The sequence below is a fragment of the Haemaphysalis longicornis genome, unplaced genomic scaffold (genome assembly GCF_048455015.1).
Source record: "Haemaphysalis longicornis isolate Haplotype H1 unplaced genomic scaffold, Haemaphysalis longicornis Haplotype H1 scaffold_10, whole genome shotgun sequence".
In the NCBI taxonomy this organism is placed as follows: Eukaryota; Metazoa; Arthropoda; class Arachnida; order Ixodida; family Ixodidae; genus Haemaphysalis; species Haemaphysalis longicornis.
The window spans coordinates 83,274,997-83,347,085 of record NW_027526204.1 but is presented as its reverse complement, the minus strand read 5'-3'; positions in this window follow the sequence as shown (position 1 = coordinate 83,347,085).

Below are 72,089 nucleotides of genomic sequence, written 5' to 3'. Positions count from 1 at the left end.
AGCCAATGCCGCTGCTACGGCGAACAAACGGGATCACTGAGACCGTTAGAGAACTAGCAATGGTTGACACGGTGCATGATCGGCGGGCAAGAAACGCCACATTGCGAACTTCCAAACCTATGGAGCAAGGCGTGCATTTCGGGACGAACCTCGAGTTTGCGAGGCAGAGGAATGACTAGCGCCCGAATTCCTCAGAATGCACCAATTGATCTTCCATTAACCTCTTTTTTCTTCTATAAGGAGCACTAAGGTAACAATTGCGCTTTGGGCACGAGGCTACAGACTATAAAGACTTGTTTGTTCCCTTCTGCGAAGTAACAAGTTATGACAAATTACAAGACCGCTTTTTTTATTTTTTCTATCCTGGACCAAGGATCCGCTACCTGCAGCCTGCGGGCCGCGGGCTGTCTGCGGGGTGGTATTATGCGAACCCTAGCAAAACGTCGAACCCCCCCCCGCATCCCGCCGCTTGCTATCTGAAGGTCGACGCCAGTTCTTACCTCAAATGGAGTTAGGCAGAAACAAGAAAATATCGCTTCCCGTTGGCGTTGTCTCCTATCTTCACACTTAGCCAGATAACCTCTTCCCTTCCTTGCTCTGCACAGGTCCATAACGGGGGATTATACTTCAAACTTTTACCGCATTGCTGTCTCTTTGCATGCAAAGCTAGCGACGTATGCTTTTGCATTTGTAAGCTTGCAACATTTTGTTGCTTGTAACCGATGTTTATAAAATGCAACGTTGTGACATCCGTGCTGATAATCAACATGATTTTTATTCCCGTTTACGAAACAATGGTCAAGTCGCCAATTTTTTCCGTTTGCATACAAAGCAACCCCCCCCCCCCTCTCTCTCCGCCTCCCGTCTTTGATTCGCCGTCCTGCCCTCGGTCTCAAAAAGTTGCCGACCCCTGGACTAGACAAGAGCGTCTTCAAAACCCTTAAATTTCATCAAGCTTAAAGACCACTGAGACTGCTTGAGCAAACACGTGTCATATAACTTTTGAAAGACCGCACACCACATCCCTGTAAAGCTTGGCAAAGGCAGGGGAAACGTTTGAAGAATTTATTATTCTGGTCTCTGGTATACTAGGATTTAGCGACAGAAACCAAAGTAAACGATGCAAGGGCAAGAATGCGGCTCCTATCAGGCTCCGACGTTCAGTTTGCTTTCGGCCCGGTTCAACAGGTTTTCAGAAAAAACCTTCTTTGTTTCGTTGCTTAAAGAAACAACGACGCCAGCCAAAAGGCTTCATGAAGGCGGAGACAGACTCATGAACGGCGCTTCGCACTCTTGCTGTGATGTCTCCCCGCCAGCTTTGTTCGACACGTGTGTTTTTCGAACTGAGCGACCTAAGCTTCGCTAAACTGAAGTGAAGTATGCGCAAAAAATACCAACACAACCTTTCAAATCTTCATATAACTTCTTTCAACTCCCAGCCCGCAGTAAATGTACAGGAACACAGTAAATCTCACAACGAATTGACGGGAAGGCTTAATGAAGGGAAGCGTTACGTATGCGGTCGCCTTTTGAGTGCATAGCACTTTATGGGCTCGCTTTGTCGCCTTAGCTCGCTAACGGTCGATGCGACTGCGGGATCAGGCGGCGCAGCGAGATAACGAAACCAAGTAGAGCCTTGTGTACTGGGGTCAGAAAGTCAAGCTGAGGCTTCGAAAACCCCGCGGTTTGAATAGTCATAACCGTTCAAACATCGTCAACCGCTGGCGCTTGTCATACATCTTCCCGTTATTTCTAGCGCAACGAAAACTGCAGGTACATTTCAGGCACAATCTGTGCATAAACCGGCAGCCCCCGCGTTTATTTGGTTAGGAACGTTCCTTGGGTTGCTTTTTATGATCGTAACCGAAAAAAAGCGGCAGCGCAAAAAAGAAATGGCGCGTTCGAAATGGCGCAGAAAGGCTCCAGCCACGCAAGAAAAGAATGGCGCATTCGAAATGCCACAGAAAGGCTCCAGCCGCCCGAGAAAATTATGGCGCGTTCGAAATGCCGCAAAGCAGCTCCAGCATACGAAATTAAAGCAAGCGCAAAAAGAACAGAACTCCCGCTTGCGCTGTTTCAGACAGGGGGCGCGCGAGCACTGCGAAGGCGGAAAATTTGAAATGCAGCAGTCAGCGGATAACGGCGCTGCAGCCCATAATGGCGAATCACTGCTCCGAACTTCCGATAGCTTTCACATTGAGTGGGGCGGCCTTAATTCTCTTGTTTCGTTTTGCTTTTTCTTGTCGTAGAGTTAAACTATTATCTAAAGCGGGACCACCGATTCATTGATGACGTTTGCAGTACCACAAGAAAAACACAAACGTAATGAAACAAAAGCTTTAACATGGTAAACAGCGTGATTTTCAATTACAAACTGTCCTTCCGCCTGCCTTGTATCTTTCACCCTGCGCAAATACCTGACTGGTACACGACGACATCGCACCGATCCGTACAAACAAAGCCTTCCTGGAGGCTACTCCTAATTAGCTTTCGCGGGAAGGGCTCATAATTGAGAAGAAGAAGAAGAAATAAAATGCAGCGCAAAAAACCCGGAAAGTCACATTAATTGGGGATGGGAGGAAATGGTGGGAGAGCCGCGGAATTCGCGATTCCAGGTTACAGCGGAGGGAAACGTTGTTTGAAGAAAGAGACATCGTCGCACAAGCCTGAAGGGACTCGCTGATTACGCTAGGGAAAACAACGAGCGTTGCAATCCCTGTAGTCCCCTCCATTGCATTTCGGTTCTTCAATAGAAGCCGGAGGCTGTTCAAAAAGCGAACAGTAACTCCTTAATCATGAAGTCGGGGGCCGGGAATCCGCAGTTCTCTTTTCGGTTTATCTACCTATGAGGACTGTGAGCAAACTAATTGGACGAATGCACTGTCTTATACGGGTGTACGTAATGGTATTGAGCGTATAGGAAGGTTGTTTGTCTGTATGGATAGCAAGGAGCGTTTACAGCAGCACATAATATACGATGATGCCTAAGTGGGTAGCGTACTGAAAGAACAATGCTTACTCCCTAGCTCGGGGGAATGAGTACACGGAGGAAATAAAGTAAAGTTTTAGCGTATGCAAATAAGCCATAAATAATAATTGTAAACGTTTCGACAGTGCTATCACTGTTTCGGAAGCCAACGTTTTGCTTACCAACATAAATTATACTTATTCCCTGCAGTTTAACCATCTCGCTCTAGCAGAATCGTACCGATACCTGGGTGTACTCATCAACAGCAAACTATCATGGACTGACCATATCGCACAGCTTACGGCCGATGCCTCCAAAACATTAGGTTTCATCAGAAGGTCTCTGTCCTGCTCACCGGCCTCAGTTCGTAAACTCGCCTACGAAACCTACGTCCGTAGTAAACTCGAATATGCTTCTCCAATTTAGAATCCACACCAATGTTATTTAATCGACTCCCTTGAAGCCATTCAGAATCGCGTGGCTCGATTCATAACCTCCAAATACAATTTCCGCACAAGTGTTACAGCTATAAAATTATCACTGTCTCTCAACTCCCTTGATCTTAGACGAAAAATAGCACGCCTTTGTTTATTTCACAAACTGTATTTCAATTTTGCTTACTTACATGGCTCCCTGCTTCTCCCAGCAATTAGAACTTCGCGCCGTCTCTTTAATTCTTTGAGTGTCCAAAATTTAAAAGGTTCAACTAACGCTTTCAACAAATCTTTTCTTCCGTTAACGATTGAGAATTGGAATCGGCTTCCAAATGCAATAGCCAATGAACGTAATACTCTAAAGTTTAAAATAAAACCTTACTCGGAACTCATTTTACAACCGCACCGTCGTAATTTCTGTGTGTACCCAGTTGCTTTTTTCACATTTTTATGCCACTTTGAATCGTGCTATTACTTGTATAACGAGTTCTGTTATTATTGTTGCCCTGTAATTCCAATTCTTGAATTGTATCTTACTTTATGTTCTCGGTCTGAAATTGCCTTAGTGTATGATTGTTCGACCCCCCCCCCCCCCTTATGTAATACCCCGTCAGGGGCCCTTAAGGGTAAATAAATGATGATGATGGAACGTTCTAGTACACTCTAAGAAAAAAGGGTGTGGTAGTTTTTTCCTTAAGGGTGAAACAGGAATGTATCATATATTGCTCCCTAAGAGGAAGTTTTTTCGTTTCAGAGGGAAGGGCGCGTTTCTGCCCCTCGGAGTGGAGGAACATTTCAAAATTTCCTGAGTTAACGGAGAAACGTTCCTCCCCTGAATCTGCGTGCTGACGCTACTCGAGCGAGGCTTTTAGAGACGATAGTCTTTTTTGGGCTACTTAAACCCAGAAATTTGGTCTGTCTGTATGTCTGTCTGTCTGTCCGTCTGTCTGTCTGTAACTCGATTCAGCCACCCGCCCAAAGTAAAATGTTCACTGCGCAATAGTCTTATAAAACGTCTAAGCCCAGTTTACATGTTCATACTTGTCAACATACATTGTTGATAAGAACATGACATTACGCAAATATAAGACAGAAAATTAGTAGACAAGGGATAATTACAGTGTTCCTTTATTAAAAAATTCGTGGATGCTTGGTATTTCTATAGCAAATGATATTCTACACCTACTGCAGAAAACCGCCGCCTGCTGTTCCGTTGCCCGCGCCACCTCCTGGCGGCATATGAGAAATCATGCGGCAACAGCAAAGAAAGGTTCCACTACCTAGGTTTTAAGTTCTGCTTGGAACGCACGTGGAGCACGGCAACGCGGTTCTATAAACCTTAAAGTCGGCCGCCTCGATTCACGCGCGTCTCCGCCGTACTGCAGCGCTGGCATCGAGGAACCCCACCTGTAGCAGTGGAACGTGGTAAATCCAAATCGCTTTGAGAAAACCTTTGGTGTGTTTACTTTGGGATGAGCGCGACGGAACAGGAACAACATGAGAGGTGAGCGGGAAAGCGAAGGGGGGCATTTCTTTGGCAAATGTGTACAAAGACTATCGTCTTTTGACGACATTTGTGACGAAAGGAGCAGATAAGCGGCCAATTTTTTTATGTGAGAAAGGCCGAGCGAGGTGATCAGTTTGATGATCGAGGAGGTACAAATAGGTAGGCTATTGTGGCTGTGTGCGCTCAAAATAACCAAGATAACCAAGACATTATCTACCAAGCACCAAAACTGCGGTTAGTGAGACATGACGCCATCTGTACGCGCGGCTTCCATCCATAGTCTTCGCTTTCTGGGCGTGCGCGCCGCCGTTCACAGGGCAGTAGTCATAACGATTGCATTCAGAGTGCCGCCGTTATTAAAGATGATAGTCTTTTTTGGGCTACTTAAACGCAGAAATTTTGGTCGGACTGTCTGTCTGTGACTCGATTCAGCGGCCAACGTAAAACAGAAACTGCGCAATAGTCTTATATACCCACAGCCAAACCTAAACGTCGAAGTCTGGTGTTAATGTTCATACTTGTCAACATTGTTGAACGAGAACAAGATATTACGTAAATATAAGGCAGAAAATCAATACATGATTGGTGTTTGCAGTGTTCCTTTATTAGTAAATTCAGGGGTGCTTGGTTTTTGCGATCGCAAATAAAATACATCAAGTGCATAAAACCATCGCCTGCTGTTGCCCGCGCTACGTGGCGGCATTTTAAAAGCTCAAACGGCAACAGAAACGAAAGGTTCCACTAGATAGGTTCCACGTTCTGCTTGGAACGCACGTGGAGCAGGGCAACGTGGGTCTATAAGCGTTGTAGTAGGGTGCCTCGATACACCCGCGTCTCTCGGCAGCGCTGGCACCAAGACACCCGACTTGGCGCAGTGGAACGTAGTAAAACTGACTTGAGCAAACCTCTAGCTTGTTATGTTGGGAGAAACGAGACGGGAGAGGAACAGCATCAGAGGTGAGTGGAAAAGAGAAAGGAGGCATTAGCTTGCCAGGGGCGCCAGACGACTATAGTCTTGTTTCGACATTTGCAACGAAAGGAGCACATACGTGGCCATTTTTTTTCCAGCAGGCTCGTAACCCCGCAGTTCACCGATATAAGAAATTACAAAAATCCAACGCGGCCGATTGAGAACAACTAGTTGTTAGCCGCCTTACCTTGCTACAACCAATGCATCAAAACAGAGGTCGTCTGCAATTGTGCTCCTCAGCGCATAGGCTGTGCAGGCAGTGCAGGCGGCACAAAAAACGGATTGGTCCGAGCGAGGAGGTAAAAACGCTGGCCATCTAGCGAGCTCGAAGCAAAGCAATCGTAAATGTTTAGAAATGACCGTTAGATGACGATAAATAAAAGTGGGTGTGAGGGGGGTGGGCAACCACTAAGCATCGCTATCTGTGGGCGCTTACATTAAGGCGTTTCTCTATGGCTAGCGTATATTATAGGCAACATTACAGAGACCGCGCATTGGCGGGCTAATAATGGGAAGAAACATAACACAACGCAGCTACATACACTGCGTTGAAGACATAGAGAGAGAGAGAAAGCTCTTTATTAGAGGAAATCAGAGAGGTCTGCCGGCATGTTAACGCCGACATGCTACTCTGCGGGGTACGAGAGGAGGGAAAAAGTTGCAATAGGAAGAAATGTGGAAGGGAGAGAAGAAAGAAGAAAAAAAAAAGAAAAAAAAAAGGAGGAAGCGTGTGCGTTGGGGACCGTCAGTGCGACACGTGAAAAGTCTATGGACGGTTGTAAAGTGCAAGGATGGTCTGGTCCTATATCAGCTCAGCGACGCCGATGTCATTGATGTATTCAAATAATGCGGTTAGCACTTTACGCTGAGAGGAGGGAGATGGCCATGGTCCCAGGAGTGCTTTTAAAGTCAAGGAACTGTGGTTGAGGCACTCGATCTTCTGTGCGAGATTGTTTCTTGCTTGATAGTATGTAGGGCACTCCAGTAAAATATGCTCGACGGTTTCTGGTGGACCGCAGTTGTCACAATAGGGGTTCGAGGTTAGGCCAAGGCGATAGCGGTAGGTATCTGTTAGCGCCACGTTGAGACGTAAGCGATGGAGCAAAGTCTCTAGCCGACGTGGTAGTCGCTCCGGTAACCTCAGTGCCAAAGTTGGGTCGACATGATGGAGGAATGGGTGCTGGTTTTCCGGGAGAGACCAGAAGCCAAAGCACAATACACGCAATAGACAACAGCGCAAGCATAATACACGTATGCATATACACATTGCTGAACAAATAGTACACTTTCCCCATGCCTGCGTGATTACAAAGCACAACGAAACTACAGTGAGCTAGAATACTTGGGCCAAGTATTCTAGTTCATTGTAACTACACCTTAAGCGGCGACATTGTATATTTATAACACTGATCGCCGAGAATGTAAGTAGGAACAGTGATCTTGTTGCTTGTTTCGACAACCCCCAGCAATGCGTAAGCCTCGGCTGTGATTTGTTATTTCTTAAAATGTATACCTCGTGCAATTGCAACCTTTCAGGATTTGTAAAAAGCCATAGAATAGCACAAAGAAGAAAAAAACTAGTAGTGGCTTCGCTCGGCTATGCCAGGATATAGGTAGCGTGAGCTAAGGTTCAGGTGGTTATTCTTAGGTTTTCTGGTTGCCTAGGATTCGGTGATTATCATGCTTACTGCTGCTAAAACGATTTCCAAACCAGTCCAGTCCAGTCCAGTCCAGTCCAGTCCAGTCCAGTCCAGTCCAGTCCAGTCTAGTCCAGCGCAGTCCAGTCCAGTCACTGCTGCTCGCGCTTGCGCCTCACGGCTCTCCAGGAGCCACGCGAAACGGCTATCAAGCGGCTCCGCTGCATCGTCAGACTTCGCCACTGCGCAACGGAGGCGCACAGCTGGGCACGCGCCGGCGCCAGTGCGTCTGCCGTGGCTATAGCGTCACTCCTCTAGAATGCGCAGAACGGCGAATGTGCAGACCCAATTCTCTACACACCCGTACTCCAATTGGACTGGATTTCTGATATAACCAATATAATCCATTCCAACCCATTGCCCCTCGCACTTGCAAAGCACGGCTCTGCAAAGTACACACGAAACTGCTCAACCACGGCCAATGTAGCTTACGCTACAAAAACGTGTAACGAAACATTATGGCGCGTATGTTTGAGCAATAATACTTATTCCCTTGCCTTCGCTATTTTAGCGAAGAGGGCACCACTGGTCTGGCAACCAATCAGAGACGTCAGCCAAAATGCTATTGAATGGGGGGCATTTGTTGTTGTTAACTCATGCGTCAACATGCAGCGGCCCGTGGTCATTTATGAAGAAAGGGTCAGTTTAATATCATCGCTGACCTCTTTTACCCTGTGGCGTAAGTATAAAGCGTCCACGAATGCGGTGGTAACGTTGAACAGGGCGCGGGCGAGTCGTACACAGCAAGCGTGCAGCGGCGCCCACAGAATGTGTGCCAAACACACGGCTGCGAGCCCTGCGCTTGCGTTTCGAGCGCATGGTGATCAAAAAAAAAAAGAGCGAAGGGCGAGTAAGCCGCACACACCAGGGACGGTGTTGCACAGAATCGTCGGGTGCGCCCGATTCGCGAAAGCTACTGTGCAACGAAGGACGGTTTCCTTTTCGGCGGCGGCGCCGACGGCCGATCGCAGACGACAGGGGAGAATATTTCCTCCTCCGCTTCGGTGTTTTTTATAGGCCTTACTGAGGGCGCTACGTGTAATGAGCTAACGGGAGAAGCTCGCTGGGACGGGCAAGAAAACCCGCGATTTCATCCCTTGTTCTGCCCTTTTTTCTTAGAGTGTACAGAAAGTAACTAGTGAGCAAAAATAAAAATGGTAATCGCAAATTTTAAACGTCAATCGAGAGGCTCCAGCGCGACATTTAATCGAATTGAATCTAGCATAGTACATGTACTACTGTTAGGTTCTCTGTGCTTTATTCCCAGTGTTTTCACCCGAGACTTGAAACTAAACATATCCACGAGGCCGTTGCGGCAATGTCCTCAAGCTGCACCCGTCCAAAGAGCCCGCTCCTTGGCTCATCCCATCACAACACCCTACTATACTTCACTTCAGGACGAAGTCCTCTCATACTGACCTACGTTCACTCCTTTCCTTCAGTGCTCGAGTCCACTCCTTGCCCCCGAATTGCATCCTTTCATCTCCCTATCGTGTTATTGGCCTTCTTGTTCTCCTAGACTCGTCTCTCAATATCTACTCCGTTACCCGAGTGGTGCACTGGTTCTTATTTCTCATTACATGGCCAGCCGAAGTCTATTTCGTTTCCTTTATTTCAACGTTCATATCATCTACTCTAGTTTGTTCTCTGATACAGGAAACTCATTTTTCGCACTCCTGTCTTTAGGTGGTACCCTTATCATTTTACGTTCCATGGCCCGTTGACCCAAACTAAGTCAGCGTTCCCGTTTGTTAGTAAGGTGCCAAGTTTCAGCTCCGTATGTCCCCAACGGCAGTATGCACTGGTTGTATATTTTTCGTTTCAGCGATAGAGGTAGCGTTCTTTTCATTATTTGGAGTTATTTCCAGCCCGTACATATTCTGCGGCGGATTTATCTCTCGGGATTTGGGTCAGCATTAACGCTTCCTGGCCGAGGTACAAGTGACTTCGTCGACGCTTTCTTGTGTTTATATTTTGTTGCTCTTGCGATGGACACAATTATAGTGCTACAGGACCCAGAATAAATGATACATTCCTTACAGTTTGGATGGGGATGATGACACAAAATAGAAGACCCGTTGGATGTTTACGTTCACGTACAAAGATTTAAATCTAGGACGACACCAAAGTTGGAAAAGACGGTATCACTGCAGTGAAGTGGTGTATACCATTCTACAGTCCCATCCACGTGGCCACGTAACGCAGTGCATGCAGTGGCCGGAAACATTAGAATGGGGGAATGACTTAGCCTTGACTTGAGGGCTTAGAGAGAAGCCGCAGTACGTGAAGAGGGTTAATGACGGGTTTCAATAGGCAGTGTGTGGGCACCAACGGAGGTGTGGTAGTTTGGGTGGTAGTGTTTGTGGTACTGTGTGCGGCATAGGAAAACAAAAGTTGGTCTACGTGGAACCTTACTGCAGGATATGTTTAAAGCCTGATTTCAAGGTATTATTTTCTGAAGGAAAGGAATTCTGCGAGGGGTATTGCCGACCAACTGAGCAATTGCAACTAGTGAAAAATCCGTCGAGTACGCTAGGCACGATAGCTTACAAGTACGGATTCATTCGTTAATTCACATTCCTTTGCGCTTCTCTGAGAAGCGAATGGTTGCTTCCTTTGCACCGGTCAGTTCGATACGGCAGCTTTCCCTAACTCCTTGTAAATTTTCAATTTTTTGTTCAGCTTCAGTATCATGCTATCTCATTTTCAGACGTCGCTTCTCTCAATTCTCCTTATATGGCTTGTCGTATTCACGTCCATAACTTTTGAGTGACTTCTTTTCTTTTATACAGAACAAAAACGAGCTTAATAATACGTGCCTGGCTCTTACACTGACCCAAATTTCAATTTTCTGAACACCACGTTGAATTCGCGTAGATTTCCTCAACTAATCACTGCTCTCCCTCCCAATGCGCATAACAGATCTGGAAAGTTTAGCTTGGATGCACAAAATGTCTTACGTTACGAGCATTCTTATTATTTAGGTCTGGCGTACCGCTGTCATGACGTTTCCTCCTACGCTGCGCTCTTTGCCATACTGTTAAATTGTGTTTTTAAAGCGAGAGCTTTCTTAGTGGGACCGCTGGAGTCCTGTCTCAAATCTGATGCATTTCCTCATAGACCAGTTGGTCGACCGAAAAGCTCTCATAAGACCTGCGGACAGACGGAACATGCGTGAAACTGGGCTCCGATTGTGTCAAAACAGTTACTTTGAAATGGAACGGTTCCAGAATACACGCATAGATTGTAGGGAAGGAGTACTATAGTATACCTTTATTTCATTAACCACGTATCGTACACAGATCTGTCGTAGGTACGCTTATTTAGGGCGGGGAAAGTCGTCACATGGGTTCGTTCATTGTTCACGATCATGGGTCTTTGAAGGTTTGGCAATCGATTCGACGTTCTTTTCAGTGAAGGTAGGAGGCGCTTTTAGCGAAGGTTTGGATGCACGTTTGACGCAGTTTTGATGTCAGGGAGCTTTCACGCTTCTCTCGCGTGTATTTGGAAAGGGATAATTAAGTTTTTCGTTTAAAAAAACCCTATGGCCTGATCAAGTGTCCCCCACTAAAGTATTACAATTTTGGAAATCATTGTGAGATTCCCAGCTTCATTTCTGCGGGCTGGGGGCTCCTATACAGGAAGAAGGTTGACGTCCATTTGTGGCCCCGGATAAACGCGTAAAGGGCTCAACGATTGAGGGATGACCTTTTGCAGTGCCTTGCGTATAAAAAAAGCAAAGATGACATTTTAACTGCAGCTCGCCAATCTAAAAATGCTTGCCTGCATGGGATCGAACTTATGATATACAGCTGCAAACAACCTCGTTATGCTAATGATGCCTTCCCGCTGTCACCCTTACGGCTTGAAACGATGACCGCTTCTGCCCTACTATTCCTACGTGTGCTGTTCTAGCAAGTCATTTAAGACAGTATGCCTTCGGCTATGGTACAGCATCGGAAAACGGAACATGTCCACCTAATTGCCTAAGGTTTACTTTCTCGGCCTTGCTGGGTTACTGATAACGAGGTCTTGTATTGAGGGCCATCAGAAATTGGTTGGAGGCGCTTTGAGTGTGGTATCATAGGGATCAGGTAGAAGTAGAACGATGCTCTTCACGTGTCTTGTCGATGAGTAGCGTGAATCCCGCTGAGGTGAAGAAAATGAAGCGGAGACCACTATAAGCGAGCCGAGAAAACTATGTTAATAAACCGTAAAAACTACAATAGTAAGGAAAGCCGAGCTAGTTGGTGAGGTTGCATTATTTGTAGCGCCATGAAAAGAATATACCCTCCAGTTTGTAGAGGGTAAAAGCAAAGCGTTTGCTTATACGATAGCTTTGTCGTATTGTCGCGTGTACGTGGGGCTGTCGGGACGTGCGTCGATAATCAACTCCGAGAAAATAATTCGACGCTAATAAGTACATACTTTACTTGCTTGTCACTCCATTGCGCAGAATTCAAACGCATCCAGTCCTTTCGTGAAGCGAGGATATTGCATCATCATGGTTATCAAACAACGAAAGACGTAGTGGGAGCATTGCCCATCTGAAGCTACGGTAATAAGTACATAAGCAACCTGTCCATATGCCTGTCAGATAAAGAAGTCAGGTTTCTAGGCTCAGATGTGTGAGTATGTCATGGCGGCAAATGATTGCAGTTTAATGATGCACAAAATCATTGCGCAAGATCAGATGCAAGTGTGTAAAACTGTTACTTTGGCTAAATAAACTTACTTGATAGACAGCGCCTGTATCGTGCGTCTACCTGTGTCGACGTATTCTGGAAACCTAGGCTCCTTCTTATGTTGCTAGCATGCCTGAGCATCATTTCTCATTGGGTAAGTCGTAGAGCTCTGCCACTTAGTTTTGATTCTCGATTTTGCTGTTGTTGTGTGCAAGACATACTCAAACCCGCAAGAACTCAATTTTTCTTCTTAAGTAAGCTGCACTGTCCCGCACAATGCGAGAGAGCCTGGTTTGAAGAAATACAGCTTTACACAGCGCCCGTGATGCAGAAAAGCCAACATTAAAAAGAAGCTTCACGACGTGTCTTTTTTTAATGTCAGCTTCTCCACATGACACAAACGCTTTGTCGGGTAGACGTTTTTTCTTGCACGAGGAATAAAAGTAATCATACGAAAATAATTCCGCTGCCCCTAGGGCCTTTTTTCAATCGCATGCAGACTTACTTCTGCCGAAGCCTTCCGGCCACGGTGTTCGTTCACAGATGTGACGACGGTGGGTTTTTCGCCAAGCGAGCCAAGCAACGCGCGGGGTATACTTACGTAATCATAATCCACCATAAGGTTCAAAAACAATTATAACGGATAGAGTAGTTTATTTTTTTCTTACTGTACTGCAACCCACACGGCTCTGCAAGAACAATGTGCTCAGTGTTTTTGAGAACCTTGGGCATCCCAGCGGGTATTTGTAGGCAATCCGTCTCGATTATGAGTTATGCAACACATAGCGCTAACTGCTTTGAATAGAACAAAAAACAGGCTAAAAATTCCTGGACTGGAGGGAAGAAAACCGACACCCTTTTCTATATATTACCAGCAGAGCTATTTAGGCCTACACAAATTCGTCTGGCGGAGACAGAAAGACGACGAAGAAACGGATTAACTCTAGAAGGATTTACAGTTGGCGAGTTGGAAATGGTTAATCTTAAAAATAAGAACTACGCGCATATTAACGGGGACAGGAATCCATGAGGGCAACACAAGCATAGTTGTTGGTTTAAAGATGAACCATTACCAACTCGCCCAACTTTCAATCCTATCACTTGAAGACTTGCGCGTAGTTTAATACAGTGATACCTATGCTTTAGGGCTGGCCTTTATTACGTCACTAATTCCCATAATAGGTCAGTGTAGCGCGAAATGTGGGAGTTGTTCAAAATTGATACAACTGAGGAACTTACGAAGTATCGCTATCAACACAATGAGAATTATGAGAAAATAGAGACAGTCCGGGTCGCGTATAGGCACTTGCTAGTAAGCACAGCCAAGTGACACATGGAGCAAGCTAGGGGCATGTTCAAAGCTATATCCACGTGCTTGGGGCCCTGAATTTAATGGGTAAGAATCGTTTGGTTTCGTAGTGCGATGAATCCGCTCCTACGTAGCAAACATACAAAGCCCAGTTCCAATCCTGTGACAGCTGTCTTTTATTTGTTTTTGAATCATTTGTCATGCTTCAAGATTACAGATGAGATTTTGGCTAGTTTTATTACCTCTAGGTTGGTTTCAGCTACTGATCTAGGTACGTTTTTGTGGTTTTGCCTCTTCCAGTCTGTTTCGGTTATTTCTGTTTAATACTTATCACTGTGGTTTTTCCCTGTGTGGTGGGGTCGGCTCTCATTTTTTTTTTCAATTTTGTTGATTTTGTGCTGTTAAGTTTGGTGGTGCCTCTCCCTATATGTTAGGAAAACGCTGGCTAAGCTAGCTACGGTAAGCATGCCCGTGTGTTATTTTTTAAAGTTCCGGTATTTAGTCCGTTTTAGGTCCATTTTTCTGTTATTTATTTCAGTTTGCGTGGTTTTGTGTGGTTCAGGTAGGTTTCTGCTGTGATATAACCCGATCGCAAGTTCATACGACTGCTGGCTGTGCGGACTAGGAAACGCATAGATCAATCAGTAGGTAGCCGTTCGTTAGATACTCTATTCCGGCTTCGGCCCGCCGTGGTGGCTCAGTGGCTAATCAGTAGGTAGCCGTTCGTTAGCTACTCTATTCTGGCTTCGACCCGCCGCGGTGGCTCAGTGGCTAAGGCCTTGCGCCGCTGAGCACGAGGTCGCGGGTTCGACTCCCGGCCGCGCCGGCCGCTTTTTTGATGCAGGCTAAAAGCAAAAACGCCCGTGTGTACGAGATTTCGGCGCACGCTAAAGATCTCCAGGTGGTCAAAATTAATCCGGAGCCCTCCACTACGGCGCGCCTCATCGCCTGCGTTGCGTGGGCGCGTTAAACCCTGCAATCAATCAATCAATCAATCAATCAATCAATCAATCAATCAATCAATCAATCAATCAATCAATCAATCAATCAATCAATCAATCAATCAATCAATCAATCAATCAATCAAATCTATTACGGCTTCTCCCAGATGCACCACGGCATGGCAATGGTGCCGCCAGAGGAACCTTGGTTAGTCCAACTTACCGCTCGCCAGGACAGTACTCCTTTCGCTTGACGTCGTAGCTGTATAAGCTTTCTTCGGTCCGTGCCAATTGTTATCAGGAAATTCCGCTTGGCGTAGTGGAGAGGGGAAAATGCTGGGCCAAGAAGTATGAGGAAAAGTGGCTTGGGGGGCAAGGAGCCTTCGAGCAGATGTCGGGAATATGCGCCTCAAAAAAAAAAAAAAAATAACGCTTCCAGTGCTCGGGATCGAAGCTGGGTCCCTGCCGTAATGAAGCCGGCGTCTATCCAACAGCGCTATGGTCGCACTCGGGGGGCATAGCATTTGCTTTGGGTTCGTAGCGCTGGCGTTGGCTTTGGGCTTTGGCTTCAGACTTTGGCAGATTGTATTTCGGACTATAGTAGTGTGGGTTTTGGACCATGATTTAACTCAGTGTCCACGAAGAAAGCTTCGCTTTTTAATCACTGCCCCTTAAAAAAAAAGGGGTACACCTCAGAAAAGTCGAGCAAAAGCGAGTGAAGACCGCCAGCTCCGCTGTTTCCTCAGTCTTCGCATATCAGTTGCGAAGGTGGCAGAATTTTTCTTCGTATAACAACCTTCTTTTTTGGCTGGAACGAAGATAGGCGAGTTACCAAAGGCTAGTTCTTTGACACTGAACAAATTTTTATTCTGTCATCAGTACCCCTGTGACGCAACGGGGGGTGTACGAGCGCTTCTTAGGTTGTAGAAGTGTAGCTTTCTGGTCCACTTGGTTCATGCTGAAGTTTCTGGAAAACCAGCGGAAAATACGACCCCGACATGAGGCATAGAAAAGATAACGCACACGCTGCCTGTTCGCTTTTAATAGTCGGACTCCTGTCTTTGTAGCATTTCTCAACAGTTTTCCCAAAACCTCCCCTGTTGCTGTAGCGGTCATAGCGAAACTGGTGGCGCTGGCTTGCGAGGTCATTGCGGATGTCTAAAATCAAAGCCACTGCTAGAATTCTCCCAGTATGCACCAGAGGCAAATGGCGGCTTTCCTACGCATCTCCCTCTCTCCGCCCACTTCATCACTTTCATTGTCAGTTGGACTAGCTGTTGTTGCCGCCGGGCGGCGCCACGGGACAGAGTCCACGAGGCCATGGGGACTCCTCAGTACTGTTCCTCCATCTGATTCTTCCTGGCCAACTCATTAACCCGTGGGCGGAGCTCCAGAGACTTTCCCCTCTCTTTCTTTCTCTCTTTCTCTCTCTCTCTCTCTTTATTTACTGTCCTGGTGTGTCTGTGTACATGCGTGTGTGTGCCTTTTTGGTTTTATATTTTCCTGCAGCCTCTCTTCTTTCGCTCTCCTATCTATCAGTCTGGCATGCCCATCCCCACTCCCCACACCTGCAGGGATTCCGGCGTTCCCCCTAACCCTTAGGTGGGACAAATTACGCTTACTGGTGGATTTTCATTTGAACTTTCCAGTCAATTCATTCATTCATTCATTCATTCATTCATTCATTCATTCATTCATTCCTTCAGCCCTTTTTATACCCTGAAATCACGATTCACGAAAACACAGGGGGCTGGCTAGCACGCAGAAAAGAAGAAGCTGTAGCGCATAACTCGGGCTCCGTCAGCCCGCATCAGTTCGTGCGTGCTATATCATAAGGGGAAACAACAATGCGGTGGTGGTACCAAGAAGGGGGGAGGAAGAATGTGGCGAGAAAGATTGACTAAGAGGTAAGAAAGCGAAAGAGGCTGGCACGACGGCGGGTCGCAGGTGCAAGGGACCGCCAAATTCCGGTTTCTTCGATGCGGCTGGCCGCGGGGACAAGCGGAACACATCAGGGCGAACCGAATTACGGTGGACTTAAGACAGACAGACTCGCGGCTCCTCTGTGCGCCCAAAACTTGCTCTCCCTTCCTTCTCTCGCCTACAACGCTTGCACGTACAGGAGTTAACTGCAAAGCCAGCCTGATTGCTGCGAAGACAAACTTCGTACTCTTCTTGGCCTATAGCAAAGAAGTACAGAGCAGTTTTCTTTTTTGTAGTGTTAAACGCGCCAACACAACGCAGCTGGAGATGAGGCGCGCCGTAGTGGAGAGCCTCGGAATAATTTTGACCTCCTGGGGTTCTTTAACGTGCACCGAAATCTCGTACACACGGGCTTTTTGAGAGATAACTTTTTTGGTGAAACGAGTGTAGCAGAGACGATGTGACGGGCAACTGAATGACACCCTAGAAAATTCAAAAAAGGAAAGTCCGAAAAAAAGAAAATATGCATGATACAGGGAGAATCCTTCTAGGCGTTCTTGCATGGCTGATTTGGTTCACTTTCATCATTACGTGAGTGAAAATTATTAAGGTGAGCTCTTGTACGTCAGCAAACGCAAAAAAGGGCCCGTCGTCGTCGTTCGTTGACTCGAATGGTAGCAAAATGGCCGCCGCTGCAGAGTGAATGAATTGGGTTCATGCGGAATTTCGACCCATGTCGCCCCACCTGGTGCCAAGTGCGTTACCACTGTGCTCACACAGCATCCTGCCAATACAGACAAAGAATTGGCCTGGTACGTTCGGCGCGACTAGTGAGCGTGACGGCACATGAGTAGAATAGGAGCACAGGGAGCAGAGCTGAGACTATGGGGAAGCTGGCGCATGGATTGCTGCAGTTCCGTTAAAAGACGAAGAAATAGGACGGAAGAGACGCAAACACAATCTGGCAGTAAAGGAGCCTTTGGTAATCTCTAGGCTTCCGGTTTAAGGCATGCCAACACATTTACGCCCCGTCAAAATAAAAAAAAAGACGTTTTGAAGGCTTCCGCCTTCAAAGATTGTAAACATATGTTTTTGAGAAATTTTGCTTGCTTGATTTTGTTAGCATTCGTGTGTTTGATTTAGCCTAAGCGTCTACTTTCTTACGCTGGCGTGTTTGGCGCTGGTTACTTCCCTCCTCTCCTATTGCGTTCGCATTGCTGGTGCAGGGCAGCGCTAAATGAAGAAACTTTAACGCCTTCCGTGGGTTTGGCGTAAATCTATCCAATGCACATGGATGCACGATCGCTAATTCACGCAAAGTTCATGCTTCATCGCTCATATCTGCAAAGCAGGCAGTGTCTTCTCGAACTAGTATGCGCGCATCGTCCTTTCCCGGCGGTATGTCTCTAAAGAAGATTGATTATGGGGTTTAACGCGCTGAAGCTACATGAGGCACGCCGTAGCGAAGGGCTCCGTTTTAATTTCGACCACCTGGATATGTGTAACGTGCGCTGACATACCGGAACACGGGTGTTTTCGCTTTCCCCCTGCATCGGAAAACAAGCCACCGCGGCCGGGATCGAACCCACGTCCTTGGGCTCAGCCGCAGAACGCCATAGCCGCTGAATCACTGCGGCGGGTTCTGCCATGAAGATGCGTATAAAACTTTGAACCGTGAGGTAGATCGTCCTTTACGGGCAATGTTGGTGATCGCTTTGTTTCCCAACACTCGAGTCAATACAAATTTTCTTAGTTATGGCGACCGTTGCTGGCGGACTGACTGGGCAAAATCACACGTCTTTTTAAGGCTTTCTTGAAATCAGGAACACTGACAAATATCCTTGTTGAAACCGCCCACCTATAACACTGCAATGCCTAGATCCCGTAAACAGTGCCTCGTCAAGGCCGTGGATCGATGAATTGAATGTTACCTGTGGTGAGAGGTACGCGCAGTCACGTACCTATCATCACAGGTACGTAACTTCGTATCATTATTTTAAATCCCGTTATCGTGATTACGTCCCGTTATTGTTATTATTATGGCGTTGTCGTCATATTTACGGCTTTCAACGTAAAGATTTCAACAAAATGAAACAATGAGAAAAGAGCAGGTCCAAAGCGGTGAAACTGAAACCATGAGAAGATTTGGAATGAAAAGGCAGTTAAAACCACGCTAACGTAAGCGTTCTATGCACGCATTACTTTCGAGCGAACAAATTCTGAGTGGAAGCCCCTCTATGGGAAAAACGACTCTACAAGACTTAAACAGGACTTAAACAGCCTACTTAAACAGGAATGATTGGATCGTTCACAGTACTTAAAGGATTAATCTACAAATATAAATACAAATGCTTTTATGAGTCGCTCCGCGATCATTACCGTTTTCATGCGAGGATCCTTAAAAGCACTACTTGGCGGATTCTGGCCCGTTCCTTCCAGAATAAATCTCGAGCACCAACCGAACAGCCGGCGAGCAGATACGAACTGCGCTTGAGAGCTCATTTCTATACCGCCGCAAATCGCAAAGGCGGAAGGTCGTTATCGATGCAAAGAACGAGGATCGTGACTTTAGCGGGCTGGCCATGCTTCATTTCGATCGTCCCCTACACGCGCGTCACTAACTTTCTTTCAGAGAGGGGGATAAAAGCTTTTATTTGCACCAACGGCCTTGGGGGCAGCCGCCATCGCTTGTTCCCCGGCGATCAGTGTCCGCTGGGAGGCTTCATCCGAGCGTGCCAAGGCCTGCGTCCAGTCGTCAGAGGGGCAGAACGTAACGACGGGGAAGGCGAAGGATAGGCAGACGCAGACCGTTGTCTTTTTACTAAAAAGTGGCTGGCGATTACGATACTCCCTAATACGATACTTCGGTGCAGCTGTCGAGCTGTGTTAACGGTCCGAAATATGTTGAGGCAAAGAATTTCAGACGGACATATTTGGATGGTTACAGAAAAATTGTATTTGAATTAGCTGACCAAGCACATGCACCGGTTGAATCGCTCATTGTTCAGCACTCAGTCGGGGTTATGGCGTCGGCGAAGCTGGGCCTCCGCTCTGGCAGCACGTTTAGCTGCGGCGGCCAACGAAGCGCACTCGCAGTTCAGCACTCGCTCCTGATGACTGCAGTGCGTTGAGGCAGCACTCACGTGTGCGTTCTCTCTACGGCAGCTATGGTGAGCCTCTGAGTCGGCGGCGCAAACTGCGACTCAGGAAGGGACCGAAGGGACCCCCTCACATTTTGGCCAAGGGTGACGCAGTCGCAGGGTGGCGAGTTGGGCGAGTTGGTGTACTTGCATCTTGGGGAACAGCGCGAACTAAGAGGGACACAATAAGAAAGAAGTTGACACAGTGCTAGTCCTGTCCACTTCTTTCTTATTGTGTCCCTGTTAGTTCGCGCTGTTCCCTAAGATGACGCAGTCGAGCGTCTCATGCGGGCACAGCATACTGCCCCCTCCCCCCACACACTTTCGGAGAAGCGTCTCACGCCGCCACGGCGAACCTCCCTCCCTTCCCAATTTCTCGACAGTCGTGTCCTCTGCTGTCTTTCACTACTCGGGCTTTCATGGAGGGAAGGCGACGCCCGTCAGCCTACGAAGGGGCGCCACAGGGCTGCGCCCTAAAAGAAAAGCCTGCCCTGAAACGCAGAGAAATGCGCAACTTTCGGTACTGCACGGTTGAGTACGATGCCGATTATAGATGTTCTCCGTTCTAATTCGCATCAAGCGCGCAGTACATGGTGCGAAATAAGCGTCCGAAAGCGCAGCTGCGGCTCCGCTCGTGCGGCAAAACGATCTATTCTCTTTGCTGTGCAAACTTTCTAAATGTTTGGAACAGTCCAGCTCCTCCTGTGAACGCCGCTTGGCATTTGGGAATTTGTCGCAGCAGTGAAAATGAGAAAATAGATAGTTTTATCGCACAAGCGGCACGCAGCTTCACATTCACCCGCAAAATTCGCACAATGTAGAACGGGCTTGAGTGAGGTCAAAATCACACAAAAATGAAGTTCCGTTATCGCTTGTACTCGTCGCGCTGCTTCCAGAACCACTAGAGCTCGAAGTGTACGTAAAATATTTACATCATCGATTAGCTACGAACAGCACTAAAGCTCCGAAAACAGACCTTCGAACCGCAAATAAGAAATATTACGCGTACGCAGATTATGGACACGTAGCTGGGAGCAAGGTTTACAGACAAGAGCTAATAAAGTGTATCGCATTAATTGTTGGTAACTTCGTGCACAGCATTTGGTCTGAATTATAGATCTCGCCAATCTGCTCCAATGGTTTTGGTATAGCAGAACCATAAATAATGGAATAATCGCACAGAGTATGAAGGCGTAACATTAGTAATAGAAAGACGGTCAACTTAACCCGCGAAAGAATACGCTCCAGGTCGTGCTGGAACAGCTTCGGCAACGATATCGTAGCCGCCACGGCGTCGGGAGGAGATAAACCAAGACAGACAAAATTACAGCGTGGGGATCTGGACATCCGCGGTCGCCTGCAGCAGACACAACGCAAACAACCTGACCGTTATATGTTTTTTCCTCAAGAGATGTGGGGAGAACAGTTACCAAGATTTGTATCTCAGTCTGGCAACACGAATCTGGAGGTACGGATCGAAAAGATCCTTCACGTTGAGCTCGAAACTTCGAACAAAGACTGCAAACTGTCTGTACCGCAAGTTGCACACATTACGGACATTCTTAGTTGCGGAAGCACTTTTTCAGTTGCATTGAACTTTGGTTTTTTGAACACTGTGACGTTTATTGAATCCTACGTGTTTGCGGCATTTGAACATTTTTATGCTTGTCGTTGAAGGTAGAATGCACATAATACCTGTCATTCTTCCCTTGTTGTACACGCACACAACACTTGTATGTTACCATGAACACCGCCTCGCACGTAGCGCGTTGCCGCCTCAGCTTGGCACTTCACTGCACCGTACTGCGCGTCAGTGAACGTGGCATCCGTGCCCCCGATCCCTCTGGGAAGGCCACGAACGAGGGGAATGGGGAATCCGAGTTTGCGGTGCCGCCGGAACTGCGCGATCTCTTCCCTACGCGCCGTTTGAGCCCAATACTCGGGGAGAAGCGAGGAGTAGTATTCAAGGAAGAGAAAGGCGCTTCTATCCTGGCTCGGATTAAAGCAAAGAAGTCATATAGCTAGAACGGACAAGCCTCGCTACGCTAAATTTTATCGTTATAAGCTCATTGTTGTAGATGCGAAGCATCTCATGCTCGGGGCTGTGCCCCTCCCTTCCTCGATGTCGTTGTCCGCCGTCCGCACTCTACTGCGCATGCGCGTCTTTTCAGCCCTGTCAGCGTTTGGGCTGATGTCAGTGCAGTCCACTATAAAAAGAAATAGTTGGGCGGTGTCCGGTTTCGATCCCACGACTCTGTGGCCGCAACAGGAGGTACGTGGCGCTCTTCCCACTGCGCTACCAACCGAGACTGTAGCATGTGCAACGAACGCGCCTTATGTCCTTCCCTCATTCAAACTACGTCAAGAAGCTACTTATACAACGAAGGCACGCGAAGCTGAACGTCAACATGAAATCACAGTTGAAATCACATGAAATCAGACTTATGGTGCTCGGCGCATGTTGATCATTGTTTGCACACACGAGTTCGGGATGAGAGCGGAAGTAATTTGCGGGGTACGAGAATTGGGTATAATTGAAAATACCAAATAGTAGTAGTAGTATTACGAAAAACTAATGAGCCATAAAGTAGTAGTAGTTCCCTAGTCCGCGAATCCAGGTCATTACTGGGCGACCGACGCCACAGATGCGACAAGTTGCTGGACGTCAGGCAAAAATACCAAAACACCCCTAGATACAGAGAGAGGAAGGTGACGGTAAAAATGTCAAAGCCAGCTTGCACAGCGGTGCAAGCCTGATATCACAGAAGAGCTGTGTTCAACTCAGAAAGCTAAACACGACGACCATTGTATGAGTCATTGCCAACCTTTACCTTTTGTGTATATATGGCGCTCGTCAGCAGAAGACCTAATCATTTGCAAAGTAATGCATATAAGGCTTTATTTGAACATTGCCCAATTTATTTATTGTATACTTCATCGTCAGCCACCACTGAGTATTTGTTGAACTCTCCTTCGCCGTTGAAGACATGCACCACTTCCTCTCGTTGTTGCTCTTCTGGAAAACTCCAATTTTGCCTGGCCGAGTGGCGTGCTTCCTAATAGGCCGCATCATCTTGGGGCGTAGGGATCTTCCTTATTCGTCCCATCCCCCTTATGAGCGGCGCAGAGTCAGAGAGAGATCTGCCGCCGCCGCCGTGGCGAGTCCGAGTTGTATGAGCGCAGGTGGTTGCTCCTGGCAACGCGGACCGAGTGATTTTAGGAGCAGAAGACAGTTGTTTCCTGGCCGATCCCCCACATGGGTACTCTTTTCTTTTTGAAAGCCCCTCATCAGACGCAAACCCACGCGCAAGCCAGGATACGTATCTGAGACTAGGCGCCTGTCCTGTTAGCTTTAAGTCTTTTCCTGTTCAGAAAGCCCATTCCTTCGTTCGAATGTCTTGTTTTGTTTTGCGGGCGTATTGAATTCCTGGCCCATCCCCTACGTTGGTACGTGCGCTCAGCATTTTTTCGTATTTTTTCCTGCGTGTATACTGTGAAACCAAGAGCTTAAACAGCTCGGCTGTTAAAAACGGCGGATTATTCCTCCGAAGACAACACTCTTTGCATCCCAGAATCACAGCAATTCAATCTACACGTCATATCAACGCCCATACCGCTCTACACTAATGTCAGTCTTCCTCTCCTCTTGCGCTGGTGAGGTACAATCACTCTCCTTTAAAGAAGCAGTAGCCTTTACTCTCCTCACGCTAATTTTTGATGGAGCAACGGATTCAGGAGGTGTGTTCGTCACTGTTGAACGAAACGATAGCGGCGCTCGCGAAAACTTCCGCCGGAAGAGAAAAATTGCGGCTCTCGGAGGTCCAGAACACAGAGGTCATCTTGGTGTCAATCCGAAAAAAAACGGCAATGTTTTCAATCAAAGACACCTCACAGGTGTGCAATGTACACCCATCTGTGTCTTTTCTGATGTCTTCTAAATCCACCCTCCCAAAGCTTTTATGCGTAAGCTAACTAAGGTGGCCTTTCCTATGGGTAACGCTGAATGGATAGCAGAAGCAATTGTCGACGCCAGTGCTTTAGCACTCCGAAGCATTGCAACCGTCTCTTAAGCCAGCCAAAGACAGCCCACATATCTACCTCAATTTAATCCTGGTCCCTACACGAAGCTCCACCTTTCGTCCCAAATACCTTCTCTTTTCCCGTCAGACCAGCCATAGTCTTCGACCCCAAATTCCCAGCCACGGCTTCCATTGCGTGGACACATCGATCCTCTTTCTATCGTTCCTCACCTCTTCCAAACCCTCTCGTTACATCTTTTATTCTTCAGCCCGTGCTCCTTTGTTATCGGTCTTTTTTCCCGTCGGTTTTGCTTTCTGTTTCACCCTTATTCGGCTTTCTTCTCCGTGCTCTTACAAAAGAAGCCAAGTCCCCGAGGATCCAGGAACAATCAGGACGGCCTAGTGCTTACAGGCGGATGGAGATCGAAGCCCTCCTAAATAGCTAGCCCCGTGGCTTGGACAGACAAGGAGGCCAAGGGAAATCATTTGCTACGATCTCTGACAGCACGTCAGCCATTGAACAAGATCTAACATAACATGATCACGCACATTAATTTCTTTTTCCGTTTTCTTTCTTTCGCCGTTACCATAGTATTAAGAATTGCGTTTTTACATTAGGCACGCCTTCCTTCCAGTCCGCGATTCGGAAAGCGGTACACCGAAAGAAATACAATCGGTCAGCTACGTGTTTGATATTACATGGACCGTCTTGAGGCTTGGCTCGATGGCCTTTGACGTTATGTAGTGACGTGCTTGGGAAAACGGTGTGATTTCGGGAAACGGTAATCGACAAGATTACCCTGCGCGAAGTCCCATTAGATAGCGTAGGACGTTATTGTGCGTAGTCTGCCCCCCGTCTCGCCGTTGTGGATTGCCCAGTGCAACTATATTCAATACAACCCCCCGCATCCCAGCTTTTCCTCGGCTTTACGCACTCATGAAGGAGAACAAACGAAAGGAAAGCAAAAGTATTTTTAAAGCATGGTGTTAAGTGAGCTTCTTCCTCAAGAGTATAAAGTATGAATCAACCAATAAGGAACGTCGTTAAGGTTCACCTGCAGAACGTAATTAGAAAATACTAGGACGCCGAGTAAATACTGAAACAAAACATGCTCGCGCAGGAAAAGTAAGCAATGGTTGCGCGTGGGCCCACTTGGATAAAGGCAACACAGGGAAACTTGTGAAGCCAATACAATTTTGAAAAACAGCAGTGCTTTGACCCAGCAGACGCAAGAAAATTCCCTTGAATAAATGGAGTAAACAATGAGGAAATAGATGAGTTCGGTGCAGAAAGAAAAACACTCGGAGAACTGACGTGCTGCTGACCACAGCGAAGAGGCCCGCCAGAACAGGAAGTTTGCTCTTTCATTCAAAAACATCCGTACGCCAACAAGGGTACCCTGCAAAATAGGTGCGGACAACCCGCCCCACGCGATGATGCGACAAAAAAAGAGAGAGGAAGTAAGGGGTACGTGTCCCAGGGAAAAACAGACCAAGCGAACCGAATGCCGCTTCTTCTCATGCCACGGAGTAGATATAAAAGAGCATGACGTCGAGATAAAGGCGTTAATCCCGGAAGCGAAGGAAGATAAATGGAAGAATTCTGATAAATTCTGCGCGAGCGAAATACTGAGGTGAACTTTCCCCGCACCACTTAAAACCTCATAGCATAGCATAGCAGCTGCAGAAGTGCAGAAAAACGGAGAAACGCAAACAGCGTAAGCAACTAAAGCATGGGAGGTCAATTTGGACGCAGAATAAGAAAAATCCACAAACAGGACATTCTAGTTCAAATGCAGAGAGTGAACTGCAGTTGGGCGTAATTAGCAGAGCGCAGAGCCTACACAAAAAGGTTGAACACACCAGTAACAAAATGGGCGGGATTGGAAATGAGTAAAGGGACGATGTCGATCTGGCGAGAAAGCATATGGAGGATTCTTATATTAGGCTTACCCGGCTTAGCTGCAGTTAAGCTGATTTCAAATGGGCGTCGTTCTGAAGGGAGCGGGACGACGACGACGATAACAGTGATGCTGATGGTAGATGCGAGTGTGAATGCATCGGTATGTGAGACAAACATTGGGTAAGAGAATCATTGGGGTGACGTGGCAAGGCTACAAAGAAAAATGACTAGAGAGAGAAGAAAAAATTAACAGTGGCTTAGCTCGGCTATGCCAGGATACACGTGGCATGAGCTAAGACTCAGCTGTACATTCTTAGCTTTCATCGTTGGCTAGGTTAAGCTTAAGTGCTATGCGTACTGATGCTTCAATGACACACACACAGTATACGCATCATGTGACACATGCATATTTATCACTCGGCTAAGCTGCAGCGTCACCAATCGTCCCAGAGCTAAGTTGGTTCCACCAGGCGCACGCCGCTGTTGCCGCGACGCACGAGCCATCGGTTCCACACCCGGCCACCCCTCGCATGATCATCACGTGGAGCGGGCCGCCACGTGCGGAACGGAGGTCGGCAAAGACGCTGGACACGTGGGGTGCGTGAGGCCCGTCGGGCCGCGAGCAACGTTCTGTGCACCGTGTGGCGTCACTGCTCCTCGCCCATGCGCAGCACGGCTCTCCAGGAGCCACGCAAAACTGCTCACCCTCGACCAGTGTAGCTCGCGCTACAAAAGGGAGGAATAAAAGTCGGACGTGGAGATGAGCACCGTACGAAGATGACGAAAAATAGGTTAAGCAGTTGTACCGGTGAGGACTGATGAAGTAGCGCAAGCAGAGAACCACGAGGGTGCATAAATAAGACGGAGGGCGGGTTTGCAAGTGCGGCAGCAGCCATTCCGCCTGAATCATTGATGACAATTCAGCCAGGCGTGGTCGCTGAAACGGCTCCCATCAGAGCGTAGGAAGTCCCCCACGAGATCTAGGGTTCCCCTTCCGCTGCGAACCGCCGACCACCGCTCCCCGACAGTGTCCCTGCCCGCGGAAACGCACTCCGCCTCCAAAGGCGTCGGCGTATAGTTGAGCCTTTCCGAGGAACGAGCTCTCCCTTTCTGGTAGGGGAAAAGCGGACGTTGGGTTGGAAAGCGAGGCAGGGGAAAGAGTTATGGAGACGCCGTGCGCGCTGTACTCTGTGTAGAAATGACCGACGAAAAACTATCACTTTCATTGCATACGGAATGGCATACTTACAAAATGTACCAGTCGCCGTAAAACACGCTTAGAATCCCGTTTAATAAACGTTTTCGTTCGACACCAGTCATTTCCATGCCTCAGACTTGAGGCAGAGCGCCGTCAATACATAGAAGAGACCGCAAAGCGAGGAAATAGCATCATGGACGCGCGTTAAGAATGCCTGCGGTCAGGTCAGGTCAGCAAAACTTCATTTTCGATTGCGGCGTAAAAGCGGTTGATTCCTGGAACCGTCGGATGGCAGCTAGGAGTCCGCGGGCACAGGTGGCGTCCTCCGCCAGCTTTGTGAATTGTTATGGTTGTGTTGTTTGGTGACTGAGAAGAACGGCTTCAGATTTCTCATGCGATTATTGGGAAGCGTTATTTATATCGTTTCAATTTTTGTCACGGGCAGTAAGACTTCCTATTCCGATTGAGAATGTCCACACCTATTTATCCCCGACTTCTATTCAATGACGCCTTTTTTATTTATTTATTTATTTATTTATTTATTTATTTATTTATTTATTTATTTCAATACCTTCAGAGCCCGTAAGGCGTTACAGAATGGAGTGGTTGTTAGCCCAAATATCCCAACAAAAATATGTTAAATACATACAAAATTGCAACATACAATGGCTGCAATACTTACAAAATCAAAGAACTAAACTACGACACGTCACAGAAAGCACCACCATATATACAATATTAAAAAATAGAATCAATGAGGTCGATAGAAATTCTCGACAGCGGTTATAAAAAAATTCCCCGCATTTCCCCGAGGGGAAGAATGTGAAAGTGCGAATGCACGAGTTGAATTTGCGCGGTTCGGTAATGTTCGCGAAAGAGAGATCACACACACACACAACTACAAAGAAAGAAAGATGCATTTATTCACAGACACCTATTTGTGTTGTCGTTGTACTTGATTGCTAGAGCGGATCTCAGCTTTGAAATTTCGTGTCAGTACTCCTTTAAGCAGGTGCATTAGCCCTTCTCACGCCCGATTCCTGGCCAATCCCCCACGTGGGTATGTGCCATGTCAGCGGCCAGGCAGCGCGCGCCCTTCTCCCCCCGTTGCCAAGGAAGACGAGGAGATTCCTGGCCAATCCCCCACGTGGGTATGTGCCATGTCAGCGGCCAGGCTGCGCGCGCCCATCTCCACGTGCGCGGACATCGCCGGTGGACGCAGGTTCAGGGTCGCTTAAAAAGTGCATTCGCACTTAAAAGCCGGGGTATTAGCGAGGGTTGCAATTGAGGATGGCAGGTCATTTCGTTCTGTAGACGTCGTCAGACCTTACGTTCCGCTACAGCCGGACTTTCGGAGAAAGACCGAAACCGCTCTCTTTCTCTCTCTCACTCTCTTGTTTCTTTGTCGATACAGCGGGAGGGGATTCTTCGCCCTGTTAGTATGCCGTTCAAAACAGGCATCTCAAACGCTTCTGCGATCAAAGCTGTGGTATTAGAGCGAAACGTGAATTTGGGTTTTTCACCGACATTTCCGTTTCCTCGCTTCTTGCGGTTCTTTTTGATTTTTTTACCATTCGTTCTTTAAAAAATTGCAAGCTGGTTATTTGACAAAGCTGGGCGACAGCCACCACAATCAATACTCGCTTAGTGCGGGTTTCGCTGAGTCAAGGAAATATGGTCATCTAGAAAGTGATCACTGGTTTCTTTTTTTCCCCCGTATTTGCGTAGTTTTTCCGGCTACATCTGGTATTTGGCACGTAACGTCTTTCATTTCAGAGAATGACGTTTCGCCCTTCGCCTTGGCTAGGAGCTATGGCAAACGACTGACAAAAAAAGTGCAAGAATATGTAAAGAAGGGTGTAGATATTTTGATGGAAGCATAAATGGTTGCGAAGAAGCATTGCCGCCCCGTAGGACGTGGGGCTGGTAACGTGCGCGTTGTGATGGCGGGGCAGAAGTGCGGTGGAATTGCTTTGGAACCGCACTGCCGATCGACAGTTTCCTAGTCCTGGCGGAGCAGTGCAAAAAAAGAGAAACAAAGTGAAACGCGCATGCAGCTAGCAGATCGGGAAAAATAAAAAAAATGCCCTTATATCAATCGAAAGAAGAGACCGTCAAATCAAAAACACTCATTGGGTTCGCAATGACAATGTAATTTGCGGAGACAAATTTCACACCAATTTCATTACTTTCTAAACTTGTCTGCTTTCTGAGATGGCGTATTTCTAACGCCGACCTGATGTGGCTAGGGTTCCATGTACTTTAATGTCTGTGACCAAACACTTTGAGGCTGCACGTATCTTTAAACTCAAGCCATTCTGTAATGCCAGGCGGTGGAAAATGAATGTTCCGATGTCTGTGGAATTCCCACGAGGCCACCAGCAAAGGCGCATGCTTTTCAAAACACGATTTAGACGTCGAGCTTCTATGTATATCCCATCACTCAATTGGATATGCATATTTGTAAAGAATAAGAACAATATTCAAGACCGAAACATGACAGCCTTCACGCTTATACGACTCATCTATTGGATATTCATTTTGAGTCGATTAGATATCAAAGGCGGCAGCATCTTAAAGATCACAAAAGATGAAGTTTCTTTATACGTTTCGCCTGACGGCGGCCGCTTTTCTGACGAAGGCGAAAAGCGAAAACGCCACTGTGTAAGAGATTTCGGCGCACGTTAAAGATCCACAGCTGGCCAAAATTAATCCGGAATCCTCCATTACGTCGCTTCTCATCGCGTGCTTTGCATAGGCGCGTTAAATCGTGCAATCAATCAAATAAAATCTTTCGCCTGAGTTTTATGTCCCTTCCAGGTCGTGTACTAAAAAGCTTCTCTGGTCATTTTCAATTACAGTGTGGAATGGCTCATGATTTTTGAAAACGAATCCATCGGTTTCCGCGGTAAGAGTACAGGCCACCTTATAGGGTGCTTTGAAAAGCCCAGAAAGTTTCACACATATTCGAATATTTCGCAACAATCTATGCGGCTACTGTGAAGAAGAATCAGTGGCAAGTGTCGTGCTTTAGGTTTAAGGTAACTTCGCGCTGCCTGTGTGTGTCTTTCTGGACATGGTTACTTTTACGAACGATCGTCGAAGCCGTCGCGTTGGAGACTGGAGCCCTGGACTAGGTACACCGGCCACGTAGTAACACTGAACTAATATAATGTTATTTATATCTCCCTCTCTCTTTCTCCCGTTCGCTCTCTTTCCTCTATCTCCCCGGTTGTTTATTTTATTTTTATGCCAAAATGAATGCAGTAATACTCGGCGACTTGTTACTAGGTCGCTTGCAGTTTTGAAGACAACGAAGCGCAACTAAGGTGACGCGTCAAAAGCTGCCTCCACTGTGTCCTGTGCTACTCATGGGTCAACTATGATGTATATGCAACCATGAATGCAAACACTTACATTTCACAGCAGAGGCATACGACATTTTTCTTGCTGTACGTCACATTGTGGAATATCATATCCTAAAGACCATAATTTTTGCTGACTGTCTGAGCGTGGCCCATTCATTTTCATCCGAAAAGCACTCCAGGAACCACCTCATTATACTCGTTTTTAAGGCATATGCCTATGCCTTGAATTTTGAAATATCTGTATGCTGGGTTGCAGGTCACTCCGGGGTTGTCGGAAAAGGGTTTGCAGGTGAAAGTACTTTGGGTGCCGCACTTCAGAACAAAGGGGACATAACAGTACCATACACTGACGTCAAGCCATACATCGGATAACACCCTCGTAAAATATGGCAAACAAACTGGGGCGAACAGAAAGACAATGAACTACACGTAATAAAAGAACACTTGGGACGATACAAAACTGCCTAACACAACCGATTCATCGAAGTCGCTTCATGCCGGTTACGGATAGGCCACACGCATGCCACACACTCGCACCTGTTTACTTTATCTTCAAGACTCCTGTGACGCAAGTGTGGACAACACCTATCTGTAGTTCATATTCCAATTACATGCAAAACACTCTAGAAAACAACGCACAAACATTTCCCATAATCTTACAGTTAACACATTCCACTAAAGCCATCTCACTTTACAGCTGGCGACGCCATTTTTTTCCATCAAGCATGTTTCTAATTTTTTAACGGATGCTCAGTTTTTACACTTTACTCCATACCACCTGTAGGCTCACACCTAGCCCTATCCTCCAGCTATCTTCCTTGTCTTTTGAAACCTCTTTTAGTCAAGCACCTGGTTTAGTTTCCCGCGGCGTTAGCTTATTAGAATTTTTTTACGCTATTTACCATTGATAGCCTTGTGGAAGTAAAAACCAACCATCCTCACAGTTAAGACGACATATCCATTTCTTATCTATCAAGCACCACGATGGGCGTGCAAGACCACGCCTGTGTGTGCGGATGGACGCGTGTTAGAACTAACCGTTCAGCGCATGCAGGCCTGCCACCAAATTTTCCCAGGGCTAACTCCCACAAGACGGTGGTCATGCTAAAATGGTAGCGGCGATGATTCGGTGGGAACAGCGCCTAATTACTTTCTTGAGTAATCAAGAGCCTGACTGACGATGAGGAGTGAGGTAAAAATATCACACACGGAGCGTGCACAGGACTACTACACCGAAAAATATAGGACGGCGAGCAGTTCGGCAGACACAACCCACGCCCCGCCGAGCCGCCAGATTGCACTGGGCAGCCTTCCAAGCACTGACCTTCCGATCAAGGCGCACCACACACGCACACACTCACGCACGCAAGGGCAACAAAGCTGTGTCCGATGGCTGGTCGGCGAGAAAGTTCAAAGCGGGTGGCCGCTCTTATTAGAACTTCCTGGTTCCACGATGTTCCGACATTCTTTCTTTCTGGCTTATTTACTCGCTTCAGCGTGGACGTCCCTCCTACACCGTTTTAATAACGAAACACACCGTCTTTGCAATCTTCGCTTGGTCTTGTTTAATCTCTTCATCCAGCGCCCTTCGAGGAAACCGTTCACACATGCGGGCTGTGCAGAGAAGCTCCTTCGGAAATGTCGATTCTTCTTGTTCCGGGAACCGATGTAACTTTCATGCATTTTGCATGTCGGAGCCGCGCGTAGTGTTTTAGGAACACTGAAATTCTTTACTGCCGTAGTGCAAACGTCGGCATACCAGCGTATTTTCCGGTAGACTATACATGTCCACCTAAGACAGTGCGTTGGTACCGGATAGACTCGTGATTTTCCTGTGGTGTTGGATGCTGCAGCTAGATCTATGTTAAAATTGTTCTAAATAACATCGTAAAACAGTACACGTGTGTTTACTTAATCTCTTCTGTGTCTATCGGCCTTAACTGTAAACAATTCGTCATCAAATTACGTCATAGTCCCAGTTTTTTCTTGTCATCTTCTCTAAAAGAATGATGTGACCGTTTTCTGAATCAGTAATCGGGAGTAGTAAATAACCTGTTAATCGGAGGTCGGTGGCATTTGTCAGGGTACCAGCTGGTAATACAGGGATACAAAAATTTTAATTCGAAACTTTTACAACGCGGCACACAGTACATAACCCATTTGAGTTTACAGACTCTGTTCTAGAAAAATACGTACCTATTCAGTCAGTTGTCGGCGATGTTCTTTTTAAAGTGTCTCTGTTGTTATTTCAATCTGCATCATTGGATTTATTTCGCTTTTTTTCGTTACAGGCTCTTGTCACGCTTTGACATATTTAACATTACTTTTCACGCTTCCGTCATAGAGGCTAAAGATTTCACGACTTTTTCTTTTAGTCTCTTCCAACCACCCGAGCCTCAAAGTTTCCGGCCTCAATCATCTGTTCACCGATTAATGCTTCATTTGTAGCGGGTCGGAAACCCGCGATCATTGAAAGCGTGCCAGTCTCCTACAACCCTACGCAGATGGACGTTCCTTAAACACTCCATATTCGCGCCACTCGGGCATAGCTGAAAAACGGATCATTGGGGCAGAGCCACAAGAACCGCCTCGTTCGTCCTCCCTCATTGACAAGGACGGCACCCTTGCGCGCAGCTGATCGCGCTCGCCGACTACTGAGTATGCACCTCCTTATCTCGGAACTTATATACTCGCTTTCCAAAGAGATCGAGGATGATTTAGCGGGCGCGAGCTCCAATTTTTTGCACGCGCCGTTTTTCCTCGTGCAACGAACGTGACCCTGTTAGCCCCTGACGCACTTTATGCTTGCTCTTTTTTGCGGCTGCATTTCCCCGTCTACACATTCGGTGCCGCTAAAGCAGTCAGAAATTTCGAGAATTTAATAATTCTTGAAATGAGCGTTACAGTGTTTGTGTCGGGAGCCCAAACCTTTAAAGCGTATACTTATGTGAGTTTTTTTAAAACGAACTTTGTGATGGCCCATGTTATAAACGGGCAACTTTAGTGGGTCTTTTTCATACTTAACGGTATGTTGAAGGCTGAGCGCTCGAGGTTATGAGAAATGAGCGTGAAGATGAAGGATTATTACGCAGAACTCTTAGGGATAAACTGAGCAAAATAAAAATGCATTGCGGGAAGTGTGTGTTACTGGGAAGCCCAGTGTGCAGCGGCTAAAACCAGAGAAAAAGGGAAGCGGGGTTTGATATGTTGGGACGCCAGAACGGAAAAGAAAATTCAATAATACGGCCCTTAATTCTCACGCAATAAAAACTAACTGTCCTAGGAGGAACACATTTCTTACTATATACTTCTAAGAACTACTGGGAGTACCTTAGCCTGCCTTATGAGAGTGAAGCGAAAGCATTGGTGTTGAATTGAATTTCGTGTCCTGTTTTTCACCGAGAAGTCGACAACACGCCCCTAAAACAAACAGAAACATCCATGAGATGAAATCACGCAACCGGTAAGAAATAGGCTAAATCACGCCAAAAGTGAAAATAGGAAGGCTGAAAAGAGAAAGAAAACAGAATATTTGGCTGTTCTTTCTTTCGTGACCCTCGTTTATTCGCTTCTACCACGTTCCGGCACCTTTCACCTCTTATAGAACCGTCTCCTGGCCCTCAACCAGAAGACTTTTTTTCGAGACAAACAAGCTGCTTATGCAGGGTGGCGAGTTTGAGTTTTCCCTTAGTTTCACCGCCCTAGAGGTGAATCAACGCAAGGCCGGTACTTTGCCCCAAAGCTGACGGAACCCAGAAGCCTCCAGAAAGTAGCCACCATCCTGAGTATGAAGACCAGGCAGATACTATACGCCGTTTTTCCCCCTTTTGTCTGACCGATGAGCACCTGCATAAATATGCGATGAAGATCTTCTCCCGCAGCCGGCCAGAGACATGTAAAAGAAAGCGAAACGTTTTCCCTTCATGAAGGAAGTATTGCCAAGCACGGAATAAGGTTTAAGTCGAAGAAGTGGACCTACAGCGATACGTTGTGGAACCAATATCACTCACATCTCTTCCTTCTTGCTTTTCGCGAAAGTACGGGCGGTAAACCTAAGGCCCGACAGCAGACCAATTTTGTCCGACTGTTTTCACGCGTCCTATCGTCACAAAATGGGCATACCTTCTGACTCCAGGCGCCGAGTCGGCAGCTTCATCACTGCTGTACGAAAATTTTCACAGCACTCTAGAGGCGTCAGACGGTTCCCTGAATGTTCTGTCGCCTTTACCAACGTTGTTCCATTTCTTCATTGCTAGTTATCATCCGGGAGAAGTAATAACGTGGGCCATAAGATGCAGGGTAAAGTTGTCGGCAGAAGGTTGTATCATGAAGAGTAGGGCACGCCGCTAAAATATATTTCCATAGCCTTCCAGGTGTTGCTTCAATTCAATCTTGAGCATTCCTCGCTGATAGTAGCAGTTCCAAACGACCGGCGTCTGGCAGTGGTAATGTGCATGAGTATTTCAAACAAAAGACTTCGAATATCTCATGTGAATCTTTAGAATATTCAGCAGACAGAATGGAAGAGAGGGTAGCGAAACTGGCGTAGGCCGGATGGCTCGAGCAAGCTCCGTAGAACCGAGTGAGGGCGTGTCGTCTGCACGTGGGAGCACGTCAGTAAATCGCGCCGCTACCGCGAGGGGGCACCACGTTATCCGAAATTTGTAAACGCGACGACGCACAACCGCGAATATTGTTTTTCCTTTAGAGGTAGATACATCACCGTATTTTGCGGTGTTATCTGGAAAATACCTCAGAGGAGCCTTCAAGATGAACTGTAAAAACCTCCGAGCATAGCGCAATGGTACACAGTTCTAAACCAAACATAAAACAACCTTGAATAAATAATATGTTGGGAGAAGAGCATTTGCTTAATGAGAACCATGCTAAACAGTTCCGATTTTGAGTTTGTTACAGCAAAGACGGGCGAGCGAAAAGACACAGCATAGTGAGGCGGCAGCAGAGGACAACGTACAGCCACTCCATGGAAAGCATATATCGGAAGAGTGATACGTTTTCCTGGAGAAAATGCCTCAAGGCACGCAATCTGCTGTTGCCCGTGTCGAATGTAAGCCGTACTGGCTGCAATAAAAAACAAACAAAGCAAGACTACTATAAAACAAAAAGCAAAAATAACAAAAACAAATTACCGCAATATTGTTTCCTGCCTCGAACCGATTCTCCTTTTACGGCTCAGACTTTCGGGGCTTCAAATTCTGGGATACGCGTTCGCCATTCTCAGCGATGATCAAACTTCCAGCCCACATTCCGGCTATCGGCACTCTTGCAAGGAAGATTTAGACAGCGAATTGGGGGCTTTCAAGCGCTCTTCGAAAAGCCAGGTTGTAGATAAGCGGTCCCTCGCCCAGCCCTCTCCAAGACGAAGCCTCGGAATGAGGCAGCCGCACGGGGGCTGAGGAATGCATGCCGGCCAAAGCCGTGCTCGGCCATCAGCGAATTGGAGTCGGAAAGAGGCGCCATTCCGCTGTTATTATTGTCCAGCAGCGGCTGTAAAAACACTCCGCGTTTTTACAGCATAGCTGTCTATGGCTAAAATCCAGCAGATCGCCTCCGGCAACAGAGCGACGTAGACAAGAATCGCACGCGAGCGTAGCGCCACGTCGGGGAGCGCCATCAAATCCCCTGGTTCGTAAAACTGTGCGCCTTGCACACATCCTGTGGGACTGCCCACGCTTTGACGACCGTCGACAACAAGCCATCGAAACCGTACGATTGGCAATCCAATGAAGCCTTAATGATTGGATTTATTCAAGTCGTTCCAATCAGAGCGTAGAACGGCGCCTGCTCGCCACTAACGAAACTTGGTCGACATTTCCTTTAATTTCATACCCAATGGGATGTACCATTGAATGTATCATACTTTTCACCCACCTCCCATTACCTAATCCCCCTCCTCTAGACACCAAAATTCCCTAAAGCGTAACATGGCATCTTTGTATCCCTTGTACGTAAACTAAATGCGTGTTACCACCACCACCACAATTCCAGCATTTAAAACAAAAAAACATAAAAGACAAAAATTGTCATAGGGTCTCGATATTTAATATAAGACGGCTTCTTACACTTCTCCTAAAAATGTCTTCCCAGAAACGCATTTGGGTTTGGAGGTGAAAACTTATTTCCTACATTGAGGGCTGCGCAGTGAAGCACGTCCATCTTCGCAGGGAGTAAAGCAACTTAAAAAGGTTGTTCTATAAATAAAGCGGCTCTAACGTTTGTTTTACTGAAAATATCGCGAAACAACTTATATACAAATTAGCCGCTAAAACGACTCTAACAAGACGCCGATTTTTGTTTACTTTTCAAAATTACATAGTGTACAGTGAAGTTGCGAATAGTGTGCAATTCCCGTCTGCTGGCAATACATGGGTTCCCACGGGATGGAATCGGACACCACCATGTTTGTGCACTGAAATAAAATCTAGTTTGTCAAAGTTTTATTCAGGTAATTAACAAAAAAGTACGCTAAATCGCAAATTACAAACAAACGTGTTTCGCTTCGTGCTCCCCTTAGACTATGCGACCTGGTCAAATCACGTTGTCGCTCACGTTGAAGCGCGGCAGCACAGACGACTGGAAGGGAAAATATTTTTTTCTTTGTCTTTTCCGCTTCTCCAAACAAACTTTTTTTCTCTCATCCGTACACGGGAATAGAGAAATTAGTGTCATTTCTTACTGGCAGTCAGTGGTTCCTTATACTGCCCTAAAAAGAGAACCACGGCAACAAGAAATAAACTGATTATTGCAGGGAGAAAAAGATAGGCAGTGGCAAACATTTTGGATGATGATACTGGCTGCCGCAAATTGTGCACGCTAAATGCCTGTTCTTGCAGGCGTGGTATAGAAACAGGTGACTCGTTTTGTATGTGACTCCCGCCGTGAGCTTGGCGTTTAAGGGAAGGTGAAGCGGTTTTAGAATTAAAGGAAAAGTTGACTAGCAGCAAGTACACATTGAATAGTTCCCGTGTACGAAATACTTTCGCAATACATGCAATAGAAGCGGCGCAATGCGCAAGCAGAAGTGGCCCGATGCCCCGCCCCCATCTCGCCGCGCGATGCCGGAAGACCGAAAAGCGCGGGCGAAAACCGGCTGAAAAACGTCATACCTGGACTTCCGGCCGGATCGGCCGCCTCTGCCATGCTCTTTTCGGCGTGTTTCCTTGTGAATGATACTTGTTGTTGTTGTGGTTGATAGCACTTATTTGGTACAACTTTCGTGTTCAAAAAGTATGCACGAATGCCAAACGAGGCATACGTTATCATGCGTATTCGTAAGCAGGATGATGCCACGCCGGGATGTTTAATAACATACGGAAGCGACAACCGAGATGGCTGTGCTTGATGACAGAGAATATACTACACTACGTTAGAAACATTGTAAAACGCTCCAGTGCGTTTTTCTTTTTTTTTCTCTCTTTTTTTATGCGACGGACGTGAATGTTCAAATTAGATGGTAGATTTAGGAAGGATGGTAAACACTCCTGCCCTCATGGCCCGGGATGTTTCTGTTTCGTTCAATTCCAGAACCAAAGTCACATTTGTTCAGGAAATACCTATTTCGTCAAACGCGTTGGTTTTTTTCCCCTATGGGCTTAGAACAGTGTTCAAAAAACCAAGCCGATAATACTGCGGAGGCACCAGTATGCTGCGATGTTTTCAGAATAAATGCAACTCAAGCAGTAAGACGCCACTCATCGAAGTGCAGGTAGCGATCGCGGAGGCGCCTTAGCGCCGCTGCCCAAATGGCGCGCGCGTGCGCGCATGTGGGTCCGTGTATGGGGATGAGTAACGGGGCTTGGGTGCGCGACAACGAACAAACGAAATTCGGAAGCAGAGTCCGCTTGTTGGTTTATGCGTGTACCGGCAACATATGTCTAGCATAGACGTTTACAGCGCATGAATGCTATTTTTTCGCGCAGTGCACGTACGTGCTTTTTGCTGGTAGATTGTTTATAAAACGCCGCTTATTCTTCGGCATAAATGGTTTCTTATACAGCAACAAACAGTTCATGCGGTACCTAATATTAACATAAGGAATAGAAACCCCCTATGCTGGTTGCCTAATTCATAAATATTTTTACAGAACCCTCTAGCCGACGCCACAGTCACTGCTTCGTGGTTCTCGGTCATGTAAAGCAAAGTTAAGCTCCAAGATAATTGAACCAAACACACGGGAAGTTATAAAATAAACTTGCAGTCATGTGCGAATAATAAACTGCAAGCTAAATTGCCGAAAAGGCAAGTACCGCTGCCGTGCGATCGTTCCCAATGCTTCCGACAACCCGCGCGGCCGAAGGCTGTCCTGCTTTGACGTCATGACGGGCGCAACCACTTAGGGGCGTCAAAAGACGAAAAGCGCGCGTCTTTCAAACGGGACCGCGCGTTTTGCAAAATAAATGCTGGTTGGACTCATTTGCGATAAAATTCAATGTGATATTCGGATACAACGCGCAAAAAACTATATAAACGTGCCTGTAACTCAATTTTTTTGGAAAGCGCTTCAGCTTACCTTTAAGTCTGTCAGGGCGCAACAAGCAACATGGCCACCGAATAAACCAAAGGTTTGTTTCCTTCCCCTTTTCGAAGATCGTTTTTAGTTCTCCACAAACAGATTGCTCGTTGGTGCTGCCAAATAAGAACTAGGCACATCATATCATAGAGTTAGGGTGCGTAACTACCCTGTTCTTTGGGGAGACGGTGGAAAGTTGACACGCTAGGGTGACTTGCGCGCCACTCTGGCAGACCGTGCCTAATGGTTCAAACTGCAGTTAACTAGCTTATAGTGCATACGCTATCAGAACATGATGTTCTAGACCACGCGACAGGAGTAGCACTACCGGCTTTTCTGTAGAGTGCACAGTGCTGTTGGTCAAGGAATGACGTACAGGCCTGTGAGCATTACGCATTGGCTGCGCGAAGTTATCTGTGTAAAACGCCAGGGCGTACGAAACCGCAGGCGTAGTTGAAGCATCGAATAAAATACAGAGGAACTCAGACAGAGGAGGGAAAGTTGCCCGCAATTTTTATAGTTTGGTATTTAAAGCTATAGTAAGTTAGAGGATATGAAACAGAGAATGCAAAAATGTGCACAAAAAAAAACACCGCTTCCTAAAGAAAGTTGAGAGAAACGCGAACGCTAAAAGTGCGCCCGACATTCGCTGAAAGTGCGTATAATCGATCGTCAAACTTTCAAAGACCCAAATTCCCAACGAGGAATGAACCCGTGCAAGAATTTTTTGAGCACCAAGCAAACGCATTTATGAGAGATCTAAATGCATACCGATACGCTGTAAAGAACGGAGGTAGCCTGAAAGCAGTGAAGAGACGTCTTGACGTGGGGAAAAATCAGATGTATGCACTTAAGGATAAGCAAGGCAATGTCATCACAAATAGGGATAAAATAGTCACAGTGGACGAGGAGTTCTACAGGGATCTGTACAGTAGCCGGGACATACAGGATAAGGCCGAACGAGACAATAGTTCAGAGGAAATAGACATGCCACCAGTAACGACCGAAGAAGTAAGGAAGGCTTTGAAAGAAATGAAATGGGGCAAAGCACCTGGTGAGGATCAGATAACAGCAGACCTCTTGAAGGATGGCGGAGAAATTGTACTTGAAAAACTGGCAAACCTGTATACGCAATGCCTAATGACCGCAATGGTACCGGAATCTTGGAAGAACGCGAACATCATCCTAATCCACAAGAAAGGCGACATGAAGGACTTGAAAAATTACAGGCCGATCAGCTTACTGTCAGTCGTCTACAAGGTATTTACCAAGGTAATCGCTAACCGAATCTCTGCAACCTTAGATTTCCGTCAACCTAAACAACAGGCAGGGTTCCGTAAAGGTTATTCAACAATGGACCATATTCACACGATCAATCAGGTGATAGAGAAGTGCGCTGAGTATACTGAACCACTATATATCGCCTTCATAGATTATGAGAAAGCATTTGACTCGGTCGAAACCCTAGCAGTCATTCAGGCATTACGGAACCAGGGGGTAGATGAGCATTATGTAAGAATACTACAGGATATCTACAATGGGTCTACAGCTACCATCATCCTCCATAGGGAGAGCAGTAAAATACCTATAAGGAAGGGTGTCAGACAAGGAGACACAATCTCTCCAATGTTATTCACAGCATGCTTACAAGAAGTATTCAGAACGTTGGATTGGGAAGAGGTGGGAGTAAGGGTTAATGGAGAATACCTCAGTAACCTCAGATTTGCTGATGACGTTGCCTTGCTAAGTAACTCGGTGGACGAATCGCAAAGCATGCTTTCCGCACTGAGCGAACAGAGTAGAACCGTGGGGCTGAAAATTAATATGCAGAAAACTAAAGTAATGATCAATAACCTTGGGACAGCACAGCAGTTTGAGATAGGTGGCAAGGGCAGTGGAAGTGGTAAGCGAATATATCTACTTAGGCCAAGTTGTGACCCCAGATCCCAATCATGAGGCAGAGATAATTAGAAGGATCAGAATGGGGTGGGGTGCATATGGCAGACATTCTCAGATAATGAATACCAGCCTACCAGTGTCGCTGAAGAAGAAAGTGTATGACAGCTGCATCTTACCGGTACTCACCTACGGGGCAGAAACTTGGAGGCTCACTAAGAGGGTTCAACTTAAATTGAGAACGACTCAGCGGGCAATGGAGCGGAAAATGATAGGTGTAACATTAAGGGACAAGAAGAGAGCGGAGTGGGTCAGGGAGCAAACTGGTGTTAAAGACATATTAGTAGAAATTAAGAAGAAGAAATGGACGTTGGCAGGGCATGTAATGCGAAGGCAAGATAACCGCTGGTCATTAAGGGTAACAGAGTGGATCCCCAGAGAAGGGAAGCGTTGCAGGGGGCGGCAGAAAGTTAGATGGGCAGATGAGATCAAGAAGTTTGCGGAGATAAATTGGTCACAGTTGGCACAGGACCGAGATAATTGGAGAATAATGGGAGAGGCCTTTGCCCTGCAGTGGGCGTAGATAGGCTGGTGATGATGATGATGATGATGATGACGTGGTTTATGAGATAAAGGTATACAAACATGCTCCTTCTTCGTGATCGATGCGTGCATTGCCTTACCTGGAACCGTTTTTTAGCGATTTTCAAGTAAATGTTTTGACACAGAAAAGCGCGGCTTCACGCGCGCGCCGTGTGTGCAGATATCTTATGAGAGCTTCTTGGTCGAAAAACTGGTTTATGGGTAAATGAATCAGTTCAAGTAAAAGGTCACGAAAACCGTCAACAAAACTTTGGGAGAAACCCACACGGGAAGCATGGCAGAAAGCATGGGTCGGAAAGAAGTCATGGCTGGGACCTTCCGCGATCCAGTTCACAGCTCCCAGCGGGGCTTTTTTGTGTGCGTGTGTCCTTTGCCGCATGTGTCCTATAAAACGACAACGCTTTGATGGAGAGAACATGCTGCTGCCTCGTGCAGTGTATTTGCGCACTAAGGTTCTGTTGGCTTGTCGTTAACGGGACCATGCAGGCAAAACACAAGTAAGGTTCATTCGAAAGATTGCCTCGTTAGAATCCCACTGACACCACTTTTAACGCACACAGGGCTCAAATAAGCTATATAATTAGGAAAACGGGAATGGCGCTACGTCCCACTAGCTGATTTCCCTCAAAAGAACCTGCTCTGTCATTTGTGCCAGCTCTGCGATTGGCCGAGGCCGGCAAAAACCAAACTAAGATTAAGAAGGGCTTATAAGGCTGCCGTGGGAGCCATTTGCGCCTACATTTAAGGCACATTCCTTTTATAGCCGTAATAATGTTAGGGTAAACAGTGGAATTATGGTAAGGTGAACGGAAAGCGCGTTTGCCAACCCCTAGGACAGTCAGATGGCTGGATCAGGCTGTGGGAAGAGGAGGAAGATGAGGAAGAAAGACGGGACGGGCTAACCGAGGCTGCCCGATCAGTGGTTCGGGCCTGCGTCTTGGACCTCCAGGCCGGCGAGAAGACACGGCGTACCTCTCGTCCTTGTTCCGGAGGAGCGCTCAAACAGCTCTGGTGCCCGCTTGCCTCGCGGCGTAGGCCCAAGGAACTCAACTTCTCAGCAGTCTCGGCCAGTCACCGACGCTGACATCCAAGCCGGGACTAGGGTTTGGTGAGACGCCGCGAGGACATTCTCCAGAGACTTGTGTTTTGCGTAACTGCCCGTCTGCGTGTGTTGGGTCCTGGGAACTATTCGCCAGTCTTTCATTTCGTGGTCTTGTCTTTGTGTTGGAAATACAAGTGCTGGCAACGTGCAACGGAGCGAGTCGTAGGTCTGCTGCGAGATACTAGTTGGACTCCTGATCATTACAAAAGTGGCGAAAGTTCGAAAGTGCCCGTAAACGAAGAAGTACCGATGCGTAGTGCTGTTGGTACTGCGCGCACCAAGCTTGTTTTAGGTGCACAGCAGTGCGGCCGTTTGGGGTTGTCTCAGACGATACTGGCCGATTGGCGTAAGCGACAGTGTATTACGTGACCATATTTGTCGAGCGAACACACCGTGTCGCGAAAAAAATTATTGTCTATCTGGACAAAAACATGCCAGATACAAATACATTCAAAAATAAAGAAAAGGCAGATAATATCCCGCCGTGGTATGGTGGCGCCATCTAGGATAAGTAACGGTAAACAAGGTGAACACTCCAAGTTCAGCTTGAACACCTGTTCTTGTGATGCGATTGCTGACGTCGAAAAACATACCATTTGGCTGGAGAATCAACATTTGGACCTAATTTGACTAATTTCGCAGTGAATAAAGCATCGTTTGCTTCCGGACAAGCGCTGGGGGCACTTTAACAGATAAACTCTGTCAAATAAAACAAATTTGTATTTTGTCTGCACGGCCCCTTTAAGGGTTGGCGACTTTCTGCGGTGACAGCGTTTCGCAGGCTGGGCGAGTGCTATCTTCTCGCAGACCCTTTTGCCTTTATTTTATTTTAAATTTTTCTCTCTTTTCTTACCCTTTGTCGTTGCACCCTCCGCGATTAAGCGGGACTCACCTGATAACATTCCAATGGTAGTTACTACTTCATGACCAACGTATTTAAAATCTATCAATCAATCAATCAAGCTTTATTTGACATTCATGGGTACAAATGCCAGGAGCACAGACAAAACGCCATTCAGACAGGATTGACAAGGTCTGTACCTCATCCGGAGTACATCATCCAGAGAACATTTTTCTAAGCTACAAAACAAAACTCAAAGTACATGATGAACATGTACAATACAGCACAATCGTGCAGCAATACGAAAAACTTTACAAATACATATCAACGTACAGATCGGCCTACGTTTGCTTATTTTAGAGATATGTCCCTCCTGTACTGAAATAGCGAAATAAAACACAGGCTTGCTAGACTGCTAGCGCCATCTAGTGAAAACTTTATAAACCAAATGACGTTTTTGGTTTATTTTTTATCTCAGTAAAGAGCTGATATAGTTCTTAAAGATGTAAACTAGGCCGTTAGGGACGTTTCTGTGAATCTGTACAACCTTTCGTATCGGCACCCGACGCTTTTTAAGCCCGTGATTCATAAATTAGAAAGTCCCATAGGATAGGAAAAACGAAAGTTCGTTTTTCTGGCCCAGTAATTTGTGATGTTTTTTCCTTCTGGTGGTCAAGCACCGGGCAACAGGATTGAGTCTAGGTTTTGAATAATTTACCGCGGTGCGCATTACCCAAGGACGGGCCGTACCAAGTGCACCGAATTTCTGATGCTCCCGCACCATTTACAGCTCCAACTGTTAATTTACTAGCATAGTTTTACCTAACGGAGCTCGCAATGCGGCTGGTTATAAAAACGCATGGGCAAAACCACCGCGTAAAACTGTCTGTCGGAAAATTCCTGCGCTTATGAACTTCTCCCGGTGGGGCTGTACTCTGCTACAAACAAGTACCAATAATTTTATTCCTAGAATGCCAAAGTAAGCTTGATCTTCTAGTGCGTTTATGAATAACGCACGCATTCTGACAACTATTGAATCAGCTGGTTAAACTAAATAATGTCGCAAGCCGTCCACAAAGCTCCCTCAGGTCTGTATTTCCTGTAGCGTAGACACAGAAACGACGTTCGGGAAACGCTGGCGTTGCGCACGAGCACGACGAAAAAAGAAGACCGTGGGCACGATAGAAAATATTTGCTTGAAGCCGATAGCCGGACGTCCTTAGTTCGGTCGGTCCTTAGGTGTTCACAGCTTTAGTTTACACAGCTTTTACCATCGTCGTGAGAATTTTCTCGCTTTGCATGTATTTTTCAAAGTAATGTTTCAGTTATTTTTTTGTTTCCTTCTTGTTTTGCTGTGGTTAGTGTCTCCCAAACTCAGCCGTAAAGGCGACGCTAACCTGCAATTCGCCTACTTATTCATGCTGGGATCAACAAGAGCCCTTTACTTTTGCTTCACCTTTTTCCTTGGCTCATTTTGGTGCCACTCCACGCTGCTGCGCATACAACGTTCCTTAAGAAATTGGCGGGCATTCAATCTATCTTGTACTCAGGCTAGATTCGTAAAAATACTTTTTAAAGAATAATCTGCGGCTACTACAACCTAAGTTGCGGTGCGGGCGAGAATTTCCCCGCATGGTAATTTTTCACTTTTGTACAGCGAAGAAAAGAAAAGGAAAAAGAAAAGGAAAATGAAAAAAAAAAAGTGAACGTTTGGAGGACAATCAGCAGAGACCAATAACCTATTATTCGCGGAGAAGGGTATGGTTGGTTGATCACAGATGTGAACATTGAAAAAAAAAAAAAAGGCACAACGCGGTGCAAGAATTCAGAAAGTTTAAGACACGCCGTTGCGGAAAGCCGTTAGTTTGTCTTGTAAAAACTAACTTCGGTTGAGCTAACAGGCTAAAAGAATAGCTCAAGAATGTCGTACTGGTGCGCAACTGACAAAATGGAGAGAGGCATGAAAAAGAATTAGAAGTAGAGAGAGAGAGAGAGAGAGAGAGAGAGAGAGCACCATGATAACATTTAGTCGTTAACATTACTATGACCACGGTAAAGACAAAAGCAGCGCGAAAAAAAATCAGAGGCGTATATATGAATAACACATGCTTTCTCCCTGCTCATTTTCTTAAAGAGAGAGTTGTGCGGAGAAATTGTTTTCTTTTATCGCACGACTTTCACGCGGGGACTTTTGTATCCGTGTTTTTTTTGCGAGTTATTTTCAATTATGTTGTTACATCCACATTAAAGACAACGTAAGCTATATTTTTCTTCAGTTCTATCAGCTTTATTTCATTGCCCACTGTGGCTAACTGTTTCTCGCTGTCGGTCCGACAATATTTCTAGTACTGGTATCTACCTAGTACTACCCGCTATCAGTCCAAAGACTTACTGTTCTGCCGAACAATATGCAGATCACGGGTACGCGCAAGCACCCGGAAACGGGAAAGAGTGGTAAGCGCTGTGGTTAGCCGCCCTCGAGGCAAGGCTACCCACGCGAGGCCTTTATCGGACTAGCTCATATTGACAGGCTAGCCCTGGTATTACAACCCGCAATGACACCGCTCGAGCTCTTGTCTCCAAACCGGGGCTGTACGCTGAAGCAGTCACACAATTTTACAGCGAACCGACTTGAAGCATTTAGCGATAAAGGGAAGCAAGCCAAGAAATCAGTTTACAGCACGTGTCTTGGGCGTAGTTGCTTTCCGTAGGCTTGAATAGATAGCAAAAGAATCTAAGGAAGCTATAGTGGTCCCCACTACAATACGTCAGAGCCATTATTAAGTTGCTTTTGCAACAGCTTCTGGATGCGAAAGTAGCCTTCCCGTTCACGAATCCGAATTTTTTTGTCACTTTGGATTCATGTCAGTGGGAAGTGCCGGAGGTATAAAAATAAATCTGAACGATGGTATTATGGTGTGATCAAATTATAAAACAGTGCTTCTGTAGCAGCATCTTCTATAGTCACAAAATGATGGAAATACCTTACATTAGCGCGACTTTCCAATGAGCAGAATGTATACACCTTTCAGGAAACCAGCAAACACTCATTGAAAAAAATATGCCACCATACCAAATTATTCGCACGTAAATGTTCCTCGCATACACAACTGCTTGGAAACCTTCACCAAGAGAAGACGAACTGCGAATGGTCTCCTGGGCGGAAGTTCCCTTTTTCTTGCGTAAAGAGAAACTGCCAGAAAACCGTTGAAAGCGAGGCAACTGTTTTCGTTCATGCTTTTTCGGTGCGAAGTTTTAAAGCGTCGTGTAATCTCTTAGTACACGTTACTCGGAGGCGATCGATTCTCACACAATCTGTGTTCCGCAAGAAACCGAATCAGCTGCGTTGCTTTTCGAAAACAGCTGTGTTGCTCTTCGGCTGGCTCCAGATGGAAGCCCGAGCCCACGCACCTCGGTCGGCGTTTGCACCTTGCTACGGAGCCCGAACACTTATCTATTTAAAAGCTTCCCACCCGCCCACTATTCTGGTCAAAGATAAGTAAAGAAGGTAACTCGCAATCAGCCCAAGAGGTTGGGGAACGGTTAGGGGCCAGTTCTCACGGTGAACGCGGTCGGACGAGGCGAGTGAGCGTATTACGACGCCCATGACAGCCTCTAAACTGCTTTGTTCCCCTTCGCAGTATCTTTTGGTGCATTTTGTTGCCACATTGCGTTGAACTTTATGCTATTATACTATAATCTTTAGTGTTACAATCGCAATCCAAATCGGATTGGATCTTCCAGGGCAATTACGAAACCTAATGGCGGTTCTTATCACCCAAACATTATCCTTCCATTGATAAAACCGGTGGGGCAAGCCATTCATGTCTTAATATACCGCGGCGGCAGTCGTAAAGACGCGGTGTTGTTCTCTCCATCAGCACGGCCGTTTAATCGGCCATGCAGATCAAATCCGAGTTTGGGTCATTCTAAAGACTGCATTGACCGAAATAGAAATGATGGGAATTCACACGCAAAGTTCCAATAACCAAGCTAGATGTTAAAAGATACAGAAGTGGAAAATCAGCAGCCACTTTTTTGTCGGTACTGATGCAAGTACGGAAACTTGTTTGTATGACTGGCGGCCGCTGGCTGAAGCCCCACCACCAAGACACAAGACGGCGCGAATGCAGTGGTGCCTCGCGTTTCTTTTGACTGTATCATTTCAATGCTAAGGCGCAGTTCACAGACTGAAAGCTCTATTTTCAGTTTTCCCCTTTTACGACACTGTTGATGTCATGCAGGGCGGAAGTTGAAAGTGTTTAAGTGTGTCTTCCTCTGTGGTCTTTTAGAATTTCAATTGTGTTAAGCGAGTTATAACAGACTATTTTTTTTTCAATTTAACTACCTTTTAGTTTGTTTTTATGGCTCCCTAACCAGCTGACTTGCTGTTAAGGAGCCGCGATCGCATGAAAATTGAAGTTCTGCAGCCATTAGACCCGCTCACACACTCACACAGACTGTTACACGGATGGACAGGTGTCCTGCGGAACTCTTTCTGCGCCATTTGCGCTTGTCACATGATGTCTGGCCAATCGCTTTCCGGTTTAAGGCCGGTGTCTGTGCTCAATAATGAATCCCCTCAACGAACGGCTTACGGCTAATGTCACTCTCAGTAGACGAACATCTTCCATGCGCAACAGAATTCCCGTTTATTTCATGAACCTTGCAGCAAAAGTATCACGAAAGAGATAAAAAACGAAGAGAAGAATAGTTTCTCATTCTAGTAAGTAGTGCTTAACTTGAGCTTATCTGGTGGCCTTTGCGCACCAATTTAGTCTCTGTGATAGTCTCTGCGCCTGCGCTGTTGCATATATGCTCTGGAAAACTGGAGAGAATTGGATTAAACCCGTACCATGGTATCCGAGATGAAAACCCTTGGTTCTCGTCTTAGTACGGAACTATGCAACAGCGTCTGTGGATCCAAATATGTCCAGCTTTTCGCGTGCGCCTGGTAGGAAGTAAATGAAGGTAGGTAAAACATAGAAAACAAGAAAAAAAAATAACCAAAAACGTAAGAGGCCGAGGCAGTGGGCAACAGAGTTACAAACGCATATGAAAGGAAGCCCATTCTTGGGACCTCACGGGCCTTTCTATGACGCATCATCGTTAAGAACTCCCTCCGTGAAAGGATAGCGGAGTAGAACAGCGAAGGTGGAGGATTGGTGACCGCTCTATCACATCTTCCGTGCTTGCAAGTGACGTCGAAATGTTGGGAGTAGTCCTGATGAGGTACTACTCTTAAGAAATAAACATATCCAGTGTAGCCGCATCTGTCAGCTATAAAATCCTCCAGCTCGACCTCACAGAACCTTCCCATGCCACCGACAAAAATGGCAGGGTTTTTTTAATCTAGAAAAAATCATCTCTACCAAAGCCTACAGTAGAAATGGGCATTAAAAGTAACAACGAAACCTTTGTTCTTTACATTCCAGCTTCTATAGCAAGATTCATAAGAACAGCCCGTACCATCTACCATTATGAAGCTGTTTACACTTCCCAACGAAAGCACAACATTTCATCTCCAAATCTGGGGCCACATCATCATCGTTTCGAGGATGTTGTACCGCATACAACCGGTCTGTCGTCGGTGGTCCAAAAAAAAAAAAAATCACACGGCTTAGCTTTCTTCTTCAGGCGTGCCGTTAAGCGAAGATATTGCCGGTCCAAACCGGCCTTCACACAAGTAAGACAGTACATGAGCTTATGTAGTGTGCAAGGCTTTATTAGTTTAAGCGCTGGGTATTATGTCACCCTTTTTAGAATTAATATATGCCCACAGTAAGCAAGTAATTTCTGACGATGAGCCAGGTCAAAGTCGTGGACATGAAGCAGTTTGTCGTGGTCGCATTTTTGGCACTTTCACCTGTGGAGTTTAAGACTGGGAAGATGTCCGCTTGTGATGCACATCATCGCATCTATTCCCTCAGTAGGAACGCTTAAAAATGAGTCCGCTCCCACCAAGCGTGACACTTCAAGTCCGAAATTACGACAGATTGCGTGACGAGCTCTCAGTATACGGGACGTCATTGAACATGTTTTATCGTCCCTGCACCTTGATCGAATTTTCGTGGAAGAAGACTGTAGGCGTGCTAACGGAGGTAAGCTGAACTGAAGAGTACAATCGGCAAGAACAATGGCAGCGCGAGACAAACGTGGGAGCATGGTACTTATACAAATATGAGCGCGTATTATTTTTCAGTCTCAACTTCGCCACCGGGCGTAATTTCCCGCTTTTAGAAATTATAAGATTACTGTCTCGATAGCGGACTTCCGTGTTAGGCACTGGAAAAAACCTAATTACAGGTAAAATATGCTGGCTCTTTCCCAAGTGAATACACAAAATCTTTGGCGCCAATAGCACTAATCACCTTTATTACATTGCAGTGTATAATCCATACACAAAGTATAGCTAGCACTCATTGTGCATTTGTCTTTCTTTACGCAAATGAGCCACAGCGCCGACAAATACACCTTCCGATTCGTCGTAGTGCTTTAGCATGAATTATATCGTTAACGGTAAGTATGTTCGAACTTTTCGCCAACGCTGCTTTCATACCAGGTGCAAGGAGACGGGCGCCAGATACAAGCTCCAAAGAAAAGGTTCGGCCTTTATGGCTCTCCACTGCCCGCTACGGCGTTTCCGCACCGCAGCAAGATCTCGAGAAACCGCAGCGTCACCGTTAATCCCCAAGATCCACGTGGTACGCAGTACCTCATGTTTCGGTTCAGACGAAAAAAGCAAGCTGTGGCAACGACTTTCACGAAAACGCCAACTGATAACACCAGGATAGGGCGCTCACCACCACACTTCAACGTGATATGAGAAAGAGCGTGTTCATCATACGCGACATCATAGCGTGCGTACCTTTTGCTTTGTAGGTAGGTGGCGAACCCAAACTGTACTTGTTAGAATCACGCGCACTTCAACAGGTAGCAAATAAAACAGAAGTTAAATCACAAAACTGGCTTTTTTTTTATTGTGTCAGCCTTCCGAGGATTCCTAAAGTGCCAGACGTGAGATTCAAATGACCTCTTCTCCGAGAGCAAACAATACCGCAGTCAGCTCCTTGCTTCTGATCTTGCAGTGCTGTTCTTCCATCGGCCGAACCAACGCCGCCTGTATTAACATTGCCTGACGCGTCGCGCGCTTTTCAATGGGAAGGGTAGGGACGCTTAGTTCAGGCACTGATCCGCTATGTGGCGCGGGCCGGCGGACGTCTCGCCTTACGTCAACGCTCGCGAGTCGCGAACGCTGCACCCACTTCTACGACGTGTGTCTGTCAGCTTGCCTGTTGGGCTTCAAGGGCCGTTTCGCTTACATCTTAGCCGCGACGGGGCGCTAGTTCTGTGGCGCACTGGGGATCTCGTTCAACGTGTCGCTCGCTTCATACCTGCTGCATTTTTCCAAAGATAAAGACGGAGGCTGACTGAAATAGTGTAAGAACATACTGATTGTCGGGTAGACATATAGCTAACAGAAAAACGATATTTTCTGCTGGGGCAGCCATTATTTTACTGATATTTTTCTTTCTGGAGTATTTAGAGAAGAAAAACTTGCGTGCACGTTTTTTGTTCAGGCGCTCACTTTTACGATTACTTTCCAGTAATATCACGTGCTTGTAAACTTCAGAAAATTATAGGAAACAAAAGGATAAGCAGCTGGGATCCCGCCACGCTGTCCGGGCGCTTCTACAGTACAGTCCTCAATTTTAAAAGTGCGTACCGATGCGGAGTGCGAACAGCGGGGTCAAAACAATACCTAAATGCGGAGGGGATAGAGGTGGGATGCCCCACTCAGAAAAGTTCAGGGCCTGTGATCCGAGTAGATAAGCGCGCAAAGCCGGCATCAGCCTGCGGCAGGGCAAGGGATTTTGCTTCGTGACAAAGGAAGTTTTATCAGTGACAGACCAAGGCAGACAGGCATGGTGAAAAACAAGAAGGCGTAGGAGCGCCGCCTCGGGAACGCTAAACAAACTTTCCACTATTTTGCATAGTTACCGAGAATCGGCGCTGACTGGCGGACACGAAAGCACGCTGGAAGGCTACGGAGCGGGGAAGGGTAGGAGAGAGCAACAGGAGAGTGGCTGTTTGGCCATTTTTCGCTCACGCGTTAGGCAATGTTTATACAGGCGGCGTTGGCCGAACGAAGCAGTCAAGTGACGACGGCGAAAGAGCGCAATAAACGGAGCCGTAGCCAATCCAGACGGCCACTGCGGTGAGCGTGGATTGCAGACGACCCACACGCACGCTTGGGAAGCAAAAGTAGGCGACCAGGCTGTAGTCTTACCTGCCTCGGTGGCAGTAGCTCTGTGACAATATTGTATTCTATGTGCGTATCCGTCTCTTGTTTTTTGGGTCTTTCTTTGCTCCATACTCGATGAACACGAAAAGAAAAATTCCGAAATGGTTTACAACCACGAACTCACGTACCACATGACTGTGCATGACGAGCGACGGCGGTGATATCTGCGCACAGTGGCCACGAGGCCATTTTTTCAAGAAGGGGGGGCCTGAGACCATAGAGTTTCTTACAATATAACTAGAGGGGAAACTGGCGCTGCGATCGTACGCCTCAATGGGCGTGATGGGTAATTGTGGATTCGGATTGGCGCTTGATGGCTCGTGGAACTTACTATGGATTGCAGGCAGTTTCGTTTTCGTTTTAGATTTGCATGAACGCATTTGCTTAGGCGGGGTGTTGGGAGGAGTGATCAAAAATACGTTTCTCCTTGAACTGCATGCCTCGCGTGCACTGACGCCGCCCTGAGTGGAATGTTGTACAACCGGAGTTGTGAATTGGGTGGGTTATCAATGCATTGCCGCACAGCGAGCATGAAAATACAAATGACGGCGCTCTGTGCGGCGAAGTTGTCTGCTAATTAGGAGTTGCGGCGCTGCTCATTCGGCAGAGCAATGTATTGTCAAAGCTGACGACGGTTGTGAATCGCTTGGAACAGCCACACCTTTCGTGCGAACGCCGGCTCCTACGGCGTAGACCAGCAGCACCGGCGGCTGATAGGAACGCAGCTTGATGGATGTCACTAATTCACGCAAGAATAACTTCTCCAAAGGTAATCGGTTTCTTTTTTCTTATGAGCACAAAACTTCTCTGACTATTACAAACCACCAGCGCCGAAACTTTTACAAGTAGTTTTTAAAGAAGTCCGCGTCCTGCTGTAGTTGGCGGAAAATGGCAAACCTGCTCCACAAACCTTCTCGACTCCGCGTCTGCTTTTATTTAAACGCACCGTTTTATTTCGTACAAAACCGGTTTTTCGTCCCTAACTTTTTTGTTCGCCGTGTAATTTGTAAACGGAGAACCGGACAATAAGAGCTTTTTTGTCAAAAAACACAATTTGCGCAGCCAAAAGCCCGTTTTGATCCTACACAATCCGGTTCCAAAACTACCCATCATTCCCATTGAAGCGTAAGCGCCGCTGCCATGTTCGCGTTGACACTAGCGCCAGTTTCCCCTCTAGTTATTTGTATGAAACTCTATGCCTGAGACAGACGGAGGGATGCAGACGTAGAAACAAACAAAACAAAAACGTATTCGAGCACTCTGCGATGCGCATGCGCTCCTCGACCCGCTACGAATGCGGGAAGGATGAATCGAGGCAGTCGGCTTTGGTGACCGGCTAACCCACCCACACAGAGACGCTATACGGGAAAAAAACAGAAGACAAACTTGGCTGAGAAGAAGAATAAAGAAAGAAATAGAAAGAAATAGACAAAAGGAAACGGGGAAGCCGTGTCATTGCAAACACGTCGGTGGGTAACTAATGACATCAAATGACGATAGCAAAAAACAAACCTAACCCCGAGGGGAGCGATAACTGTAGCATGAACGAAAAAGGCAACGGCGAGACAGGCACGCAAAAAAGCACGAAACATCGACATCAACGGAGCTCTCAGGAGGCTCCTAATAAGTAAAAGGGGAAGGGGGGTCGAAACAAGGGGTCGATGTGTGATGCTGCTCGGCGTTGCTTAATGAAATATAAAAAGGGCATTCGGAATAGCCTTTTCCTGCATTTCTTTCTGCCGTTTCTCGCCTTTTATTTCAGTACCCTTTCGCTCCTCGTCTCTAAGTGATCGCTTGTGTTCGGTCCGTCTGCCACCCTTCAGTCTTCTTCTCCTTGGCGCAAGATCGCGCAGGAAGAAAACTTATTGATGCAGTGTTCGCCGACGGGGCGTCTTTTCGTAGGGACATTGAGGATAGGTACGTTTTCTTCGAGCCCTTCGCACGTCAGCGGTGTTTTAGTGCACACAAGTACGCTGTGCTCATCACTCTATCTCCTTGGCGTGTGGGCACAACCAACTTGTTTGCGATGTTTCATGTGCCCACTGGGGCTAGTCTTATCGCGTCTGTTCCAACAAGTCCGCACAAAAGCGAGAATAGATACATTGCGGCAATCGCACCTACCCGCTCACGTGGACGAGGACGATTGGGATGTTTTTTTTTCTATTGCAGGATTTCATTTTTTTTTGTTTTTGTTCCCTCAGAATGGTCACTTCTTGTTTACGGTGGGGGTTACACATTTTTATTTAGAGAAAATTTGACCAGGATGGTGAAACTACCAGTATGGTGAAACTAAATTTGCAGTTCTATCTCCCAGATTACACTTGTTTCACACGAACCTATAGCAAAGACTTGTTGCTGCTTTAATTTTTGCAGTTATAATTATAGTGAGGACCCCATTTATTCCGACGAATAATTGACACTCTTTGCATTTTTTTTTCATCTGCGAACACGCAAGGCTATAAAAATCACCCTCGCTTTCATCAAACAGCCTTGCTGAGCTTTTTATTTTCCCTTTTACTGTGCTATAACAGCGCAGCAGCTTTAGAATGGTCAGCACGGCCAACGTGAGATGGCCATCTAGGGGGACAGTATCGTTCGTTGCTCGTTATTTATGTAAATATTTATTTATTTCATACCTTAACCGAACTGACAACGCTGCTCTACCCTCACGGAAATGAAAGAGCGGATCTTTCGCGAACGCGCAGTGCTCGAGTGCCTGGATGGCGTCACCATCAGCGTTCTCCCGTCCGCGCCTTTCCACGCCCACTTCTTCCGCAGCCGTGACATCGGGCTCGTAAACATTTTACAGCACTCGGGCGCATCCGGCGACTTACCTGGGAGGTATGCTAACCCCGGCATTTTTCCCTTTTATACTGCCTCTTGACTCTTCCTACTCTACGACTTCCCAACTTCCTCATCCCCTTTCTTCCTCAGCCCTTTTTTATGATTGCGGCGCTACTAGACGGACGTTAATCATCTCTAGCGTGCATTATTCAGACCCTTTCAACGAGTCTTCTTTGAACAGTGGCCGCCCATCTGATCCAGCCGTTCCGCGCCGGCGTAATAAATGATGAGGAAAACAGGTTGGCAGACGGGACAGATATAACAAGCCCAGTGATGGCTCGATTGATCCCGAAGAGTAAAAGTTCAACTACCTGACCCATTAGGAGAGGTATTTACCGTTGGGCTGTGTTATCCGCTGAATCCACTGTTTACCAAATATTATCGACAATGCCAATCACTTTCGAGAATTAATAACCGCGGAATTACGCTGTGCAGGAATAACGCAGGTTGGACGGGGGGAGGTGGGTGAAAGACTCGGTTCTTCAATAACCGTGTATCAGGGGGAAATAGGAGAATAAAACCCTCATTCAGAAATTACAGGGACACATAAGCACTTCATATAATCTAGGGAATGGGAAACAATTTCCGCCCAATTACCTAAAGGATATGCGGGGACTGGGGGTGCCGCCACAGAGCGGTGTATCGCTGGTTACTGGTGCGCCTCTATGTGAGGCAGCGATGGTAGTACAAAGGTTTGCCCATTGTGTGCTGAGATCACGCGTCATCTGAGCATCATGATCGTTTTTTTATCTTTTCGCCCTTTCATACTCTGCGTTACTATGACCAGAGTCCTTCAATGCTGTAGTAAAGCATTGAATGACTCTGCTATGACTGATACTCCCGGTGCCGAATCAGCCTCTTTTGGGTCTATATTTAGACTTAACGAGAAAGTAGCCGTAACATTGGGCTTTACGACGTGTCCAAAAACGTCAAACACATTGCAAGCTAAGTTGCGAGTAAATGCTGACTTCGTAGAGCTCAAAAAGTTACCTTATGGCGCATATCAGAGTTCACACCGCTAATCTTAGAACCATTTTAGCCGCGAAAAACGGACAGGGACCTAGAAAGAAGTAGGCGGGTCAGTCGCTAGTAGAGATTGTCCTGTCTATTTTTTTCTAGGTCACTGTCCGTTATTCGCTGGTGAAATGGTTATACGTCAACACCAACTAGCCCAAATTTCAGCCGCAACCACTAATCACAATGTGTTGGTGGACGAAGTAGGCTGTATCACCGCTGTAGGTAAAGAAGAGACCCCTCGATGAGCAAGAATTTTCCGCTGTGTTAAAAACCTCATGGTCATCAAATATCAAATTATTCGGATGCCTTACAACTCAACCCCCGTGACACTTCTCGAGTAGTTGCAGTTCGTTGAACCCTGAAAAATAAATATACTGTTCAACATGTATTATCATGCGCCAACCTTCCTGCTGGCCTACCCCTTAATTTATCTAACGGTGTATTCTGGTTACACTGACACGAACTCAATCTAGTGAGGGAAATGTGACAAGGTTGCTAACTTTATCGTTCATGCCTGCAACCAGATCGCGTCGTTCCTCAGCTACGTAGTTGTATGCATACAACATTATATGAGCAGCCTTGGTATCCCCTGGCGGATGCAAGAAGGCTGTGGTGCGTATGCTTGAAGCCACGTTTTCCTGCTGCATACGTCAAATTCTACCAGCCAGTTCACGCCTTGGGAAAGCCGCGTATCGCGAGAGAAAGCGGGGAAACCAGTGTGTTGATTCAATGATATTGTGCTGTCCGGTGCAAGGAAGGCCCCAGTGACGGGACAGACGTAGTATATCCTCGCACAGTAAGTTTTAAACGTCCCCCCCTCACCATTACAAATACATATCTATGAAAATGTAAACGTTCCTCTCTTTTATTGATTCTAAAAGCTAAAAAATATCGTCGATTTTCCTTGAAGGCGGGATGGCAGACACTTCAAGACCTGTATAGATACAACGTCACTAGCCTTGCGAACTCCAAACACCTGCCTATGCGGTCGCAACGTGCTGAAAAACTGATCATCCCTTACGCTGCGCATGCGTACAGAAACTTCCCAGATTCGGAGCCGAAGCTAGCCGCATGCATGAGTCCGCTCATCGCCTCCGACACAAAAGGTTACCTCAGAAGCCTTGCGTGCGAGCGAGTGGGTGATGCAAGCTTGTTGCTCCACATTAGCCAGCCGTGGTGGTGTTTTAAAAGAGGAGCTGTACAAGCTTTAGCTTGGTCCGGTGGCGTTAGCAAAAAAATACAAAGAAGAAACTGAGTCGCCTGTACAGTGTGCACCACCGCAGATACGGTATTATAACAGTGAAGCCGGCTTTCGCTCTTGCTCGACTGTGAGCACGAGGGCCATATGCGTATTGCAACCTCTTACTATACAACTTTAAAAGTGATAGGCTTTCTGGGGCTACTAAAAAGCGAAAAATTGGCGCAGCTTGCCCCAGTGGTGCAAGGGTGAAGGAACAGCGGAGCTGGGGGTCGACTAAGCCTCTTCCCCCCTGGGATCCTCTGTCAGAGTGGCGAACCGACAAGAACAGCCTTGTAAAACCTGGCTAAACATTGCCTTACCCCTCACTACTTAGCCTAGACTAACAAGCAAATCGCAAAACTTACAAAAGCCTACCAAAACTTAGCCAAACCGGAAGAAGCTAGGTGGTCCTCTTGCTCCGCTGTTTCGGCAGCCTTGCAGCACTATTGAAAGATGCGCCATTTTTTTATGGCATCCGGGGCATTGGAGTAGAAGTATTGCGCACGCGCACAGGCCCCAATTATTACGCTTCGGTTGCGCACCTAATTCCCTGTTTGATGACGCAGCAAAGTCGTCTACGAACCAGCTCACCAGGTAACACTTACTGCCGACCCGCTTAAGCTGGGGTGTTACTCCATCGTACGGCGTCACTCTATTCTACTCTCGTCTTTTCCGAGCCGAATAAATGTGCAGTATCGGCCATCCGCGCAGGAAAGGGCGGTAAAGAAACAACACGGGTGAGCTTCAGCGTGTATCGCGGGAAAGTACCACAGGCCAGTGTACGTTGGGAGGAAGAATGGAGAGTGGGAGCGCCGTTATGGCTCGTCGAGCGAGCGCTCTGCACACTGTGAGCAAGAACCGTACGCGGAGCTAATAAATTTCCGGCACAGCACGGGCTGGGCCAACATGGGATACAGAGGATACGGATAAAAGCAAATATATCCAAAAAGACAAAAGATACCTGTTTTAGGGGACGGGCAGTGCTGTCAGAACAGAGTTGACGCCATGTGTGGACCAGGGTTGGCAGGGCACCCGAAGAAAAAGGCGCCGAGAAATTGCCGAAAGCAGCCCCAAAAAGTCGCCTGCTTCACGTGAATGTTTGAAAAGGAGCCAGAGAAGTCGTCATGTTCCGCAAGACGATGCCAATAAGTACTGTTTGATTACCTTAGCGAAAGAAATGTGGAAATTTTGTGAAGTAGGAAACAGTACCATATATTCCATTCGTTCGCTGTGGTGCTGGAAAGCGACAGCGGTTGACTACTCTTTACAATAAAGTTTAAAGATGCATGTTTAGCTGAAGCATTGAAAGAATATGTATGAGTTGGAATGTGCGTTTGGTGCACACTTTTTTTTTACCTCTTTCGCTGCCTCTTTTTATTCTCATGCCTAGTATACGTCGTCATACATACTTCCCACAACTCTGCAAGACATCTAAATCTCCCGTAAACTACTGATGCATTACATTTTAAACCAACGGCGTTGCTTTAAGGCGTTTACGCAATTCGTACGACATCAGGTGCAAGATATAAAAAACAGCAAAGCAAATTGTGATTTGTGCTGGTAAGTAGCACTGTACGGTGGTTTTAGGGGACTGATTTGTTGGGACCTGTTGTAGACTTTACCAGAAAGGTTGTTCTGTTCTGTTTGTTGAGTTTCTCTCAACGACTGAAATGCACTTAAAGGTAATGTAAGGCCGCTTTTGTGGAAAGTGGGGCATCGTAGGGGCCCGGAAATATATAAAATCACGAATCCTGAAAGGAGCCAGAAAGTAACCAAGTCGCCACACAGCCGTTTTAGTAGGCACAAGTCTCAAAATGTCGCCAATTTGGCGACAAATATCCACACCTGCCAACCCTGGTGTGGATCACTGTGCAATTAAAAAAAATTAAAACTACAATAGTATTTTCCTAGACAAGGACTAGGAAGTCAAGCAAAAGCAGCACGGAGGGGATAAAAAATTTAGTTGCACGACAGGTACCTGTGTATGACTTTGAATGAAGCCCGTGAGTACATATGCTCGTGTATTTGTTTAATATTAGCCTAAAGAGAAATGCATCGCTTATTTTTCCCTATTTACATTTATCCACAACAGATATCCTTAGAACTTTACCCCCGAGAGTAGAACGCCTCTTGATGTAGGTCGGATAGAGAAATATGCAACGCTCGCTCGTCCCAGCGTGAGTACACCAGAGAAATAGCCTTGTCCACTCTGAATACTTCAACATGCTGAAGTTTTTGTAATTTGAACATTTAAGGGTCTGTATTCTACAGAATTTAACCTATATTTCATACCTCGTTGACGTTGCCAGGGTGAAGCAACTACCGTTCTATGAGGCTCTTTTAAGTTCGATGCGATTATGTGGCCGATATCAAGCGACATTCGAAGGTATACTGATAGTATGCCGAAAGCCGCTTAAATTAACACATACATTCCTTATTTTCTAAAGCCGATAAGCTTCTTTTACTGAAAATTTTATTAACATTTTCCGGAATCGTTTTTTTACATGAATGCTTCCGTCTCATTGCATTACTTTTTCCGCCACTGTATAGGACCCCTCCAATGCGTCACTATGGGACCTCTTGCTGTATCCCATTCTATGCTGTGTAAAGCAGTTTTGCTCCATAAATAGAGATTTGTTTTTCATTAGGCGGGATATCCTCGCATTTCCTCTGCAAATGGTCACACTTCGTCAAGCAAAGTTCGCAATGTATAAAAACGAATTCTGTTTCACGCGACAAGCAACTATAATCAGGCTGGCCTATCACCTTGCGTCGTCAATTTCCTATGATTGGGGAAAAATGCAATTCAGTTTAAATAAACTCACTCTGGTAGAGCTTCAGGACTTGACTTACCTGTAAAAAGCAGAAAAGAAACACAGTGTGATTAGTCAAACACAAGTAAGGGCGTTTTGTTCAAGCAGTGCCAGATTGCTGACTGGTTCACTCACGCACCTACTCACTCACGCACTCAAATTCGCTGCATAAGTAACCGGCTGGAAAATAAGTCAAGCATGTGTACAGAGTTGGACACAAACGCACCCACGACATTAGGCCCAGAGCACATATAACAAAAAAAAAAATTGGCCGCGTATCTGCTCCTTTCGTTGCAAATGACGTCAAAAGACGATAGTCTTTATCGGCTTTTGCGAAGTAAATGTCTCCCTTCGCTTTACCGCTCACCTCTCATGTTGTTCCTCTTGCGTCGCGCTCCTCCCAAGGTAAAGACGCCAAATGTTTGCTTAAATCATTTTAAATTTCCCGCGTTCCACTGCTCCAAACCGGGTGTCTCGATGCGAACGCTGCCGTACGGCGAAGACGCGCGTTAATCGAGGCGCCCTACTTCAGCGTTTATAGAACCGCGTTTCCCTACTCCACGTGCGTTGCAAGCAGAACGTGGAACCTATCTAGTGGAACCTTGCGTAACTGTTGCCGGTTGATTTCTTAAAATGGCCCCTGAAGCTATAATGGCGCGAGCGACAGCAGGCGACGGCGGAGTGAATTCTTTTTCTGCAGTTGATGAAGTATTTAATTTCGCAAATTCAAGCATGTTTGATTTTTTTATAAAGGAACACTGCAAATATCACTTCTGTATTGATTTGTTGTCTCATATTTGCGTAATGTCTTGTTCTTCTTCAACAATGTTGACAAGTATGAGCATTCCACCGGACATAGACGGGTAGATTTAGCTGTGACTATATAAGACTATTGCGCAGGCATTGTTTTGCTTTGGCCGGGTGGCTGAATCGGGTCACAGACAGACAGACGGACAGACACACAGACATACAGACATACAGACAGACCAAAATTTCTGGGTTTAAGTAGCCCAAGAAAGACTATCGTCTTTAAAAAAACACACGCAAAGCTGTTTGAGATAGGTTGCGAGGCATGGAAGCGTCAAGGGAACATATCTACTTAGGCCAAGTAGTGACCCCGGATCCCCCCCATGAGGCAAAGATAATTAGAAGGATAGGAACGGACTGGCGTGCATTCGGCTGGCATTCTCAAATAAACAATGGCAGCCTACCATTGTCCCTGAAGAAGAAAGTGTATGACAGCTGCATCTTACCGGTACTTTCCTACGGGGCCGAAATTGGGAGGCTCACTAAGACGGTTCAACTTAAATTGAGGATGACTCAGCGCGCAATGTAACGGAAGATGATAGCTGTAACATTGAGGGAGAAAAAGAGAGCGGAGTGGGTGAGGGAACACACACGTGTTTAGGACGTATTAGTAGAAATTAAGAAGAAGAAATGGGCGTGGGCAGGGCATGTAATGCGAAGGCAAGATTTAAGGGTAGCAGAGTGGATCCCTAGAGGAGGCAAGCGTTGCAGGGAGCGGCAGAAAGTTAGATGGGCGGATGAGACCAAGAAGTTTGCGGGGATAAATTGGTCGCAGTTAGCACAGGACCGGGATAATTGAAGATCTATGGAAGAGGCCTTTGGCCTGCAGTGGGCGTAGATAGGCTGATGATTATGATGATGATGGTGATGATGATGATGATGATGACATATAACAAATGGCAAATGAGAGCGAGGGAGAGAGCTTTTTGTTCGAGGAAAGCAGAGAGGTCAGCCGGCATGTGTCGCCTACATGCTACCAGAGTCCTGAAGGACTCTGATGCTACTAAGCGCGCGTAGAGAAGAAAAAGGAAGACCTCAAAAATTATCATGTAGCTTTGCGTACAGTCCAGATGGCCTCACCGGACGACGATATTTAGTTCTAAATTGTCTATGGAGCGCTGATGCCGAGTAAATAAATAGGCAATGCAGCTAAAATTTTTCGATGAGATGATGGAGACGGCCAGGATCCAAGAAGAGAGAGCTTTTAAAGACATAGGATCGAGGTTGAGGCCCTCACTCCGCTGTTCGAGGTGGTTTCTTTTCTGGCTCTACGCCCAATTCTCTGGCGATATGTTTTCAACTGTTTCTGGCGAGTAATAATGAATATATAGGCCTGCACTAATGCTCGTAAAAACATTAGCTAACCCGCCGTAGTCGCAAAAGCCATATCGTGATCTATGGACATAAAAAAACGGTGTGTCACGACGTTCCGTTGACTGAGACGTGAACTGACGTCATTCTTTAGAGTTATTAGGACAGTTGCGGCAACAGTCTGAACGTTAGAAAATTACGATTTAATCTTTGACCTGTAACCTCAGGTCTTCCCCAGAAATCCATACTTGGCCCGCTTTTTTTAATTAACTTTATTTACATTTTTAATGTCGTTCTTTTCCTTCCCAGGTGACTGTAATTTAGAGGCAACTGTAAAACATAGCTGACATTTGTATCCTGGAGGATGGTCTCAAAATCTGAAGTGCTTGGTGTGGCCCATGGGGAATTGAATTAAATGTTGCTAAATATAAAACAGTGCGAATAACCCAATCCACAGATAACCTAAACTTGCCTATATATAGAATGAATTGTTCCTCGCTCGACCCCATTAACACCTACAGATATATCCGCGTTCACATTTATATCGACTTGTTTAGCAAACATATAGAGTGTGTTACTAGCTCAGCTAACAGCGTGCTCGTTTTCATTAGCCGAAACACTTCCTCCGCACCCATTTTGTCAAAGCTTCTACTTTAGAAAACCGTCGTCCTATGAAAAATATAATACGCTTCTTGCATCTGGGACTCGAATAGTAACAACCTCATCATCTATTCAATCCATTCAAATTTGTGCGGCTTGTTTTATTCTCTACAATTATTGCAGAACAGCGAGTGTCACTGATACGAAATCAGTATTGAACCTTCCTGCTCTTAGGAAGAGGTGAACCATCTCTCGTTGGTGCCTTCCACGAAATATTTTTTAGAACGAATACCTCAAACTTGCAGCCCCCGCCTTTGGCATTTTAGCACGAAAGTGTTTTATGCCGGGGTCCACCAAGATCTGACTGACCGCATATTCGTCACGGAAATGACACCGCCAAAAAAAAAAAAAAAAAAACGCCGCTGCGCCATGTTTCGGACCGGGTTCGCTGTCGCCGCAACGGGATGTGCCAGGGGCTTAACCTACTCCGCTACGAGCTGAAACGCAGACAACCCGCCGCGGTGGTTTAGTGGCTAAGGCGTTGCGCTGCTTAGCACGAGGTCGCGGGTTCGATACCCGGCCACGGCGACCGCTTTTCTAATGGAGGCAAAAAGCAAAAGCGCCCGTGTGTACGAGATTTTGGCGCACGTTAAATATCCCCAGGTGGTCAAAAATTAATCCGGAGCCCTCCACTACGGTGCGCCTCATCGCCTGCGTTGCGTCGGCTCGTTAAACCCTACAATCAATCAAATCAAACGCAGACAGTCGTATGAACGCGTCATGTATCTTTCCTATAACCACCTCTATTTTGATGGCACTGCCGTCTAAGAGAAGTGAAGCGAAGGAGTATATCACGATTCTAATGAGCGCCGGCAGTTGGCGCCAGCTGAGCTCGTCGCAACGCAACCGTCGGTCGTACACTCCACGGAGTTTACTGCAGACTGTACGACACTCGAAGCAGTGGTCGCACATTTGCGAAAGCGGCGCCCCAGCAGGTTGTCGCTCGCAAAGCACACCCACAAGACCGCACCGCAAATCAATCTCCTTCGCTGCAGCTGCCCGTAAGTTCACCAAACGATTCGCTGGCAACCCGTTCTGTGTCGTTCGCATGGTTTGCGAGCGCGTGTGGGTTCATTCGGGTGTACGCATTGCTCCGGCACGGGCAATCCAGTGTCTAATGGCGATAAGTCTGATGGTGCCATACCGGCGAAGTATAAATAACGATGTGCAAGTTCATATCGATGCAGAATAAACATTCCACGGATTGTGTGAAGGCACATCTCACTTTCGTATATTACCGATTCCTACGAAAGAGGTATCAACCACATTTTTTTTGTAGTGATCACACGTTAAAAGTTGGGGCACCCATCGGCAAGACAAATCAGCATTTTTACTCTTTCGTCCTCCAATATCAGCTCCGATTGAAAACACCGTCCGCTTCCATCGCCACCATTGGCGATCGAGCTCATTTATATTCCGCGATGTGCGACTTCTCATTGTAAGTTTTTTATTACCCGCTGTTATGAATTTTTATTACAGTCAAAATGCTTTGCGGTCCTTAAAGTAAACAAATCACCTTAAATGAAATTACGTCAATTGGAATTAAATCAACCCTATGTTTCCTCACATAATTAGAAACAATTCCCTCAGAGACGTTTTATTCCTCACGTATATATTGGCAATGTGCTTACCACCTGAATTTGAGTTCAGTAACGAAAACTTAAAACCTGGACATTGGACTATTTATGCACTGCGGAGTTTGCGAATGTAAAGTACAACATGATCCTTTCGTGCGCTCAAATGTTCTCCGCGCGACAACCACACCCACCTAACATACAGGGCAAAAAAAGCAATCATAAAACTCCAAATGAAAGCATCGCTCGCCTCGAACACTAAATAAAGTTCAATAAAGGTAAGCGCCACTCCGTTTTCATTTACCTAGTGGAGGACGGCGTTATTGCCGCCCTTCACGATCCGAGCTGCCAACAGTGCAGAAGCAGTACGAACAATCATAAAAACAGCTGTAAGAACAGCAAGAACTAAAAAAAAGAGCTCAACAGTCAGGTTTAGTTGGAAGCATCACGCGCTAAATCAAAACGCAGTGTGTACGTGTTCACGTGCATCGACCGGCTTCGGGAAAGTTGCAAAAAGAAGATCCTAATTGGCACGCCGGCGAGCGGGTGGAAGAAGATATCGTAAGCAAGACGAGTAAAAGAGCCAGCAATGTGGAGTGATAATGAAATGGGGAAACAAGAAAGAGATAAAGAAAGAGAAAATGAGGTTACTCCGCAGGTGCCATAATTAATGATTTGGGCTTACCAACGTGCACCAGGGAAATACTAGATACGCCGCAAGGGGAAACGGGCTTTAACCCGACCAGAGGCTGGGTGATGCGTTTGGGAATCGCCTGGGTCACGTACAGGAGCGTGAAAAGGGGAAAGATTGAAATAGGATGCGGAACACCAGGCAATCAACCGAATGTGCGTGTTTGCGGGAGCCGCATAGTTAGAAAACATTCCGCCTCAGTCGGGGACATAATCAAGGTAAATAACACGCAGCGGGGAAATAGCGACGATGCGTCCGGGGTTTCGTTGTCAAGGCGGGGGGAATTTTCTCTAGCCAAAAAATGGCACTTCCTTCCTCTTCCGTTCATCATTCTCTTTGCATCCACGCGGCCTCTCCACAAGTTGCATGCTGTGGCCGCCATGTTCAGCGAACATAAAAAAAGGCGTAGTTCCGTAAACTCGTTCAATTTTACCCTCAAATTTAAAAGAGGCGATAAAACAGCTAACAATTGTCACGGCCGCACATTGTAACTACTTTAATATTAAATCTAGTTTGTCTTGCCCACCCATTATCTCGCCATATCATTACCTTCTTTAGGAAAAAAAAAACTGAAGAAACTCTTATTTTTAACTGGTTAAGAACACTTCCCCAAAATTTCTGAAATAGGAGGGCTACCAGGTTTTCGATTCCCATAAACATCAGATGTTAGTTGAGTAAAGAACAGCTAAGAAACAACTTTAATAAGAAGGCTGCGGTAATTCTTTTCCATGGCTCTCAAAAAAAAAATCGCGTCTCAACGTAAAACCTCGTAGTTTAATAGCTGGAGTAAAATGAAAACTGAATAACGATCAACGAAATGTGCCCAACTCCCTCAAAGCGACTAGCTGCTTCGAATATTCCAACACTTTCTGGTGAGCTATTGGGTGCGTTTAACTCACGCATGAACAAAGGCTGACAGGCCCATTCATGAGTCTCCTCATTCGGGCTCATATAGGCTCAGACGCATGTGCCTGAGTGAGCGTCAGACCGGGGTGGTATCAGGAATTCGAGGCCGGAGAGGACTAATGTTCAGTGAACCTAAGCCTGCATGAGGTTGAGTGAGCACGAGACCAAGTGAGAGTGCAGGAGCCTAATGAGCACAACGGTGATTTTAACATGAGTGGCTGTAAACCAGCCGTATCAACGTTGGCGCGGTATGCCAATGAAGCCCTGTTTTTCATACGACGCGTGCCGAAGAGTTCGGGCGCTGGGCTTCTCTGAAGAATAAGAGAGGAAATATACTGCTGCGATATGTGGTTGTGACGCAAGTAATAAAACCACTTGCATCTTAAGCCAATGTTAGTTTCCTACACTCAGGTACAAGGTATTATAACAAGGTCGTCGTCGTATCCTCCTCCACATCATCAACCTCCTCTCCACATCATCATCATCATAATCAGCAGCAGCAGCAGCAGCAGCACACCAACCACCACCACAAACACCACCATCATCATCATCATCATCATCATCATCCTGTCTACGCCCACTGCAAGAAAAAGGCCACTCCCATAGATTTCCAATTATCCAGGTCCTGTGCTAACTGAGATCAATCTATCGCCGCACACTTCTTGATCTCATTTGCACATCAAAATTTCTGCCGCCCCCTGCCACGCTTTCCTTCTCTAGGGATCCCCTCTGTTACCCTTAATGACGAACGATTATCTTGCCTTCTTATTGCATGCCGTGCCGACGCCCATTTCTTCTTCTTAATTTCTACTAATATGCTCTTAACACTCGTTTGTTCCCTGACCCACTCCGCTCTCTTTTTGTCCTATAACGTTACAGCTATCATATTCCGTTACATCGCTCGCTGAGTCGTCCTTAATTTAAGTTGAACCCGTTTAGTGAGCCTCCAAGTTTCTGGCCCTTCATTCGTGTTCCTGTAGTATATTTATTCAATTCCGGAATCCTGTAGGTCCTATAGTATAGTCATTCAATTCCGGAGAGATACCAGCTTAATTAAGTGAAACTGCTACGCCAGTGTGTAGGTGTCCGCGTACTGAGGTATAACACAGTCAGGGATTAGTCGATTACAAAGAGACGTTTTGTTGCGAAAGTGAAGAGGCACCAAACGTGAAACGGGGGAAACAGCAAGCAGATACGAGAATGAACGAATCACTGACCCGAACACAGCGAACGAAAAGAAAAGATAAAGGAAAGAGAACTGGGAGTGTTTTTGTATTATTCCCTACACGGCCCGCGAAATTAAACGCTTCCCTGCGCAATTCGCAACGGTTCGAGGGACTGCCCGGCTTGCGTCGGTTTCGGGAGGAGAGGAAAGGGGGAGGGTTAGAAAAATAGAGCCACGGTTTCGTCTGCTGCGATTCAGGGAAAAGTGGGCTAAGGTACACACCTTGTCGACTGCTGTGTTTCCTGTTCCCAATCACGCGATGCCAAAAAGAAAAATGCTTGAAAAACAAACAGAAAGAAAGAAATACATGGGGATGACGAAAGGTGAGAAATGAAGAAATTTGTCCAGGCAAAACTACAACGCGACGTTTACGAACGGCGTGGACCGGCTAGACGGAAGGATGCAACGTAAAGGAAGTTGGGTGGGAGTACCATACGTGACGGGAATAGGGACGCGCTCCACACCTGCCTAACCAATAACATTATGAAAAAAAAGAGCACATACGAAACCATGCGAGCTTATATGTTGCTACGAGAAGTACGCGGGGGCTGAGGGGGGCGAGAGGGGGTGTGGGTTCGTTCTATTTTTCTTCGGCGATGCCTCGCCTACTTGTCTATTGCAAAAGACGTCCCTCCACAGCCGTTTGCGTCGCTTAAACACGCTTCCCCTATACCTTTACATGAACAACTCTGCTCTTCTCATCTCTGTTCAGTGGTAACAGTTGGCTGGCCTCACTCCACACAACAGGGGGTTTGTTGTTGTTGTTGTTGCGCCTTTAGGTATGGCACATACCCAATCAGGGGATCGGCCAATCAACAGAGGATGGTTAAAATGAATGGAATTCTTTTCTAATCACGCGACGTTTAGGAAAGATATTTTACACCGGTTTGAAAAATTTTTGAGAAAAAATGAAAAAAAAATCCTGCAAAATCAAAGCCAGGGTGACCAATCGCAATCATAAAGAGAATCGTTTTGAATTTTCAATGTAGCGCAGGAGGGCAGAGCATACATCCGGGCGGCAGAACCCCGTTTCGGATGCCCCGAACGATAGAATAGCCGGCACTGTTAGGGATATCCCCAAACTGTTAAGCGGCACCTCCAGGGACTGACGTCTGAGTCGGGAAAAACGTCGGCATGTCAAAAGGTAGTGATCGACAGACTCGTCTTCGTTGCAATAGCTGCACAGAGCTGTTGGCGCCAGACGAGACCTGTGCAAATACCTATTTAACTTGGGTACTCGACAACGTAAGGCTGTAATAATCACCTCTAAGTTGCGTGAAGGGCACCATTCAGGTTTCCATGAAAATTTAAGATGATTAAAATCCCTTAATGATAATAAAACCGATTCTTGCTGTACTTGGAGTTTCAGCATCCTACGGTACCTAGCTGCTGTTATTAAAGGTGTCGGCTCTACGACGTCTACTACAGGCCCAGAAAGTGCTACCCTTGCTAGAGAGTCGGCAGTCTCGTTGAATGTGATCCCTGCATGACCAGGAACCCAAAGAAGGTGAATTTCAGTGAAGTGAGGTGGCAGGAGTGACCGAAACGTCCGCAGAAGGGGAGTGTCTTTAGGGGAAGAAAGGGCTAGGCATACAGAAAAAGAATCGGAAATTATCATTGGAGATGTAATTGACACATCCAGCTTTCGTAGCGCCAGGACAATTGCCAGGAATTCCGCAAAGAATATGGGGATAAAATCACGCAGACGAACCGAAAAGGTCCAGTTAAGGGAAAGGGAAAATATTCCGATACCGGATTTTTCTTCTCGCTGAGAGGCATCTGTATAAATTATAGCACCTGGCTGCATAGAGGCCAAATAATCTTCGAGAAGGCGATTGAGTAGCCGGGCTGGTAAAAGTTTAGCATTTTTGGGGAAAATGTTCCGGAAATTGATAGAAAGAGGTGAACTCCTGTCAGTATATGGAATAATCTGATTTATTGCTACACCCAATGGAGAAAGGAAGCTCTTTCTTCTGTTCCTTTTTTTTCGTTCTTAACGTCATAATTTTGGCCGCGTAGCCTGCTTTTGGCTCCCTAAACTTTATTTCCCGCATCGGCAAGTTTCTTAGCCTCACCACCTTGTCTGCCTGCAAACCCTTACACAATACACAATTTAGGCTTGTTATTTGCTTGGTCCTGGTAGCGTTTTGCTCAAGGGTGATTTCTTGTCTTCCACCTTTGTCTGTTTGTGTGTGCGCGCGCGTTTTGTCAGTTGTCGCCTGCGGCAGGCCTTGAAGAAAAGGGGTAAGAAAAGTATTGCGGTCACACGTCATGCCATTTAAAGCACCGACAACTGGGAGTAGCAGCGGGAAAGAAAGAGAGAAGAAAAGGGTAGCAGAAACCACAGCATGAACGTGTGTGCAAAAGGGAACAAACCAAGTTGACGCGTAGCTCCAGCAGATCGTTCTTCTCGCTATCGTTTCGACAGTGACACAAAGAAACGCCGCTTCGGAGGACTCGTCCTGTGTTGTGCGGTTGCGAAGACTATTATTGAATTTATTCGGAATTGGGAAGTTAGTAAGGACCATGTTTTACTTATTTCACTCTTCCACTGAGCGACATCCCTGGGTGCGTAGCGAAACCTTCAAAAAGCGCAACACTGAAAATGGTACACAAACTAAAGGATCAGAGGACGACAGAACTACAGAACAAGAACCACAGGACGGGAACCACCGAAAAAAGCACAGGAGAAACGATGTTTCGGTGTTGCGTCTTCAGAGTTGCGCTTTTTGATGGTTTCTATGTGGGAATTCACCAACTAACCCAAATCGTCATTGTGCCGGGTGCGTAGCTCTGTCGGTCCTGATTTCGCGGTGGGTTTTGGCAAAGTACGAGGTCGAAACATATATGATTCCGTAACGGCCAGTGACATCGTCTAGACAGAAGGAGGAGTATATAGAGAGAAATAAAAAAAGAAAATGCGTTGATATTGGCCAAAAGATTGAGGATTGACCTTCAATCTTTTGGAAAGCCACGTAAGTTCCATTCGAACATCGGAAGGGACTGAACCACAAGCCCACAAAGCTGCTCAAGACACTGAAAAAAGCGAATGACTGGCTGATAGAATGGGAAGAGAACAAATTCAAATTCTGTTTACAGACAAGTAGGATCAGAAGAGCCCTCATGGGGAAGCACCATGAATGTCATTTGCGGAGAGCAAGAATTTCCCTATTGCTGACTTAGTCGGGCCTTCGGACAGGTCAACAATCTCTTGTGACATGTCTTTTAAGTTACTGACAAGCACAATGCACCCAGAGAGATGATCATGCAGCATGTTTTACAACTGAAAGACAAATACCCGTACACCGCCTTTTACACTTATACATTCAAGTCTTCTTATGCTGTGTCATGTGCTGCACATGGTCGACATTTTTCCAACACACGGACATTAAACGTAAACATTAGTATATTACCTGCAGAAGCGTATGACATTTTATTTGCAGTGCATCACATCGCAGAAACCATAACCCAACGCTTCATGATCTTTACAGGCTCTTAAATGTAGTTACAGCCTTACAATCCTTCAAAGAAAAAAAAAACTCGGTTCTCAATTGCTTAATTCGGTCTTTAATGTCTGCTTATAACTACAAAATAAAAGTAGTTGTTTGCTGGGTTCCGGGACACAGCGGAATTCTTGGGAACGAAATCGCTGACCAAAATGCTGCTGAAGCCGCTCTCCGCAGCACCATCGATGTACCCTATGTCCCCTACCTCGACTTGAAACCGTTAGTACGAAGGGCTCTCCGTAAGTTTGGGCAGGAAATATGGGATACACAAAGAGACAGCAAGCTACACACTGTACCGCGATGTTTAGGCAAATACATAACATACAGACAAGACAGACACACGGAAGTAGCATTTTCCAGGCTACAGATAGGCCACACTTACTTAACACAGTCACACTTGCTCACTGGTCTTCGAGACCCCTGTGCGGCAGGTGTGGAGAGGGCCTATCCATAGTTCACATGCTAATCACATGCAAGGTACTCCACGCCACACGACGCAAACACTTTCCAGAAATCTACAGACGACAAATCCCACTCCAGCCATCGCACTTGTTAAGAGATGAGCGAATGTCTTCTTTTAAACGTGTTTTTTAAGTATTTATCAGAAGTTAAATTTTTGGATCTCATATCGTATCATGCATAACCACAACCTAGCCCTCTGCACCAGCCATCTCTATTGTCTTAATTTGTTTTTAGCTCTGTTGCTGATCAGTTGTAGTATTCACTTGTAATCTATGCTAGGGAACCATCTGTTTTTGACGCTCTTTGCCGTAGTTGGCCTTGCGCCATTAAAACGCTACCATTATCAGAAGTAGCAGGTTGAAAGCAACCCTGGTAAGATGACTTGAAATTTCAGCTTGAACAAAAAACGATAGGACTTAGGAAGGAAACACGGACACAGTGCTGTGTCCGTGTTTCCTTCCTAAGTCCTATCGTTTTTTGTTCAAGCTGAAATTTCAAGTCGATATGGAAAACCAACTCGCCCAAACCCAACCAATTCTGGTAAGATGCACAGCTTTGCATGGTCGTATTGGTTAGGGTATAATAATATAATAAGTAGAGCCAATAAATGGCACATTCCCGGCCGCGGCGGCCGCTTTTCTGATGGAGGCGAAAAGCAAAAACGCCCGTGTGTACGAGATTTCGGCGCACGATAAAGATCCCCAGGTGGTCAAAATTAATCCGGAGCCCTCCACTACGGCGTGCCTCATCGCCTGCGTTGCGTCGGCGCGTTAAACCCCACAATCAATCAATAAATGGCACATGAATAACAGGGCAAAGACTTGTAGCGCCTGAGCGTGTCCTCTTCCTCCTGTGTCGTTTATGTGCACTACTTATGTTTTTCTTGTTCTCAGGTAGCAAGCACTGCGTTGGGAACCGGTCTGGAATTGCAAAAAAGGCTGCGAAAAGAACGGAGAGAATTCTTTGCAACTTTAAATCCCGAACATGGTAAATATTATCCACTCACTGCAAAGGGCACCGAACTTATCTGGTGAACTGCACTCCTCACGCACTTGGGCCTCATTCATACAGACGACATTTGAACCAGTCTTAAAATTTTCAATAAGCGTCTATTGTCCACCTCGAAGATATGATACTTGTACATGTGCGGTTCCAGAAACACTTGCGGCGGTGTTTCCGCTTATAGATTGATTATGGAGGTTTAACGCACCGACGCTACTCAGGTGATGAGGCGCGCCGCAGTGGAGGACTCCGGATTAATATTGACCACCTGGGAATCTTTAACGTGCGCCAAAATCTAGAACACATGGGTATTTTTGCTTTTCGCCTCCATCAGAAAAGCGGCCGCCGCGGCCGGGAGTCGAATCGGCGTCCTCCCGATGTTTCAGTGGCTAATTCTACTGGGTCCGAGGATACGGATTAATCTCGAACACGGCTGCCATTTTTCAGATGGGGGCAAAAAGTGAAAACGTCATTGTATGTAGATTTCGGCGTCGTTAAAGAACCCTAGGGGGTGAAAATTATTTCGGAGCCCTCCTCTACAGCGTGAGGCTTCTGTGCTTCAAACCCCATATCCTTTATAGGTACACTGCAGTCGCAGGCCACGGTCAAGCTGGTTCAATTTTGTTTTTTTTTTTTGCTGAGTAGATGCAAATGCGAAAAGAGATAACTCTATAAAGAAATCAGGTAAAATA